This window comes from Sinohyriopsis cumingii, chromosome 14, assembly GCF_028554795.1.
Source record: "Sinohyriopsis cumingii isolate HCF-2022 chromosome 14, ASM2855479v2, whole genome shotgun sequence".
Lineage (NCBI taxonomy): Eukaryota > Metazoa > Mollusca > Bivalvia > Unionida > Unionidae > Sinohyriopsis > Sinohyriopsis cumingii.
Genome location: NC_142974.1, coordinates 107,463,822 through 107,535,910, shown reverse-complemented (window position 1 = coordinate 107,535,910; position 72,089 = coordinate 107,463,822). Strand labels below are relative to the sequence as shown.

Here is a 72,089-nt window from a genome sequence, read left to right as displayed (position 1 = left end):
GAATGTATTTAAGAATTACACTGTGGTAATGCCAGAATTAAACAATCAGTCACGAAAAAGAAGACGTGAAAGAATTTTAAAAAAAATCAAAGACTTGCATAATTGGTCAAATGCAAGCTTCAGGCGATACATAAAAATGAGCACAGAAATACATCCCAACGTGCTTGGTGTAAGATATCAAAAACTGTACATCATTATGCTGCTGGTGATGATGTTTAAAGCTACATTATTATTATTATTATTATTATTATTAGAGAAAATGTAACAATATATTCACCATATTAATTTTATATAATATAATACACTATAGTGAAACTCATGAAACACGAAAGCTCAGGATACCCTAATCCCCTTAAGAACAATATCTTTTTAGTCCCGAAATGTTTCTTCTATGATATGATTCTTTTGACCCCAGTAAACCGAAATCCCTCAACTCTGAACACCGAAATCATTTCGATTCAAATTTAAATTTTATACTTAAAGACACCCGTATAAAACTGAAATTCAGTTGAGACAGAAATATCTTTAGCTCCTAAATTCTGACACACGCTGGAACAGATTAATTACCGTTAACATGTGCTGTAATGGTCTCAATTGTGTAATAAGGATCCGGAAAATGACCCCAGGTGCACGCGTTTAAAAAACACACATCACGTGTGCCGACACAGATTAAGGCTGACATTAGGCTAATTTGAAGTCTTTGCACTATACAAAACAGTAGACCTATAAGGCTAATTACATGTATTAATAACTAAATGCTTGCAGGTAAGTCATTTAAGAGATAATATATTTATCGGCTGATTATCTAATTATGATTGATGCAGTCATTTGTATATCTGATTATTGCATAGTTCACTTGTTTTTAAATTAAATATCAGGGCTTTATTATCCAGGCATATGATCTCGCTTTTGATGCTTTGCCGACGGATACCGACAAATTAGTATTCTAGAAGTCTGATTCACGCAAACGATTTTTAATGGAGAACATTATTACATACGTGGATTTAAGTAACTATGACTGTCGTTTGACTTCCGTCAGAAAGTAATGTTTTGCGTGCAGGGCAACGTGCGAAAAACTGAAACCACCTGTAATCCGCTCCGGTGGCCTAGTGGTTAGAGCGTCCGCCTCGGATGCGGGAGGTCGTGGGTTCGATCCCCGGCCGAGTCATACCAAAGACTTACAAAAATGGTACTAACAGCTGCCTCGCTTGGCGTTCAGCATTAAGAGGTTAGTGTTACGACTGGTCGGCCTGGTGTCAGGATAATGTGACTGGGTGGGACATCATGTTACATGTCTGCGGCATGATGCCCCAGTGCTGGACATCACTATAAACTGCCACATTGCAGACATCGTAGCGATATGACTGAAAAATTGTTAAAGCTACGTTAAAAAAAAATCAAAATCGCAAAGCACAGAAACCTCACTGTTTTACTGACATTAAAGGTCATTCTTCATAAATGCATGTATTTAAAATACAGAATAAAAACAACAGCTTTCTAAATTTTGTGCACTTTTACACACATGTACACTGATGGTTTCGTAATTACATTGTATTTCTGTCTCTCTCTCTGTCTCGTCACGTAAACTCGCTGAAAAAGACATTTTCACCTTTGCTAAAGCCTCATTAAACGGTAAACTTCTCAAAAGTATTGGGTCCCAAGGGTTTTCGGTTTTGGTGAGATTCGTTTTATACCCATCCGTAACGACGATTTCCAATGAAACGGGATTTAATATCTAGTTTGCTAATCGATCAAATCATTGTGCTAAAATTTATTGATCACATTTTTAAACAATAAAGTTACACGGAGATGCAGGCAGTCCTCTATTTTAATGTTAACGCTCTAACTATCGGGATTAGCATAGCTTACTTCAGCGCTATAACTCTTTCTATCAGGGTTCACTCTCGTTATATCAATTATAACAATCTTGCTATCAGGGTTGACGCAGCTTATTTCAAAGATAGCAAAGTTACTCTCAGGGATTACGCTGCTCATTTCAATGTCAAAGAATCTTGCCATGGGGATTTACGCTATATATTTCAATGTTAACAATCTTGCTATCAGAATTTACGCTGTATATTTCAATGTTAGCAATCTTGCTATCGCGATTGAGCAGCTTGTTTCAGTGATATCATCACTGAATGTAATGTGTCATGGCTGATCAAATCCCATAGCCCGACGACCCGGACAACTCATTGTCGAAGCCGAGCAAGTATCTTTTCAATGTAGGTGATCCTGGTTTTAAGAACACCTCCTAAAGTCCCCTTCAAAGCATATAAGACTTGGTTAGCGCTTTAGAAATGTCCCCACAAAGCTGTTTTGAATACCCAATGGTTTAAATATTTAATATCAGTTTAGGTGATCTTTTTCCTCTGATTTTGCTCTGATGGTCCTGAACCTATAAATTTCCGGTTCCGTACTCATCTCCCTCCAAGTATGTTACCGGCTGGGCGACTTTCCTTCCCCTTCCACCCTTTCCTTGTCCTAATTAGTTGTGTATCTTGCGAGGAGAAATTTTTCTAGATAAACTAAGTGGCGTGTCTTTATATCTTATTGTTTATATGGTTACTTTTGGCACACATGTTTCAAATCGGTCAAGACTATCTTTATTTAATTTGAACCTGTCTATTTTACAATTGGCATATGCTTGTGTATACTTCTCGGTTCTCTTTCAGTGGAACCCTTAAATATATATATATATATATATATATATATATATATATATATATATATATATATATATAGTTTTATTAATATTTTTTCTTTCTATAATGCATGCATAAAGCTATAAAAAATAATTAAAACAAATGCATAAATCTGAAAATTTAAATAAATAATCAAAAATCAACATAAAATAATATATTATATCTTGTTATATTATTGACAAATGTTCAATATTTCATCAGAACTCAATTTATATAGTAAAGAAGTATGGTGTGCATAATACTCATAATCAAGTATTTTATAAATAATTCATCTTCATGTATTGAGAATTAATTTAAAAATACACTTTTATTTGTTAACTTTTTATTATATTAGTTTATACTTTCACTAGTTAAATTATTCTATAAATTAGAATAACATAAAAATATTTTTAACTACTTTTAAACAGGGAACATAATTAAAAAATGATTCATGGATGTCGTATAGTGTTTTGGAATTTATGTCTTTTGGATATACCGTATTAAGACGATGAATCCAATAGGTTTCCTTTAGCAGACTTCGATCTCAGAATCAGCTTTAACAATAGGTTGAAAGGAGAAATCTGGCAAAGTAAAGGAACTCTTGTTAAAATGAGATGAAAATGTTGATCTATATAATAAAATAATTCTGTCTGATCTATGTTGGTTCATACGTTTAGGTATGTGTTGAGTGGTTTGTCCAATATATTGGACGCCACATTGTTTTGCATGTGATCAAATAAATAACATTTGATGTTGCACATTTTGTATCACAACGCATATTAAAAGTTTATTTGGTATTATTACTATTGAAAGATGTATTTTCATTAATAAAATAACAGTGTGAACATCTATTACATTTAGTTCATAATCTTTTTACATATGACGTTTTTTCTAATTTAGAATTGATTAGGTATTCTTTAAGATTTTTAGTCCTTTTATAATCAAGTGTGGGTTTGCTTTCTTGTAGCGATTTAACACATGCTTTACATGATAATGTTAATACATCCCAATATTTATTGATAATCTTATCTATATTAGGCAAGTTGGATTACATTCAATAACAAAATGAATGATATTTTCATTTCTATTTTTGATTTTATATTGTAACGATTCAAAATGTGTAAGAGAAGACACTTTTTGGAAAGCAGTATTAATGCTGTCAATAGGGTAATTTCGATTTAAAAAAAACTGATCTAACTCTGTCAAGGATGGCTTAAAAACAGCGTCTTCCGAAACAATTATTCTATATATTTTTGCTTAACTATATGGTATTCCGTTTTTACATGATCTGGGATGGTATGAAGAATATTCAACATATTGATGAATAGTCGTGTTGTTAACGTGAACCGTAAAGTAACGTCACTATTTTCATTTTTCACTACTTCTACGTCCAAAAAAAATACTTTAGTTTTAGACAGATTGAATGTAAATTTTATTGTTGGATGTAATTTGTTTAAACTGTCTACAAAATCATAAAGGTCTTCGAATGAATACCTCCAAATCATAAAGATATCATCTAAAAATCTTAACCAAACATCTGGTTTTAATTTCCCCATAAGTAAAGATGCATAAGAAGTTGTCATAAGACTACGCATTGCTTTTACCATTTTCTGAAGATAGTTTGTATTACAAATTGAATACAAATTATTTTCGAGTGCAAATTTTTTCAAATCACACGATCTTTTGATTATTTACGTGTATCTTCATTTTCTTGAAGATAATATGTACACGCTTCGATACCACCGTGGTGTGGTATATTTGTGTAGAGTGAAACCACATCAAGTGTAACAAGGAATGAATTTTCAGTTAGTTTCGGTAAAGATTTCAATCTGGTAATGAAATCAAGAGTATCTTTGACATATGAAGGTAGCAATTTCTTCAGTGGTTGTAAAATATGTTCAATATATTGCGATATATTATTTGTAATTGAGTTACATGTAGAAATAATGAGTCTACCTGGATATCCTAAAGGTAGTGACTTATCAACCGTTTTATGTATTGTAGCTAAAAGATAAAACTGGGTGCGTATTTTATTTGGGAAGATATCAAGTTCCATCACATATGTGTATATAGATTTGCTTATTTTTTTTTTTCTTTAATTTCTTCAGAAAGATTATAGGAACGTTTTGTATAATATTCGTCATCATTTAATTTTCTTTCTACTTCTTTAATATATTCCTCTTTATTCATTATTACCATGGTTTAGACGTATCAGCTTTTTAATAATAATACGTCTGTCTTGCGATAAGGTACGTAACGAATTTATTTCTTCTTTAGATATTTTTGTAAAATGTTTTCTTTTAGGACTGCTATCTAAAATTTCTTGTTTAGTTGCTTCAATATAAAAATGGAGATAAATATCTCTTCCACAACAAGTGTAAATGATGATTCTTTTTTACAGTAAAAGGGCGTATTTTGTAGACGAAAATTGATTTCGTATTGAGAATTTGTACATGATTGTGAGAAAAAATACTATAATTTTAACGCTCTTGTGTCTTTGAAAAATGATTCTGCTAACTTCATATTATCGTTCACTTTGGTTCTCGGACAATATGATAACCCCTTACCTAGAAGATTGTAATCACTGTTAGTTAGAATTTGCTTAGAAAGGTTTAACACGGTTTCTTTTCCGCTTTCGATTTCCTCTTTTCTTTTCATTTCTTTCCTCCATCTGTTTTTGTTTTGTATTCTAATAAATCTCCTATTCTTTCTTCTGTTTGTGCTGTCTGCAACAGATCCTTGAGGGTTTCCATTACTGTTTATATTGTTGCTCTTACGGATATGTAGGGTTCCTGTGTAATTTTCGTCGCCCAATTTTTTTACTGCACCTGAATAGGTTGCCTTTGGTGTGCCTACGGCTATTAAGTTTTTTGCTTGATCATTTTTGGAATTGTTTTTGAATGGGTCTATTTATTTTTGTTCTGTGTGATTTTTTTGACAGGTAATTTGTGCTGTTGGACATGTTTATTACATTTCGTTTTCATTTCTTGGTTGTTTTTTTTTTTTTATTCCGTTTGTGATTCTTAGTTACTGCTCGTTTATTTTTAACATGATGAAGTTAATTTCCTCTGCCGATTTATTCGATTTGAACTCAGACTGATGAAACAATAAAGCGAAACCGGTCACACATCCTAGGTGTTGGTGTTGTTTACTATGTGTGTGTGTGTGTGTGTGTGTGTGTGTGTGTGTGAGTGTGTGTGTGTATCTATATTTCCCGTCACTTCGGTATCTGGTTGGTTGTTGATTCCGATGTGCAATAGTACTTTGTTGTGCTTTTCTTTGTTTTTGTTTGTTTACTTTTCGTCCACTTAGAGGGGCCCCTAGTGGCCGAGTGATCTAAAGCGCTCTCCGTTACGGATCACTGCCATCTCACCTCTGTATGCGTAGGTTCAAGTCTCAGATTCGGCAAATGAGGGTATATGAGAAAGCTTGCCAGTAGTTTCTCGAGGGTAGGTGGTTCTTTCTGGGGATAACTCGGGTTCTTCCTCCACCATTAATAATGGCCGCCATGTAGAGCCTATAGTGTGCTGAAAAATAGCGTTAAACATTACGACAAGAGCAATTCTTCTACTTGGAGGGTTGTTTTATGTTATGTCCAGTTTGTGGCGGCTGTTTGATTTTCTTCTCTAGTCGTCTTTCTGAATACATGTGTGGGTGCCTCTCCAGCGTCTACGTTGTGTTCCTCGTCTTTCATCACCTTTTCCCGATTGGTTAAGTCGATCCACCTTTTCTGTCGGTTATTGTAGTTGTTCGCCATGTTCCATGGCTTTATGGAATATTTCTTCATGTATGACTTGTCCTCTTTCCTTGTGTTGGACTAGATTTCTTCTTGTGATAACGGAATGTTCGCTTCCCTTATTTCCTTCTCATTTTATTTTATGTTTTATTTTTCCACCTCAACCTGCTCTAATAAATATACTCTGTTTTCAACATGTTCCTCCACTGGATTTCAGGTCAGTTATCTCTCTCCTATTTTGCTCAACTGCTCTTCTAATGCTTTGTCTTTTCTATCACATTCCTTTTTCTTCTTTAGATTTTCCTTTCCCATTCTTGTTTGCTCAATGGGGTGACATTTTTTCTTTTTCTCCGGGTGGCAATTTTGGTATAATCTTCTAACCTAGGTTCCATGGTGTTTCTCCTCCAGCTGCCACTTCCGCTTCTCTTTGTTTCTGTGTTTCTTTCTATGTTGCTACTACTTTTGGAAAAATTATTAATGTAACCGTATACATCTCCTGTCTGCATGTGCGGCACCGGCTGCGAATTATATGAGCTTCCAGTCCTCGTCATTCTTCCTTCCATTCATCCCTCCTTTTCCGGTCCTACAGTGTTTTTTATCATGCCCTATATAACCACAATTTCTGCAGTTTTTGTCGTATATCCGTTATACTATGATCTAATCAGGAAACCGTCCTGATAAAAAGCCGCTTTCAGTTTCTTAGCCAATTCCCGCTCTAAGTCTAGAATCCTACGTCCTGATGTTATTGTTGGTACTGTCTAAAAATTGCCATCTTGGCACTTTTGATCTTTGCCTTGACTTTTATTTCAAATTTCGCAATTGTTGCCGCCAGAGGAATATCCAGGGGCATTTCTGATATCTGGACTTTAACCGTTTTTGATAAACTTTCTTGTCTAAACGGTGGTGGATCAGTAACTACTCCCATTTTCCCCTTGAAAAATAGTGGTCTTTATACTAGCACCGTATCTTTTCCTTTATGATAGATAATATATACTCTGTATTTTGCAATACTCATACCTGTTATCATTTCACATAGTACTCCTTTCTCTCTAACTAAATTTAATACTTGTCCCATCGTTGGTCTTTCCTTTTCGTCTTGTATGTTTGTAAAATCTATAGCCTGGACTCCCTTTTTTCTTTACATATTGTTCTTCTTCCATGTTGCCTCAAAATATTTCTCAGGCTCTTTCCGTGGCAAGATCATTTCATAATGTATACCTAGTGAACACAAAATGCCGTCCTCGTGTATTTGACCCAAGCTCAATGTATGGAACCACTGTCCTTTTTAAATGAATACTATTTAAAGTTCCAGAGTTATGGACTATATTTCATATTCAAATAATGAATTTTTCTTGGTTCTTAAATGATTGCTTTGTTCGTGCCATATTGAAGACTTTTTTGTAGCTTGTACGAGACAACTTCTTTCCCTGTTTTGAAAAGTCCGTCAAGTCCATATTTTCATGCTTGAATCACTGTATGTACCACTAACTGGCTATTCGTGCCCTCGAGGAGTACCGTACGCTGGATTCTATCATTTTAATTTATTTAGTAACATCCTTTATCACACCGATAAGTCAGGTCGTAATTGTTAACAAGTTCATGTAACAGTTTCATGTTCCCCGCGTTCTATTACCGCTTGAATGCATTGTGGGCTAAGCCAAAAGGTAAAATCAAATCAAAGCCGGTATGATTAATTAGCAGTGTTTTAAGTGATTTTGTTGTACTGTGTCAATTCAGACATGATCAGGACACTGATTTTAATCAAGCGAGTCTGTTTAATTAACATAATGAAAAGGAACTTTGCCAACATTATAGTTGGTTTCCTTAGTGATCTAATCAAATGCCACCAATGATTATACAGGGGAGCAGTGTCCACGTGCGATGCTGCGTTTAAAGCGAATCAGTTACGCTTATCAATGAGCGGTCTGTTTCTGTGTAAACGACAAATTGTTTGTTATGATCACTTCAGACGTAGCTGTGGCACAAACTGGTGTTTACTAAGTTAATAAAATGAGTTTACTTAAATTATTTCCCCATCAAATCTTGTAACACATCTAACATTGTCCAAATTATTATCCCATCCAAACTTGTGACACAGCTAACCTTGACCAAACACCCATCCCATCAGATCTTGTAACACAACTAGCCTTGACCAAACCCTTATCTCATCTATTCTTGTAACACAACTAGCCTTGACCAAATTCTTATCCTATCCAAACTTGTAAGCAAATACACTGTAACTCTAAATACTACGATTGATGTTTTTGATGTGCAACTCGTGAAATATTAACATCATCTGTCCTAAACAAAAATGTGAAAATAATAAAATATAGTTTGTAGTCATTGTTATAAAGTACAAGATTTCTCAAGCTATTTTTTCTTAACGTAAAAAGAAAATTATTGTTTGTTTCTAGGAACTAGAGTGTCTTTTTGTTAACATAAAAGTGGCCAATATCTGAATTATAGCTATGGTCAAGGGATATGGTATACATTTATGGGTTTGTTTTTTGCTTGTTTGTAAAGAAAAAAAAAACAGTAAAAAGCTGTGATTCAGAAATGCTCTAATGCTGAAATGAATTCCACAAGTTTAAAATTTTGTAAAGTTCTATAGGAACTCGAATCTTTCCTTTTAAAGAAGGAGTGGTCCAGGATTCGAGTGTTTTGAGTGGAGAATTTCTAGACACTGCATCAATGCGTTTCAAATTTACCAATGGATTAAACCTCGGGCAGCCCCACCCCTACCCCCTAAAATAAACGTAATATTTATTTTTAAAAATTTTTAAAAGGACTATCAATTTTCTATCCATTCCTTTCACTCCATGCTTAATATCATGCAAATTCTCTGGGTGACGAGAAAGATTTAGATGAATATATTTTGGGAACTGCAATGTTCACGGAGGTACTAGGCACTTTCTGTTCAGTATCAAAATGAAAATGAAGGCATTTAGCACCTTTAAATCAAAGGAACATATGATTGTGCTTTTTATATATAAAACAACTATGGTTACACATGTTAGTAATTTAATGGGCGTACCTATAGTTTCTAAGTTAGGTGCAAATATCAAATTTCGTATGTCGTTATAAGTAAATATTTTATATCAAATAATGCTGAATATAAGAAAAATAAAATTTCCAATTTGTGGAACCATACATATGTTTTATTTTTTGATAATATAAATTAAAAATTACAAACATATCTGATGACTGGTAAATGAAAGTAAATGGCAGAGAAACTGTAACTAGCACAAGGAAATGAGAAAAAAATTCAAATTATTTGCAACGTTACTTAATATTATAATAATTAGGGAGAATATTCTAATATCTTGTTTTTAAGTGAAGATAGAAGGAAAAAAAAGAAAAATTACATTGTGTTGCAAAAAAAAAAAAAAATGAGAAAAAATGTACTCGACAGAAATATCGTCAATTATTGAATGTCGGGAACGTGTATGGAGTATCCAAATGTTGTACGATATGATGTAATGAGTTATGTAGCCACATACATTAGGCCATTTCCCTCCATTTCACATATTAGCGCAAGTTTGCGCACAAAATGTTGTCAAGTTTCAAGCGTAAGAAAACCTTTGGCGTTCCAAAAACACATCTCTGCTGCATGATGCCCCAGTTCTAGACATCACTATAGACTGCCACACTGTAGACATCGTAGCGATAAGACTGAACAATTGTTAAAGCTACGTTAAAAATCCAAATCAAACAATACACACTTTTGTAACACAGATTACCCCACCCCATTCAATCACAATGTATCTTATAGTTCTTGGGGAAGACACGCTAATCAAGCTGTCTGAGGATTAACTAAATAAGTGTATATGGAATTTATATTACATACCCGCACTCCCACTCTAATTCTCTCTTAAATATTTTATAAATATAGGTTACAATTACAAGACACTCACGTAGTGACAAAGAGCAATCAAAATACATCCAAAGGTTTGTTTTACTTGTATCTGATGGGCCTTATATCTATATAACAACAAATCAGCCCAAACAAAATATTTAGCAAAATGTACAGATGGTTTTGTAAACAAAAAGTGTACTGACCTTTATTTCGCTACATGATATAATTTTCCCGAGACAAACAAATATGCTTAATGTAATAAAGAAGAACGAGAGAAAAGTTGGTTTTTACGCACATGTTGATCTCTGCTCAAAAGGCATTCCTGGAAACAATTTCCAAATGCATAATAAATACAGTCTCAGCTATAGTCTCAGTTAAAAGCTCTCTCCGATCCCGAAAAGAACAACAAAAAAAAAAAAAAGGACAGGAAGGATATGACTAACCGTAACAACAACAACAACAAAAACATCAGCAAGAAAAACAACTAGAACTATTGTCCAAATAATCATCACAACAGCAACATTACGAAAATAACAGAACTAACGATCTTCCTATATGACTGAAATAACAACTACGACGACGACGACGACGATGATGATAGTAATCTTTTGGTGGCAATGAACATATGTCATGCCGCTTGTTACGATTAAGTTGATGATAAACTTGATGATGATGATGAAAATGACGATGATGCTGCCATTTATTTAAAAGGATCCCCAACCATTATTTCGATACCCACACGTAAATCTAAAATTCCAATTATTTGTTCTTGTTAAAATGTACAATCCAACCTATGAACAAACATTCACTGTAAGTTACACCTGACAACCCCATGGCCTTGGCCTTCGATTGTAGTGGGATTAATCGTCAGAAAAATGCAGTAATATGCCACTAGACAAAATCACACCTTTAATAAATGCAGCACACTCAATTTTAGAACATTAGATTGCATTTGGTGCACATCGTGTCATCTGTTGCATAAATTGAAAATTTTGTTTAAATACGTTATTTAAATAACTCACGAATTCTTGTCTTGTGGCGTTGGAACGCAGGCCTTTAGATGTTATAAGGTTGAATGCTCACGCGTCACTATATACCAGTGACGTCACAATGAAGCCGAAATTTAGAATGGTACCCTGTCGTACATTTACATTATGTTAGGAAAGAAACGAAACCATGACCTTTCCTAATTCAAAAAGTTCACGGATACTGCCACTAATTAATTTTACTACATATTCTTTACATTTGTTTCTCAGTACTGAACTTTACAACGTGTGACAATGAATACAAATCATATGTAAAATACTCTCAAAGATGACTTCACGGTGAAATTCTTGTCAAAGGTTCACCTGCATTTTTTTTGAGAACCTGGACTGTAAACAGAGCAACATGTAAATATAATACAGATTTCACTTCCGGATCATCACCAAGGCCTTATTACTCACTGTGCACTGTCACCGAAATACACACGGACAACCACACTCTGTGCTCATATTCTCAAGAATAAACAATTACCTTTAAATCCATACCAAAAATACATAAATCTAACTCTTCTATCACCACCAAAATAAGAGAAGCAAAATGATCTAAAAACAGAATAGAACTACATCCGTGGGTACTGAACCGAAACTGTTAATTGTGACCTGATTCCTAACGTAAAGAAAATGGCCAATTTGCGGAATGATTTCGGATTTTCTATGAACTGATTTAAATCAATTGTTTTTAATGTATTTGGAAATAATAAGTGAGACTTAAATCTAATATTGCAACGTTTAATGTTTTAATTGTTTTATTATGCTAATGTGTTTAAACGTCATGCAGCGCTGGAACACTTAATACAAGAAATGGCGTTCGGGATGGAAATCATATATGTTCTGTGGTAATTTATTGTAATAACAATAGCTTGTTAACACATTGCAAGTGCTGCATTTAACCTGTAATGTATTGCAGCACACAAGCTGTTTTACCTAAGAACTTCCTTTTGTTTTATGCAACCACCCACACCCAAACTTTAAAACAATGAACATTTCTTGTGAGACATCTGCGTTGAAAGACCACCTGCCTTGAGAGACTAGGTCTCGTGGTACATATTTGTTATATAGTAGTATTACCTGTCTCGATAGACCACCTGTCTTGAAAGATCATTAGATTTCTGGCAGAAGGGGTGGTCTTTCAAGACAGGTTCTACTGTACAAAGAGACATATATAATGTTCAAAAATCCCTTGAAGTCACAAGATCAATGGATTAAAATAAAGGGTACTTTACATATTTTGTTGCTGTTGTGTACAACTAATAATATTCCAAAGTTGTCCTGACACAATTCATTTACAAAATGATATTTCAGTGTAAAAGTCCACATTGCCTTGCTAGGGTTAGCTGTGCAAACATATTGATAATAATTTGCATGAATTATTCTGATATGGATTTCAAGATGAGGGCTTATTCATTTTATTTCTTAAATCCTTTTCAAACTTTGACTGACAAAATATGGAGAATTTACATAATCACAAATTACAAAAAGTAGTTTAAGTCTTTTTTATTGACTGTAAGCAGACACTGGACCACCTTCATGAGATACAGCTAGCGCCAAACGATATACAAATATGGCACATATAATGTAGACCCTAGTGACGGTGCAGTTATATTACCTGTGAAGGGGGAGCATACTAAAGTGTAACTGTGCTCTATTTAAACACAGTTGTATTCCCTGCGAATGGGTTGTGGTGGAGTTTGGGTTGCATACTACAGTGTAACAGGTCTCTATTCAAACACATAATGATATTCCCTGGGAAGGGGGGAGGGCAAACTGCAGTGTAACATTGCTCTATTCAAACTGTCCCATTTATGTTACCTGTGAAGGTGGGTGGGGTGCATACTACAGTGTAACAGTACTCTATTCAAACATAGTCACAGAGTTATATTCCCTGTGAAGGAGAAAGTATACTACAGTGGAACAGCATTCTGTTCAAACAGTCACAGATTCATCAGACGTCAATCCATGGTTCATTTAGAGAAACAAAGACCAATGTGATGGTACATTCATATTCCCTGGGAAGGTGGAGGATATTACAATAAATCACCAATCTACACAAACCTTGGTCAAAGGGAAATGGGAAAAGCATGTTATTGTCCAGTCTAAGAAACAAAATAAGACAAATTCATTCATGAAAATAGCATGACCGTATATTTAGATTAAAGCTGGCAATGTAGGTGTATTTAGCACATGTTATCTGGAACTGTTAGATACTTTTACAACATTATGGACTTGGGGTGGGGGCCTTTAGAATGTGCCCTTCTTTGCTAAAATATGTTGAAATTTAGTCCAATAAAGTAGACAAAACAGCGGAAACATCCGCAAATTACTTCAATAAGATGTTGTTGTGGATTAAATGTCAGAAATATGATAATACTTTAAGTGCATTCAATCTAACAAGACTGTATAGCTCCTCTGGAACAAAAATCTAACAAATTCACAGTACAATATTGGCAAGAGTTCTAAAAGTCACCATTTAACATAGGGGCTCGTACAATTATCAGAACATAGCACATGGCCTGAAGATAATGCCACAGTTGTACTGAACCTAGTCACTAAATTGCTAAAGGCATTTAATATATGCAAATACGTCCAATGGTTATACAAATCTAAACGCATCTATGCGGTAAACAAATGTACAATTACTGACTAATGAAATAATGTTATCATATAAGCTGCTACCCACTTTACAATCATCAACCGATATAAGCATTCTAAATGTATGCATATTAGTGTGTCATTTGTTTACTATTTCCAGTTGAAGAATCACGAAGACAACAATAATTGTTTTTCTAGATGGTAGAGTTTCAAGTTTCAAGAGTCATACTTTTGTTCAAATAAATTCCACAAAATAAATAAAACAATGCCTGAAAATCATTTATAAATTTACTCTTTATTATTACAGCTATGTTCATAATATCCCCTTTTATTTTTCTTCTGCCATGGAGGAGTGGTGTCTTTTCTTGCATCTAAGATAAGGGATATTCCCTTTTCTCCCGATTCTTGCTTTCAGCCTTTGTTCATTGGATGGGTTTCTTAACATATGACTCCACTGTCAAACACTTGCTAGATTTTTATAACCAGAGGTAAATCTGTAACTACTCAAGGCCTTTCACCAAATTGTTGGCCATGCACAACACTATTTCCCTGTCCTCATGAATATGCAAATTTCACTATTATTGGTTTTGATCCTTCTTTATACTCTAAATAGATTGATTCAACAAAGAAAGACCGGTGAGGTTATAAAAAAAAATATTCACTGTTTTTGTAGTGCTAATTTAATTTAAGTATCCTTTCTTTAAGCTTTTATATTTTGTCTGTGGCTTGTGTGTCTTCCACTTGATTTATTATGTTCTCTCCATGTGCCTCTAAAAGAAATGTCTACTTTCTAGTTCGTGTATGGTTTCACAATGAAACTGCATGATGTACCTCATTAATTCACTTTTTTCATGTCATCAATATTGGAAGTTACTTTGACATCCTCTAGTTCATCTTTCATGCCATCAAACAGATTCGGGAATTTTTGGTCTATCCTATTAACTTCTCATTCAGTGATACTTTCAAATTTTGACCGTTTATTTTTTTTCGGGGGGGGGGGTAATCTCAACAAGCAATTCTCTTTTTTCTTATGTCAATATTGATTTCTTATTCCCCATTGAGGACCTCCGAAGTCTCGGTTGACCCACTTACCATGGAAGGATCTGTATTATTATGACCACTTTCACTCTATTGCCTCTGTTTGACAGTACTAATCACCCATCGATCAGCTGATCAACACAGAGCGAAATGGCCAGAACATTTTCACTAGCCAACAGTAAAATGGTATCACACTATATCCGTATGAATAGTTATCTTGTAATCTGCTAGATTTGGCATGTCTACCCTTTTCAACTGCATTTATTATCACTTTCAAACCGAAGACACTGGATGTATAATAACGTTTTGCTATCCCAATACAGCACCTTCGGACAAAACGGAAGTAAATAGTCTGGTTCTTGGTTATTGATCTTATAGAATAGAAGGTCTCAAGGTTACAATTGAATGTGGGTTTGTGTATTAATGCGCCAAGGCTCTCTAGTGTATTCCGAATGAGTCTCAATAACCTGTAACCGGCGTTTCATTCAGTAGCAGACGAGAAAAACTGGAGAGTGCAGAAGTTTACATGGAGACAGGACTTTCATTGAAATCATCAGGGTAGTGCATACGTGTAATTTTGAATATCAGATGCAAACTACTGAATGACGATATATCTCTTTATCGTTTATTTTTTTTTTTTATATATTTATTTTTAAATGTCAAAGGTACAGAAAGCATGCTTGTTTCCGTTAGTGAAATGAAAAACTTGGCAACATCCACTCCACTTCTAATTTTTACATAGTGCGAATTCTGTATAAATTTTAGAAGGAGAGGGGATGTTTTCAATAATCGTCTTTTTGCTGAGAGAAATGAGTGCTCGTATCGAATACTGATTGTGTAGACTTTATTTTCTATCGTTTTCTCCATCCATGTTTGTGTCACCAATGTAATGTAACTTGATCATTTATATTTTCAAAAGTAAACGTTCACGATTTTTTTTTATTCAAAGAATTAGAAAACGAATTTACATTTAATGTCTTACCATGTGTATCATCTGATTTGATTATTTTTACTTGAATTATGTGTCTGATTATTTTTGCTTCATTTATGTGTATGTAAAACATCTATCTCCGTGTCTTCTTGTTTTGACTGAACACTGGAATTTGAGCCTAATTTGGGTAGGTACCGGTCCTGTCTATAAGGACTGCCTACGAGGCAAAAATCAGCTGTCATATGTTAATTTATCTTTTTTATTGTCACCTAGCCATTATGTCAGAAGTATGTAGCTAAAGGGAACGGAAATCGATCGTTTTCAATGAATGACTCACGAGCTTGATCCATTTGGGTTAAAATTGAACCCCACAGACTACTTGGTTGCATATATTAATTTGTCTTTTCATGCACAGTAGGCATTTATGTGGTTATATGGCTGGGATCTCAATGATTTCCGAGTTAGTAAGCAGGGTCCAAAAAGTTCATTGGAGTTGGGGTGGTTTCTTTGGTGATAATAAGTTGCATACATTAATTAATTTGTCTTTTCGGGCCAACAATTGTTTTATGGTTATAGAGTGTTAATCTCAAAAGTTTCAAAATTGTGATACAGGGGTAGGGATTGAATACCTTGTAAGTGTCACTTGTATATGTAAATTCGTCTTTGCATGTCGAGAAGGTATGTTGTATGGTTGTTAGTTGGTGATCTCAATAATTTCTATAATATGACCCAGGGGATAAGTATTTTGAGGGTAGGGATATACATCGGGGTATTACCTCACGTGGTTTGTATTACTATTTGGTCCACATATGACATTTCTCGTGAGTTACTTGAAATTTATGTAAAATCACCACTGCCCCATTAGCCCTACTTTATTCTGAGCAATTTAGTTTTATTAAATTGTGTATACGTATTAGTTGGCAGTAACAGTAATAGTTGCAAAACAGTAAAAAGTAGCATTTACACTATACAAGAAAATATTATTATTTTAATACTATTGTATATTATTTTTCTTAGTAGTGGTTACAAATTATTATGAAATAGCAACTGTACTAGGAGTAATAATAATAAAAATAATTACGACCATGCTGTCGGTGGCTACATTTTGACAGTGGACTATTGTTTTTGGTCAGAAAGTGATGCATAGAAGTTTTGAATTGTTTAGTAGAAGTATATATGTCTGTATTTTGTTTATTCCGTATCCTGATGTGTATCAATTTTTTTATCCACAGCCGGCCGTAAACCCGTCTACAATGGCGTTGTGGTGATCGAAGACACGTTGCTGGTCACAGACTGGAATGCGAGTAATCTCCAGCTTTACAATCGCCCTGACGGCAAAATTCTGTCTAAACACGAACTGGAGTCCCGTCCCACGGATGTCTGTCTTATTAGCAAGACGGAAGTAGCTGTGTGTCGGTACAAAAAGATTGTAATCCTGTCATTGAAATCTGTAGATGACGTAAAACAGGTCAAAACATTAAATGTAAGGACAGGATTTAAACGGTGTCATTCAGTGGCAAAATGGAATTCAGACAAACTCGTTGTCAGCGGTAGGAATGACTACGGCATTTTGTGTTGGGGCGTTGTATCGATTACAGATGGACGTGTAGACTCAACTCACAACATCTGTAAAGGGTATGGTCGTACTCACTTGGCCATTAAAGACAACACAGTCTACATCTCGTGTCGGACTTCTGACTCCACTACTCAAGGTGTGTATGCATATGATATTTTTAATCCACGCACACACAAGTTTCTGTATCAACACCAGGAATTAAGACCGTGGTCGATAATGGCTGACAGGGATTGTGTGTACGTGTGTGATAGGAACTTGAACAGAATTCATCAGCTGACAGACAGCGGTCAACTAGTGACCATACACACAGTGTCATCGAGTCTCTATGGAATATTCTATGATGACCAGCATGGAGTTCTTTACACCACAAGCAGGAACAGTAATGTGATTACTGTCTACAGACTGGAGTATTCACATCAGTCAGGTAATTCCATTTTATTTTACACTTTGACATCACACGACAAGAATAACTACTTACTTCATTTATTTACATTTCCTAATTCACGTTTATGCTCCAAAATATGATTTATGAATATAACAGTCATAACTTTATTGTAACATATACATGTATAATAGATGTAAAATAAAATAAAAGTGGAATAAATATATTTTTTATTATCCTGAGTGTACGTAAATGTCGTCATTGTCATCGTGCATGGACATATTTATTAATTTTAACTTTAAATAAAATAGTTTTGGTGTTTCAAAATTCAATACAAATATTCCTGTAACCATTTCTATTCATTACTGATTGATAAATCATCTGTACGTTGATTGTCACTACACAATTTTCATATAAAAATGTTAAATCTCTATGGACTATCTCAATGGCGGCAGGCTACAAAATTCGCATCATTACCAGTTCAGGGAAATACACATATTCTCTAGAAGGTGGCGCTTTCATTGATAAATCTTTGCACACGACAAGGCACTCACGCGACTTGCACGCGACCGGATCTCATTGGGTTAGCAGCGTCTGAAATTCCCACGGTGTTTGTATACATCACATTCACGTTTATGGAGCGGGTCTTTGTTGTTATTGCAGTGTGGATTTATCAACGAACAAAAAAAAAACTAATCAGATAACAAGATATTAACGGTAATTAGCTTGACAACTAAGATTGGTATTTTTTAAATACCATATTGGATATTCTACGATATGTTGTTATTCAATGCGCGCCATACTTACTGCGGTCAGTTTACGTTTCCATTGAAGCAAAGGAGTTTGACGTTTTATCGATGAAGTAGGATAAGTCTCTGACAACACGAAATCATCATATCGGTATTATAATGGTGATTTTGTGTTGTCAGATATTTCTTTGTACTTTATTGATAAAACACTAGACTCCTGTGATTGAAGGATGAAATGTCCTTATATGGCCAATTGAAAAGACGAGATTGTAAATGGAGATAGTTTTTGTATGAACGAATTCGGCGGAAGATTATAGAAATAATATTGTGAAGTAATATTGTAAAATAAGGCAAATATTGTTAATATAATTTTAAAATTAAGAAGTTAGATGTTGAAATAATAGCAGTTACTGATATTCTTTGTCACACATTTCCATGTATACATGGCAATTATTTACATTGATTTAAAATACATTAATAATGACTACATTACATATTCATTGTTAAATTGCTGGCATGAAATAGGTCACGGAAATATGAGTTAATTAGTTTTGTTATTTTTATGGTGAAGACACGTCTGTACTTGATATAAAGAAACATTTCAGAACCCTGCTCACAAAGCAGGGGCACTGTCATAGGGGTTCATCTAGTTGCTTAAAATTTGTCCATCAATTATAGATGTACTGTATAATATTATTACAGCATAATAGTAATATATATTTTGTGATTTATAGGTAAATTGTGATCAACAATATGAACCCCTGTGGTATCTGGATAGAACTAATTTCATAAATTTTTCATCGAGATTTAATTGTATATCAGTTTGGGACACAGAGTTAGAATAATTGGAGAGTATCCATACTTTTAAGCTTTATGTAACAATTGATTTCTCCAAACTATAATTTTTTCTAGGACATGATATATTCAGACCTAATTTGACAGTCTTGATATCTCTGTACTTTAGCTGGGATATTGCTGTTGCAGTCAATAGTCTGCATGTCTGTCCATCCTTCTGTGACAAATCTAGTCATTATTTATCATACACAAAACTTGAAGAATTTAAATGAATCATTTTATATGTGAAGGGTAGATATGTGCTTCTTGTTGATCTGAGGCTACGTTTAACATGGGGACTGACTCCAGGATAATTTAATTTTATGAGGAGGGCCTACAAATGAATCCCCCCCCCAATAAATGATCAACTTTTATTTCCTTTTGACCTTTTGGGAGGAAATGTATGGAAAATAAAATAAAGATAAGATGTATCACATTTTTTTAATTGAACTGCAGAGGACATTATTAGATTTCATGTTTCAGATGTGAAACAGTGATTTTGTAGGTTTGCATGCCAAATTTTGTTTAGCCTATTATGAACAGCATGTTACAGGTATAGGGATATGCATGCATGTGACTGTATTTGCAAGAAATATTTTATATATTATACATTTTTATATATCGTTGATTTGTTTCACATACTTAAAAAAGAAATTTAAAGGTTTTGTAATCTCTGCAAACTGAGTAAAATTGTACTTGGTTACTTTAGCTCATTGTTGCATCTATAGTTTTATGCATCTGACAGACATTGATATGAGGCCTTGTTCTGTTTCGTTTTTAATTAACAAATCAGCACTTTCAGAACTATGGGACAGAAAAAGTTAATTTGGAATTGTAACATAAATTTCTGTTATAGAATGCATTGCTTATTCTGATAGTTTACTATGAACTGTTGGGAGAGACCTGTATATCCTAAATGTTGGCAGGCCAGGAACATTTATTGGTGCCTGTCTGGTCTATAGGTTACTAAAACCACAATGGACCAAGAATTCCAAAACTTGGGCAGAAACAGGAATATTCAGGTTTGACTCTTCAGTTTTGTAATGTGTATAGAGTTTGATTGTTAAAGAAAATGTAATCCTAGCTATTACAAAAGACATTGTATAATGTAGGAATTATTTAATTCAACTTTAAATTATTTAAATAAATTTTAATTTCCTTTATTTTGATCTGTGAGTCATGGGTATAATTTGTGATGGACAAGATACAGATTGGCTGTGCTTGCTCTGCTTTATCATGTTCACTTCCTAGACAGCAAAGATAATTTGGAAATTAATTTAAAGAAAACATGAATTTCTTTTTAATATATATATATATATATATATATATATATATATATATATATATATATATATATATATATCCCTATTTTAAAACTAGTCAAGTTAAGTGCACTTTGGTCTGCTGTTGCCTGAATTTCAATATTACCATGTGTAAATAAAATATAGCCACAGGAAAGTAGCATAAAGGTATGCCAACATTTCTCACCATTATGCATGTTGCAGATGCAAATAATTTCACTTTAATACCTGCCCCTTTTTCAGAAGCACATAGTAACTGTAGAGTAGAAATTTTATTAGTGCCTGTTGAGTCTACTACAGTGTACATATCAGTAGGTCTCTATTTTATTGAGATTGTAGATTTAACATTTGTGTTTTATTTTCTGGGTTTTTTTTGTGCACAATTGAACACTAATAAATTGCATATGGTGAGTTTTATTGGCAAAGGTTTTATAAATGTATTGAGTCCATATTTTTAAATCTGCTTTATTGTTGACTTATATATATATAGGTGTTCCAATAGAAATTCTGAAAATGGATGACAGATCCATCCAACTTTTTGAAGAGGCTCTAAAGGATGGAAAGGAAACTGTACACAGCATACGTATCATGGTTGTCGGACATATGGGTGTAGGCAAAACAACCCTGGTCAAGCGTCTTCTAGGAAAGGAGGTAAACATTTCCCAGAGACGTAGTACGGAAGGCATAGATGTCTATGTCAATTGCTGTGATGTTTCTTTGTCAACCCATGAATGGACAAGGCGAACAAAAGGTATGTGGGCATAAATAACAATAATCATACAAGATTTACCTCTCGTTATTTATACAAATGCCATAAAATGAAAAGTATCATGTTATACTGTTATCTGTTTGTCCATCTCTATTTCACTTCTTCACAACGACAAAGGATACCACACTTTCTACACTTTCTAAATATTTTGCATTTGGGGTAAGGAACAGACCTATATGTATCAGTTTCTGGCTTAAAAGGTCTAGCATCAGGTTCAAGGTCACTGTGGCTAATGGAGGAAAACTTCACACACAATTAGCAATAACAGATTTTCAAAATATTGTGTACTTGAAGTAACTGTTCTTTTTCATCTACTGCTTTTAGATATACACAGACAAGGGGGAGTGTTTAAGTCATGATATTTACCTTTTTACTACAGGTATTTAGTACTGAATGTTAGTACATTGCCTCTATTGTGTGTATAATTATTATACTGTTAAAATTTGCATTTTCCTTCTACATTATTTGTGTGAATGTATATGCTGCTGTATATGCACCTTTTGGCTTTTAGTCACCCTCTATTGCATGATAACCTGCTTTGTAACATAGCTACACGGTGAGTGATATCTGTACTAACACCATATAAGCCATTAACCAGGCAGTCTTGGTAGAAGTGCTTGGGGGTTCAGGTTAGAAGAATGACTATTCCACAGCATAGAAATGCAACAATTTGACCATAAAAATGGGTGTGGGTGTGGGTGGGTGTGTGTGCCAGTGATGGGTTGATGATTAGCACACATTCTTTGGGGCACAGTATGATTTTTATAAATATTTTGAATAGCATCAAGGAACGTGTGAATTTTTAAGCAGCACTCACACCCATATAGAAAATTGGTAATCAAGCTTACTGCATTTTAATTTTTTCAGTGAGACTGATGATAGGAAAGGATTCATGACCCTCACCTTTATTGTAGTGGTAGCATTAATATCAACAAGGCTGGAAGCCATAACAAGGGGATAACTTTCTTTAAACTGCAGCGTTGCTTGACATGCACATTGCTGAACATCAGTATTATGGCAGTCAACAAAAACATTTACAATCTGTTCACTCAAACCAGATATGTAATTATCATCTAAAGGAACTCTTCTGATTTGATTGTTAACAATCTGTTGACTCTAATCTCTTTGCCATCATGGATGATTTTATTCTTAATGAAAATAATGTCTGCTAGCATTCCATCAAATCCTTTCAATGCAGTGGTTCCAAGCAAAACTTCATCTTCAATTTCAGCAACAATGAATTTTTCATCCATCTTGACAATGTATAGTTCTAAAATGACTTTACATTTCCCATAATCCAGAAGTGTTTCTCCTCCTGCGTGCACAGAACATCCTCTGCTCCTTAATTCTGGTCCTTCAGACTCCTCTATTTTCTTGTATACATGTTCAGCTAGAACAGTTTTATCAGCACCATTATCTACTACAAAGGTAACCGGGACTCCCTATACAAAACCCTAAACATATATGCCCTTTGACTTTGGTATAACTCTACAAACAGGTAGTATGATAGTATGTTCATTGGTCAATTGTTGAATTTGATCACTAATGAGACCATCTTCCTTTAAAACCTGGATTGTCTCCAATGGCCAATGGAGTCAGTCCCCATTAGTTTAAACATTTTCTTGTGCTGGATGCCCTTAATTCGGAGCAGTTTTCTGAGGTTTTCTCTGTTGTGGGCTTTCTCTCATATCTGCTCTGGTTTCTTGAACATTCACATTTGAAATGAGAAGGATCACCACAAATAGAACAGGCCTTATTGAATGACTGGTAACTCTGCCTTTCACCATGTGACCCAACGTGGTAACTTAATTTGCTGTAAGTTGGTTTCCATGAGTTTGGTTGAAAACACTGTGTTAAATTTGTGGTCTGTTTCTTTATCTCTTCATGTATAACCTCTCTCAGCTGATCCATATCAACTGAATTTGTCTTTGAATCTTTCTTCTACTGTTGCCTTTGTCAACTCTTGCAGATTCTTGCACTTGTTTATTAAAGACTTTACTCTTATTCTTTCCTGCCCTTGCTATATTTTCTCAGTAGACTGATTTTCATCTTCAGTCACTAGGTCACCATCTTCATCAGTATCTGAACAACTATATTCTTTGACTGCTTGTGTTTCACTCTTCTTCTTCATTCTTACATGTTTCTTGGAAGTTCACTACTTGAAAGACAGCATCATCTGTTTCTTTCGGTTCTTTAACACTCAACCTGAAAGTGAGCTTTAATATGTTCTTATCTTGTCTCTTCATCACACTAGAATACACCTTGTAATATAACCTCTTTAATTCAGATGCATACTCTTCAAGTCTCACCATATTTCTGGTCTTTGTGACTAAACTGAGTGCCTTATGTTTTTGCAGTTTCAATAATCCTAAATCAACTGGCCAATTCATAATTTGCATGTACTCTTTAAGACAATTGTCCATACACAAATTTACCTGCAGCACCTTGTAACCTCTGAAGAAATTCATCTAATTTCTCATCCAATGTCCACCTCTGATGATTGATAACTTCTTCAAGTCTCTTGAATCACATCTTCCAGCTCTCTTTTTCTTCGATTCCCGGCCGAGTCATACCACAGACTTTAAAAATGGTACTAACAGCTGCTTCACTTGGGGTTCAGCATTAAGAGGTTAGTATTAGGACTGGTCGGCCTGGTGTCAGGATAATGTGACTGGGTGGGACATCATGCTACATGTCTGTGGCATGATGCCCCAGTGCTAGACATCACTATAAACTGCCACATTGCAGACATTGTAGCGATATGACTGAAAAATTGTTAAAGCTACATTAAAAATCAAAATCACATCACATCACTCTCTTTTCCAATAAAGGGTGGTAACTTGGGGCTTGCTGCTTTGATAAATTGCACTAGCTGTGTAGTCTGATTCATTATTGCTCTCTGATGACAGACTTCCCATTTGCATATTTCTTTGGACAGATCCTGACATTTTAGTCCTTTTCTTTGAGGATTGAATTGCATCCCTTGTTTCAGAGAGATAACTGTCATCACCTTTTCCAATATTCTCAACAGTTCTGTGATATGTAGTGTTCTGATTTCTTTGAACTTTCCTTCCATCAGCATTAATTTTCTGCAAGCTGCCTGCAGCTTATCTGCAATGCCCATAAGTGTTTTCTAATTTCTGTATCTTTTCCATTGCTTTCATAGTTTTGGCTAGGTCCACATCCTGTGTAGGTTGGTTCCATATACTATCAGGAATGGCCTTAGCAAATGCGTGACCAGATTTGGATCATTTAACGCGGCCCTCTGAATTTATGCATGGTGCCCTCTGTAAGCACGGCATTTGGAAATAAACTTTTAAACAAGCTTTATATGATATTGAACTTAACATTTTCTTCCATTGCTTTAAAATTACTTTCTCTCTATAGATATATATTTTTTAAATTACTTATTCTCATGGCCCCTTATTTCCTTATTTAAAACCTATTGTTACCTGTCTATGCTCTTAAATTAAGTAACAGAAAAGAGTGAAAGACAACTAGCTTTGTAAAATTTAATAAATATATTTATTTTCCTAGAATACAGAGTGAAAATGAGAAGAAAAAAAAACAACTTATGGTAATGCGAATTAAATCCCAAAATAATCCAAGAATTACTGACACAAGTCCTAGTAACTTAAAGTCCTGAATAAAATTAAGTAAAAGTCCAGAAAAAGAATCCCAAAACTGAAATTGATGATGTGTCTGTGGTAGCTATTGAAGTGTTGATGTGTCAACAGTGTTTTGTTGAATCACAGAAATATAATTCTATGTTTGAATATACTTTAAATTCCAGTGAATGTCGCTATCCAAGAATTTTATAAAATCACTTTTGTATTTCCAGAGAAAATAATCACTTGAATTCAATAATTTAAAAAAAAAAGATTCCATCCCAAAATAAATAAAAATACTGCTCACAACATATAATACAACTTGAAGGTGTTAGATGATAAAGCATGAATGACCAAGTCCTCACAATCGCAAGTTATATAGTTCTCTACTTAATCTCAGGGCACAATTAGCATTTGCAAACAAAAAAACCATTATCTAATGGAAAATAATTTCTTGAATGATCCTGATGTTTACAAAATCTAAACCGTAACTTGTAAAATTCACTTAGGAAATTCGAAAACCCTGACCCAAATAAACATATTTACTTTTTCTAATAATAAAGATCCTGATATTAAGCCCATAAACATAGAGAATAATTAGCTATGTATTCGTTGTTTACATAAAATTAAATTTAAAAAAAGTTAATCAGGTCAAGCAGAAATGAACTCAATTTAGGACAAGGTCAGGTCTAGCATAAATTGCAATAGCAAGTGATGAAAAAAAAAATAACGGACAATTAAGTTAAATATACAGTGTACATAACACTTTACATGTTCAATCCTATCCTACCATAGGTACACTTTTATTCTAATGCTAAATTTTGGAGACATAAATCATATCAATGGATTTGAATCAAAGTGTTAAATCCTGCAGGTGCCACCAAAACAATGTCACGTCGTGCAGTAATGTGTGTATAAGTGACTGTCAACATTGTGGATGCATGTAATTAACTGTAATTGTATTACAAACAAATTACTTGCATGTGTGCATATGTGTCATAAATTTAATGAATAACCAAACTCTGAGTTTAAGTTCCTCAGTTTATTGCAAAAATAATTTCATGAAACTCAGCAACAACAGATGTAAATATTTAACTAAAGAATAAACTTAAAAAATAAAATAACTTCAGCTATCATCGTATTTAATGATACTGACACAGTGGTGAATATCACAGTAAAATACACAAAATAATATTGGAATGGAATTATAATGAAAATTTCAAATCACTAAACCTACTTATAAAAATTAAAGCTTTATGCTTATAATGTCAAAGAATTAATTTATGTGCAATGATTTTACTTATTACTCCTCCCCTCCCTTATTTGAAATAGACCATAATCAAATCAGCTTTATTTAGTACAAGTTGACATGCTAGTAAATTTAATATATGTATCTATGATTGTTATTTCTGACCTAAAACGGGATGGATCCCTAAGATAAACATTTTTTCCGATTCCGCCAGGCTTCTGGATTTTATACCCCACAAAACCCCGTAAGGCATACGGAATTCTGTGGAAAAGCACCGCAGAAAATCTTACCCCCCACTGCAAAATATATTCAAGAAAATAAGACTAGTTACTGAAAAACAACGTAATTTTATAGAAACTTAATAAATATTCATTAAATAATCATTACACCATATGGAACACAATTTCTTTGTGGACATATATGAAAAGAAAGTTTTCTACAAAACTTCTGAACTGTTCCAAGCGCGTTATCAAAACTAGAGATGACCCGGAAGTGAACCCTGGCGAGGTCACCGCTATAAGGTCAAACACTGGATTTGACTGAGAAGTAACAGCGACGAAAACAATTGACAGCCGCAGGCTCAAAAAAATAAACAGTAAGAAAATTATATAAGAGATACAGTTATTTATAGCATTAGAGCTGGTTGCATTGACTGACAATCAATTTCATTGCCGATTGTTCTTAAAAACATGCTTATCACACATCGACGTCACCCCCCCCCCAATGTAACACTGCTGTAATCACGCTAAATCCATACAAAACTTCCAGAGCAGGAATGGCACCCGTGTCCTGCATTTATATCAAAACCCATTTGGAATCAACATGTACCTTCTTGAGAGTGTTTTCGTGACGTTTTATCACTTTGTTTTCTTTTTATCTTTTGACTTTTTATACAGGATCACCTATATAATATCTGCTTACCAGACTTCACCTTGGTTAAATCCAAGAAAAGTCTTACCTGATTAGTATAATTTTGCTAAAGTCTATGTAACACTTTAGAAAGAGGTGCTGGTGAGTCAGTATATCTTTGAGACAGTATAGCTTGTTGCAATATCCAATAAGACATACATGTGGTTTCAGTAACCCATTCTACCCAATTTGGATTGTACTGACCCTGTAAACACTTTCCATATATGCACAAAATAATCAGCACTGGTCATGACCTGTGTTTCACATACAGACGGGTAACTTTATATTTGAAACTGTCGTGTGAAGTATGATCTGGATAAATGAGTTATAAAGACCTTACTGTACTCTTGTTTTCATGCCATTACAATAACCATGTAGTTTTGTAATTTAGCATAATTTAAATATTCATTGAAAGTTTGATTGGTGAATGCAAATCAGAATTCAGTTGTATGTCCTGCTTCATGTGTTTTCAGATTCAGGACAGGATCATCGACTGCAGCGCATTGCCAAAGTCCTGAATGAGCAACAATCAGTGAAGGGCAAGGTTGCTGATAAACAGTACACAGTCCCTCCTGAAGGAGACAGAACTGCGAGTCTTGAAGAGAGTCATGTTGCTGTTGAAGACCAGGATGTAGAAGTAATATACCATCGTTCTTCTGAACAAGATATTGGCCAAAATCTTTTATCTACCACTAGTCAGCAAGAAGAATCCCCTGCTCATCAAAAAGAAGAATCCCCTTCACCTTTAGTTCAGAGGAACCAAACTCAGTCTGAAACAAACACAATAGCCATGTTAAAATTGTTGACAGAAAATGTGAATAAATTAGAAGGTACGGGCGAAAACTCACTTCTGACAATATGGGACTTTGCAGGCCAGTATGCATACTACACGACACACCAGACATTCCTGACAAGACGAGCCATATATCTCTTGGTTTCTGATGTTAGTGGACAGGTTACTGATCTTGTGGCTGATGAGTGTTATTTTGATAGTGAAGGGATAATGAAGTGCAAAGTTCATGGTAAGTTTTGATCTACTACTTCACAGCCAAAATGAAATAAATGAACTCATTGTTCATGGTTACTTTATACAATAATACACAATCAAAGCTCAGATTTATTCCACACTGGAAGGAAGAGATAATAGAAATAAAAAGAACACTTGATCATGTCCATATTGACTGAACCGTGACAGAAAAATTACATTGACCTTGACATCCAGGTGGATGATTGAATGCCCTTCCAGATATGAGATTAACCTCTAGTCAGTTTTAATTTTTTTTTTTTTTTTACTTTTCATTTAGTATCATTTTATTTTGGCTTCTTTGAATTTGGAATGTGGCTTCATTTCACATCTATCTTTATGTGCATAACTAAATGACCTCATTATCAAAATTCAGACGTGCAGGTCATGGCCAAGAAAGAAATATGTCATTATTGTATCTTTCATGTAGACCATGACCTTCTTACTGGAAGAAAGAAATATTTCATTATTGTCTCCTTGTTGCAAGATTAAAGTATGTCATTATTGTATCTTGGAGGCCGGTTTGATGCGCAGGCCATGGCCAAGAGAGAAATGTATCATTACTGTATCTCAGAAGCTGGCTTGACATGCTTGAATTCATTATAAGTAATGGTTTTCAAAGATTTTCTAAATGCACTATAGCCAAGAAAATATCTGTCATTATTGTGTATCTGAGATAGGCTTGACATGCAGGTCAAGGGTAAGAAAATCTGTCATTATTGTGTATCTGAGATAGGCTTGGCATGCAGGTCAAGGGTAAGAAAAATCTGTCATTATTGCATTACTGAAGCAGCTTGCCATATAGGCCATAGTCAGGAGAGAAATCTGATCATTATTACATGTCAGATGCAGGCTTGTCATACAAGCCATGGCCAGCTTCTTGTTATAAGAAAGAAGTATATGTTGTATAATTATGAACATAAATAATATACCTGCAGTCTTTTCTAAATAATAAGATGTATATGAGTTATACTGTCTTTTTGTATCACCAACATTTACATTACTGTGTTTAAAATTACTGAAATACCATATTGAGACATTTCAAAGGTACATGTTGTGTTGAAATAGCAGTCACCTATTTGACATTATGGAAAGTTTAAAACATCAAAAACCCAAACATTTACATCCCAACCTTGGACCATAAGGTGGAGTCTATTTCATTATAATGTTACCCATCTGTTTGACCATCTTTCTGCTAACAGTTTGGTTTCCACAAATTAACTCTTGCTTTTCATCATCTGTGGTTACGTAATTTTGAATATGGCTTGCATTTGGCATAATGAAGAACTATATTGAGTTATGGCATGCCAGTCAGAGTCACTGTGACTGAAAGAAGAAATACGATTTCCAAACATCTTGAGTTTCCAAAATCTACAGTTACCAAACTTTGGGGATACCTTGCACACTAGATAAGAAAGTACAAATATTGATTTTGAGGTCAGAGGTCAAGGCCAATGTGATGAAGAATAAAGAAAATTTAGTCACAATAACATGGATTCTCCATCATATACAGTAACCCTAACGTCTTGACGGCTTGCAAGGGAATAAATGTCCTGATTTTAAACTCAAGTGGTTAAAGGTCAAGGTAACTGGCTGAAAGAAGAAATGGTTTCCTCAATAAGTTATTCTTTGCCATCTACAGTTGCCAAGCTTTGTTGATGACTTGCAGTTTTAGTGGGAAGGACACTGTTGGTTTAAAGTCAAAAGGTCAAAGGTCACATCTACTGGGATTGTAGGAATAAAAATGGTTTCTGGACAGTGATAACAATTCTATGTTACATACTTGAATCAGATTGTGTAAAACTTACATTCAGGACAAGAAAGACCCCTGTTGATTTTAGAATCAAAAGGTCAAAAGTTGCAGTCATAGTGACAAAAAAGAAAAATAGTTTCAGAACAACAATATTCATTCTACAACACAGACTTGAACCAAAATCTGGATGGCTTGCATTGAGGAAGGAGAAAGCCAAGCAATATTAGAGTAAAAAATTCACATGTAATCGTGGCTGTTACTGACAGAAAAAAAAAATAATTTATGCACAAATATGTCTTTTTCTAACATACACAGCTGTCATAGGGGAAGCATATAATTTGCCATTCACACTATTGCGTATGATTTATTTTCAGAGCTAACTGAGGTTTGGCTAAACTCAATTCATTCATGTGCATCATCTCCTGAAGCCAGCAGCCCCCCTGTGATTTTGGTGGGAACACATGTGGATAAAATTTCACAGGTACAGATTAAAGCCAGTAATGTCACTCTTACAAGTTTTTATTTTAGGCCTCTTTAGCTATACTGGTTGTAGACCTGAAGAGTTTATGGGATGGCCCGTTGTCCATCTGTCAATCAGCATTAGTTTCTTATTGTTACCACTCTAGGACTACTTGGATGATTGCCACAAAACATCTCACACACATTCATCCCATGGACTAGTTCTTCCTAAATGAAAATGTCACTGCTTAGACATCAAGTATGGCTGCCATATTAGCCATTTTGAAAATCTTGTTATTGTTATTTCTCTTGATAGGATGTTCAAAACATGTTATAGCCATCTTTTAATTATGTTATCACTAAGCTTATGAATTGAAAGCCATATCAACAAGGACTTTTCACCAAATTCTTCTTATTATGTCTAGTTGGTCCTACACAAGATGGTGCTGCTCTGACATCCAGTATAGCTGTTATGGCAGCCAGCTTTAAAATCTTATCTCTACTCCTCTTTTCAATCAAAGGCACTCACCCTATTTCCTAATAGACAAAACTAGAGATAAAGTTAAGCAGTTCACATTTCACAAATCTGCTAGCATAAAGAACACGTTTCCTGACAGCCTTAGCTGCAGCATGCAGGGGAAGAGAGTTACCTGCTCTTCCCATCGGCCCAGATTAAGCAGACCTGCCAACCCTGTTTTGCCATCTTACCAGAATGATCCATAAAATATGGACTTTAGGAATAAAATAAAAAACTGTAGAAATGTGTTTGTTGCCGTAAAATCTGGACAATTTTCATGTTCATGTTTGATTTGGATCCAGGTTTCATATTAGATTTAGTGGAGTTAATCAGGGACCATACTAACTTTATACTAGTATCTCAGATGTTCCAAACTGCACACATTTGTTTCATGTGAAGCATCTTCATGATCAAACTTTTGATTATAGAAACTTTTTAAAAATGGGATCCAGCAGTTGATATATATTGAAGACCAAAGGTAAAATGAGCCTGTTAAAAATGTTAATAATCATTACAGAGGAATAAAAATGAATTTTCAGATATTTGTGAATAAAAGCTGGAAGGGAAATGATTGTGTTTTTTGGACATGTTGATTTGTGTATGTCGCGTGGCATGAGATATGATTGCCGTCGTCATGTGAAATAAAAATATCCAAGAATTCTGTCTAGTTGAGCAATGAGAACAAGCCATTGAGCTGCACAGAGTTTGGAACTGAAGTTTGTGCAAATATACTAAAAGTAAATAATGTATACATTTCTTAATAGACTTATCAGTTGAACATAAATGTTGATAATTGCTCCATCAGTTCCTAATTCTGAACATTTCAAATTACATGTTTTACAATAGCAGTACATGATATTTTGTTAAACCTGACCATACTGAAAACTGGTTAAATTTACCAAAAAAGAAACTGCCTTGCTGAAATATACCTATAAGGGGAAGCTCATATCATTGCTTTAACCACTCCAGTGACCTATTGGTTAGCGGATCCGTCTTGGATGCGGGAGGTTGTGGGTTGGAACCCCAGCCAAGTCATATCAAAAACTTATAAAAATGGTACTGACAGCTGCGTCGATATGCACTCAGCATTAAGAGGTTAGTGTTAGGACTGGTTGGCCTGGTGTCAGGATAATATGACTGGTTGGGACATTATGCTACATGTCTGCATATCTGCAGCATGATGACCCTGTGCTAGACATCACTATAAACTGCCACACTGCAGACATGATAGTGATATGATTGCACAATTGTCAACACTACTTTAAAAATCCAAATCATAAACCATGTGGTCCTATCAAAGGTTAAAAAACCAGTGTTAGGACTGGTAAGACTGGTGTCAGGGTCATGTGACAGGATTGGACATGATGCTGCATGTCTGTCTGTGGCATGATGCACCAGTGCATCACTGTAAACTGCCACACTGCAGACATCTTAGTGACATGACTGGATAATTGTTAAAGCTATGTGAAAAATCCAAATGACACACACACACACACACACATGTATTTATATCTGCATGTATCAGTTGAGATAATGGAGATATTTATGTCTATATGTCTGTATTCTCTTGTATTGATGCTACATACTAAAAATGATTATTTATTATTACTAGTATTATTAGTATAATTACATATTTAGCATATTTTGTTATCTCATTAAAGTTTTCATTTTTTACAAAATGTATTTATCATCCTTTTTCTCTCTCTATCTCTATCTCTGTCTCTCTCTCTCAAATTTGTAGAATGTGGTTTCTTTCAATTATGATGCAGGGCCAATCAGTTTCACAAAATATTTGCTAGGATAAGGATTAACTTTTAATTAGTCGCGCTGGCTTTCTTGCTTGTTTATTTAAGACTAATCTTCAGCTATTGTGCAGTTTGACCACAGCTGACCAGAATATGAAAATAGGGCATGTCACAGGGAGAAACGGGGAGTCTTTATGTGAATTTCATGCATATTGGACCAGGAAGATCGGTTAATATTTAGTAAAAACAAGGTTTTAAAAACGCCATGAGAAACCTCCCGATTTTAGGTCCAAATCTCTATTTGTTATATTTAGTCTCCCTACTTGGATTTTGAAAAGTTCATATATAAGCCTTACACCCCGTTTTACAAGACTATGGAACCGCTCCGGTGGCCTAGTGGTTTGAGCGTCCACCTCCGAAGCGGGAGGGCAAGGGTTTGATCCCTGACTGAGTCATACCAAAGACCTATAAAAATGGTACTAACAGCTGCCTCGCTTGTTGCTCAGCTTTAAGAGGTTAGTGTTAGCATTGGTCTGCCTGGTGTCAGGATAATGTGACTGGGTGGGACATCATGCTACATGTCTGCATGTCTGCAGCATGATGACCCAGTGCTAGACATCACTATAAACTGCCACACTGCAGACATGATAGTGATATGATTGCACAATTGTCAACGCTACTTTAAAAATCCAAATCATAAACCATGTGGTCCTATCAAAGGTTAAAAAACCAGTGTTAGGACTGGTAAGACTGGTGTCAGGGTCATGTGACAGGATTGGACATGATGCTGCATGTCTGTCTGTGGCATGATGCACCAGTGCATCACTGTAAACTGCCACACTGCAGACATCTTAGTGACATGACTGGATAATTGTTAAAGCTATGTGAAAAATCCAAATGACACACACACACACACATGTATTTATATCTGCATGTATCAGTTGAGATAATGGAGATATTTATGTCTATATGTCTGTATTCTCTTGTATTGATGCTACATACTAAAAATGATTATTTATTATTACTAGTATTATTAGTATAATTACATATTTAGCATATTTTGTTATCTCATTAAAGTTTTCATTTTTTACAAAATGTATTTATCATCCTTTTTCTCTATCTCTCTCTCTCTCTCTCTCAAATTTGTAGAACATGGTTTCTTTCAATTATGATGCAGGGCCAATCGGTTTCACAAAATATTTGCTAGGATAAGGATTAACTTTTAATTAGTCGCGCTGGCTTTCTTGCTTGTTTATTTAAGACTAATCTTCAGCTATTGTGCAGTTTGACCACAGCTGACCAGAATATGAAAATAGGGCACGTCACAGGGAGAAACGGGGAGTCTTTATGTGAATTTCATGCATATTGGACCAGGAAGATCGGTTAATATTTAGTAAAAACAAGGTTTTAAAAACGCCACGAGAAACCTCCCGATTTTAGGTCCAAATCTCTATTTTTTATATTTAGTCTCCCTACTTGGATTTTGAAAAGTTCATATATATGCCTTACACCCCGTTTTACAAGACTATGGAACCGCTCCGGTGGCCTAGTGGTTCGAGCATCCACCTCCGAAGCGGGAGGGCATGGGTTTGATCCCTGACTGAGTCATACCAAAGACCTATAAAAATGGTACTAACAGCTGCCTCGCTTGTTGCTCAGCTTTAAGAGGTTAGTGTTAGCATTGGTCTGCCTGGTGTCAGGATAATGTGACTGGGTGGGACATCATGCTACATGTCTGCATGTCTGCAGCATGATGACCCAGTGCTAGACATCACTATAAACTGCCACACTGCAGACATGATAGTGATATGATTGCACAATTGTCAACGCTACTTTAAAAATCCAAATCATAAACCATGTGGTCCTATCAAAGGTTAAAAAACCAGTGTTAGGACTGGTAAGACTGGTGTCAGGGTCATGTGACAGGATTGGACATGATGCTGCATGTCTGTCTGTGGCATGATGCACCAGTGCATCACTGTAAACTGCCACACTGCAGACATCTTAGTGACATGACTGGATAATTGTTAAAGCTATGTGAAAAATCCAAATGACACACACACACACACGTGTATTTATATCTGCATGTATCATTTGAGATAATGGAGATATTTATGTCTATATGTCTGTATTCTCTTGTATTGATGCTACATACTAAAAATGATTATTTATTATTACTAGTATTATTAGTATAATTACATATTTAGCATATTTTGTTATCTCATTAAAGTTTTCATTTTTTACAAAATGTATTTATCATCCTTTTTCTCTCTCTATCTCTATCTCTGTCTCTCTCTCTCAAATTTGTAGAACATGGTTTCTTTCAATTATGATGCAGGGCCAATCGGTTTCACAAAATATTTGCTAGGATAAGGATTAACTTTTAATTAGTCGCGCTGGCTTTCTTGCTTGTTTATTTAAGACTAATCTTCAGCTATTGTGCAGTTTGACCACAGCTGACCAGAATATGAAAATAGGGCACGTCACAGGGAGAAACGGGGAGTCTTTATGTGAATTTCATGCATATTGGACCAGGAAGATCGGTTAATATTTAGTAAAAACAAGGTTTTAAAAACGCCACGAGAAACCTCCCGATTTTAGGTCCAAATCTCTATTTTTTATATTTAGTCTCCCTACTTGGATTTTGAAAAGTTCATATATATGCCTTACACCCCGTTTTACAAGACTATGGAACCGCTCCGGTGGCCTAGTGGTTCGAGCATCCACCTCCGAAGTGGGAGGGCATGGGTTTGATCCCTGACTGAGTCATACCAAAGACCTATAAAAATGGTACTAACAGCTGCCTCGCTTGTTGCTCAGCTTTAAGAGGTTAGTGTTAGCATTGGTCTGCCTGGTGTCAGGATAATGTGACTGGGTGGGACATCATGCTGCATGTCTGCGGCATATGCCTCAGTGCTATACATCACAATAAACTGCCGCACTGCAGACATCGTAGCGATATGACTGAATTTTTTGTAAAGCTACATTAAAAATCCAAATCACACACACACACACAAAACTACGGTAATCATGATAAATATACTGGTATAGTTACCAGTCAAAATTACCTTTTATCACAAGCCAGATTAAGGGTTTTAATGATTAACAGGCCTGTACTGCTGTCACAAAAGGAAAGACAAATTTGCCGACTGTCAACATAGGAGATGCCGAAACATCAAGCTTTCCATTGTGTGGAAAGTTATGATTGTTCAGCTAAAACACAAAACTAAAATTGATTGATGTTGATCTTAGTGGATCTATATGGGAATTCCAGCCTTTATTATTGCAACTCTTCATGAACATGTAAATTATAATGGTTAATGTACCTTGTACAATTAAATGTCCGTAACTTTTTAACAATATTACCTCAAATTGTAGGATCGCTTATATCATTAAAAATGAATAACTCGTGAGCGCATGATTCAACTTAAATGAAATAGCTATTAAAGACTGGCTGAAATGTTATCCAGAAGAATGCAATTTGGTTGAAACAATGAATAAAGCAAAATCTGCATCAATTATGTTTGGGAGTATTGAAGGATTTAAGTGATGCTATGCACACTTTGCACTGTATAAGTACTGTACATTATAGCATGGTATTCCTGGTAAACTCAACCAGCCCATGAATAATTATGAAGTCTGTATTTACCTTTATTTAACTTTGTGTTGGAGAAATCAGAAAATATGCACATGCAAAATAAAAACAAGATAAATCATTATAGTACTTGTGACGTTCTGTCGTATTGGGGTGGGGTTCTCCCAATATAATTTAATTAAATTAAATTGAAAATTCCACCCTGGCTCGTTAGGTTAGAAAGTTAAATTAGTGATGATGTAGATTTACAGCTCTGAGCCCCCAGTCAGCAATGCCGACGGTTGAATTATAGTGAACACGAAGATGAAATTCAATCAATAACAATTTAATAAATGTGATAATTTAAAAAAAAACGATAACTTCCAATCACTCGTCTTTCCCTCGACCAAGTGACAGCCTAATTCATCCCGTGATTTACAGTGTGAGTTCGATTTTCCCCCTGTCCTTGCATCTACTCATCTATTTCTTCCCACTGATTCTTCCTTCTTTCCGTTCCTCTAACTCCTTCTTTGTCTCTGTTTCCTCTCTACTATCTCCTCCAGCTTCGCTCCAGACCTCAACTTCTCCTTTCTTCTCCTTTCCCTCTCTATTATCTCCTCCTCCAATTTCGCTCCCAGTCTTCAACTTCACCTTCTTCTCCTTTCCTCCGTCTCTCTATCCGAGACTAAGGGACCAAACTTTAACTGGTCTGTCCCTCAAAGCTTCCTTTTGAAGCTTTCTGTACTTAGACCTTCCCGCTCTAAGATTTTCCCGCCAATAACGAATGGCTATTCGGAGTTACGCTAACCTCTTCTCTGGGTAATTTCTCTCAGCGAACTAACTTTTGCCGGAAAACACAGGGATATCATTCTACCCAAATCAAGGTCTCCCCCCATCTCGATTCTGATTGGGTGGTGCTGTGCCCCTGTCCAATCGTCTTAGCAGCCAGTTCAACCTGTCTGTCTGTTTGCAGGGGAAAGAAGTTAGGACACTCCCACTTCTTCATGTAATTTCTTTTGATCTTGGAAACATTTCGACACCTAGGTGATAACTGGCTATCGGGCGCCTCGCAACTCCGATGTCCGGTTTTTCGATTCTAGCCACAACAGTCTTACGTAACGGATTAGTGATAGCCTTCGGCAATGTTCGACATCAAACAATGACCCGTTAGAATTACCTTGATTATACATGTTTCAAACTGGGCTACTGTGGGTCGGGGTAAACATAAGAGTTTAATAATTGTCGCGTTACTGAAACTTACTTTATTGTACCTGCCTAAGTCTTAGGACATGGAAAACAATTATTGTCTTGTGTCCCAAGATTTACAACCCATACAGTAGTCAACAAAAAGACCTAAAAACTGTAATGTTTAGACATTGGCCCACGGAGAAGCTGACACCCCCCTTCCAGGCATTTATGTTTTCCTAAGGTGGCGCTCACCAGATAATATGTACTTTTGAGAGAGTGACGTATGTAAGGTGAAGTAGTTGGCATTTAAAACATGCACAGTGGAGAGAATGTTTGCATACCTCTATGCTACATTAATGTAATGTGGATGATATTTCTTTTTGATATTGTACTTTTGGAAATTTTACATGATTTAAGCACACTGCTAACTAAAATGACTGCTCCCTTGTGTTAAAAAATCAGTCTGAATTAGTCTAAAGTACACTATACATAGCAGCTATTAAAATAGGGAAAATGAATTTTGCCAGACTAGACAATACCAGCTTCTGAAAGTGCAATGAATGAATTACCAAATATATAAAATGTAAAAAAAGTTATCGGCTCTTTTTTATACAATTGACCTCTGAAGTTCAGGAAGTGAAAATGACCAAGTAGAGCTAGCACTTTTTTGAAAGGTGCACATTTGAAGTAAGGCCAAGCTGTATACTCTATAACCCATAGTACACCCATCAATCATACACCAAAATAAAGGGAATTAAAGGTTCTTTGCAATATACCTGAGATATACAAGGTCTTTTTTAAATAGCCAGTATAACCAGTGAGGAAAGCCGGGGACATTCTTTTTCTTTAAATTCCTAACCCTATGCAAAAAGCGAAACTGTATAGCGCCACCTTAAAGAAAATAAAAAAATGTTTGCAATTATTTTTTTTTATTTTCATATAATTATGTATGATGTTCTGAATAAAATGGTACATTCATATTGCATTTAAGCATGAAAATAAGCTAATTATGATCATTTTTCTCTTGCTTACATAATTTGCCATGAGGTATGTTTGTGTGAGTAGTGACCTTAATTATGGGGAAATTAGAAGACTTAGAATATAGGAATAGAGTCAACTTAAATTTAAAACTGTTGCAATAAGTGACAGAAATATATGGTGAAAATGTTTCTTTTCATTTATTTGCAATGAAATAAAAAAATAAATGAAGAGAAAGTGAATTCGCCTCTTCCATATTAAACAATAGGCAAATATTTTACACTTTGACCTTTGACCTTTATGAAGCTGATGAGTTACCTCCCTTTTCTAATTGTAAAATTCATTGTTGATATCTCAGAAATAATTCTGGCTAGTTTCATGTTCATGTCATTCAGCATAACATTGGTTGCTATGTTTACAAAATGTAATGTGCATTCTTAACATAGCTCACTTTTATCATGGGGGGGGTAGGCTGGACTTGTTAGAGACTCTGACACTCATAAATACTGTTCTGTGGGGAAAAAGGCAGGAGAATTATTCATAAGGATTGTTTTGATGCTTGCGACTTAAATGTTTCAGCCATATAAACATAATTAAATCATAAAAAAATAATACCTACATCTTCTTTATGGTGGCGCTCACCAGATAATATGTACTTTTGAGAGAGTGACGTATGTAAGGTGAAGTAGTTGGCATTTAAAACATGCACAGTGGAGAGAATGTTTGCATACCTCTATGCTACATTAATGTAATGTGGATGATATTTCTTTTTGATATTGTACTTTTGGAAATTTTACATGATTTAAGCACACTGCTAACTAAAATGACTGCTCCCTTGTGTTAAAAAATCAGTCTGAATTAGTCTAAAGTACACTATACATAGCAGCTATTAAAATAGGGAAAATGAATTTTGCCAGACTAGACAATACCAGCCTCTGAAAGTGCAATGAATGAATTACCAAATATATAAAATGTAAAAAAAGTTATCGGCTCTTTTTTATACAATTGACCTCTGAAGTTCAGGAAGTGAAAATGACCAAGTAGAGCTAGCACTTTTTTGAAAGGTGCACATTTGAAGTAAGGCCAAGCTGTATACTCTATAACCCATAGTACACCCATCAATCATACACCAAAATAAAGGGAATTAAAGGTTCTTTGCAATATACCTGAGATATACAAGGTCTTTTTTAAATAGCCAGTATAACCAGTGAGGAAAGCCGGGGACATTCTTTTTCTTTAAATTCCTAACCCTATGCAAAATGCGAAACTGTATAGCGCCACCTAAACTATTTGGCTTATACACAAGAATATACAGTAGGTGTTCTGAAGGATTTAATGCAATGAGTCAAAAGGAGAGGGATTTTATTTATCATCTGCATACCAAGGTCAGTATAAATAAGTTTATTGATTACTAGGGAGGGTCTGATAGTCGGAACTGATGAGAGACCTGTCTGCCATATCTTGTTGCAGATTGTTGTTAAGAATGTGACTATTCTCTTCTCCTCCAGCTTGAATGAGCTCTGGTGGCATGTTGCCAATGCCAGCTGACTCTCCTTTCTTTAGGGACCTAACTGCAGTTTCTACTTCCTCACAAAGAATGTGGTTGTCATCAATTCCTTCTGCCTAAGGGCCATTTAGTACTGTTGGATCTTTTTGAATCTGTTGATTGTACAATCCTGAGCAGTATTCTGTCCTTCACTTGAGGATCTCTTGCTATTATGTGAGCCATTTTCCTGACCTGTCTTGGATGGTGGTAGTTTTCCCTTACTGAAGAGTTGTGAGATCTTTCACCAGTTATTATGCCATCTTGGTATCGTTTCTTCTCAGAATGTCTTTGATTTCACAGCACGGTTGAATCCATCTAGGACTCATTTGCCTTTTTCATGCTTTTCATGATCATATTGTTTGTTTCTCTGTATTTTCTAGCTCCGTCATGATCTATTTTCCCTTCTTAGTTCTCTTCTTTTGTTACATGGTTCAGCGACATCTGTTGTGATGTAAGGTTTAAATTTTCATCAGTATTTGCCAATGATCTCCCTGGCTGCGCTAGTCAGAACTGTGTTGAATATGGTTGTTAAAGAATTCTATATAGGTGTCTTGGTTGTCCAGGGTTGTCAGAGGTGCAAATCTACCACCAATCATTGCTTGGAAGGCTTCTGCTACTTTTGGATCTTTCAATTTTCGAAGGTCAGATAAAATTCTTGGTTGGTTAGGTTTTTATCATTTGCAGGTGGAGGCAAAAGGTTTGAATTAATAAATCATGATCACTTCCAATATCTGCTCTTGGGAACTTTGTGTTCTGGTAATATTCAGTGTTGAATTGTCTTTTCACCAAGATGTAGTCAATCTGGTTGTGATGTTGTCCATATGGACTGTGCCAGGTCCATCTTCTAGGTACTTTGTGAGGGCCAAATATGTTGGATAGCACAAGATTGTTGTAGGCGGCAAACTCCAAGGGCCTGAGTTCTCAAGAAAATTCCAAATGAAAATTATTGATCATCACATACTTTTTACGATGGTTGTCAGTACTACATTGGGTCAAGCAAAAGGATGTCAAGCCCAAACTTAATAAATAAGAGAATAGTATCAATCATTTCTAACAGATTTCACTTTTTCAAACCTTGAAACTGTCCTTGTCCATATATATACATATCCTACAACATTGATTTTGCTGTATGTATTTCACTGGACAATGACATTCCAAGAAATAAGGATGTTTGAGGTTTGAAACAATTGATTAACTCGTTAACTCTTGGGAGGCCCTGAGTGGCAGAGTGGTCTAAAGCACTCACCGTTATGGATCACTGCCATCTCACCTCTGTCTGAGTGGGTTCAAGTCTCATGTTCGGCCTATGTGGGTATGTGAGAAATATTGCCAGTAGCTTCTCGTTGGCTGGTGTTTCTTTACGGAGTTTTCTCAGGTTCTTCCTCCACCATTAATACTGGCCACCATGTATAGGTTATCTTGTGCTGAAAAATGGCATTATACCCAACAATAACAACAACATCATTAACTCTTGAAGAATTTTGTCATTTGCACCTGAAATATGAGTAGGAAACACATTTTGGTGCCTGCTTCTAAATACGTCCCCAAACAAATATGCATCCAAATGATTTTCGCTTGGCCTGGTCCCTAGTTGTGTTATAAACATTGTTTTCCATTGGCTAATTTGCTCACACATGTGCAGACGGGTACACATTGTTTTTTTTTTTTTTTGCTTATTGGACTCATCATGTTTGTGTCCTGGCCATGTTTTACTTTAAATCCCTAACTTAGCCTACCTTTTGCAAAGGTTAGCATGTTTGCAGGCTGTTCAGACCAGTCTGCCTTAGAACTGAGGCTAAAAAAGTTTAAAATCCGAACACAAATTCCAATTCCAATGATGCACACATTTTTGGTGAAAAATTATTGGGTAACAGAAAATATTTTTCCGTCTGTATCTTGTAATGCGAGTGGAAAGACCAAATTATCTTTGTTGAGCTATGTCTGTCTACTTTTCTGTAATATCACCCATTGTGGTGTATCTTAAATGACCATGACGCTTCAGAGCTCAGAAATAGGGTACTATCTCCTGAAGCACAAAAGTGGCAGCAGCGGTTAATGAGTTAATCACTAGTCAGAGATATTTGCCATCTAATTCTATATAACGAGACTGATTACTAAAATAGTTGGTGATAAACCACTATATTACCTGTGTGACTTGTACTTTAATTTTGTCTTAAATGAACATGATGCCATTTTTCTGTTCAATGTGGCCAAAAATGGTAGAAATCAAGGCATCTTTGCAGTCTTGTTATGTTGGCTCATTTAAAATATTCCCACTTAATAATAATAATAATAATAATAAATTGTAAGATGGTTACTTAATACATTACTAAACACCTCATCTACTTTAAATCTACAAAAAAATCTTCAAGATGCGTATAATAGCAAATATCAGATATAACATAGAACATCATGTTATTGCCACTTGGGTGACAAATACATTTTTTTAGATTTATGAAAAGGTTATTTCAGGAATTGAGTAAGACACAAAGCAGATGACACCAGGAAAATGGCTGTTTTGGTTATTGGAATGATGCAACCAAATAACTCAAGCCAAATGTCTAAACATGATATGAGTAAGACCCAAACATATCACACTAGCAAAATGTCTATACAGGATATGAATAAGACCCAACCAAATCACATGCATTTAGAACTTACCTTGTGCATCTTGAGATGTCACAAAGTTGTAGGTTGGCTTATATGCGGGTCATGAACTTTTTAGTGTTTATACTTGTTCAGTTTCTGGGTCGGCTTATACACGAACGGGCTTATACGTGAGAGTAAACGGTAGTCATGCTTACCTTTACAATTTGTATGAATCTGGTGCTTCAGGTTTTAACTTACAGAGTGAGCAGGACACAACCAAATGACAAATGACACAAATCCAATGGCCTTACAGGGAAGAATAATCCTAAACCAACAAGACAAATGGCTATACAGGGTATGAACAAAACCCAACCAAATGACATAAGTCAAATGGCCATACAGTGTATGAGTAATCCCAAACCAACAAGACAAATGGCTATAGGGTTTATGAGTAAAAACCAAGCAAATGAAACAAGCTGAATGCTGTACAGTACCATCTTCTCATAAGATCCTGTTAATAGGAGATTCTTTTGACGCCTGATTTTAATCTGAAATTCCTTTCCTGAATTAAAGGATATTTTCTAAATAATATTTACCTTTTGCAGGCTGAAGAGTTTGAGTCTTGTACTAAATTATTAATATAATTTAGATGTAATAATAAATTCCTATATTGTATATGTAATTATAAATTCCAATATTTTATATGTAGTAATAAATTCATAGATTTTATATGTAATAATGAATTCTTATTTTTATGTAATACTAAATTCATATAGGTTATTTGTAATAATAAATTTCTGTAGCTTATAGCTGATAATAAAATTCCTATAGTTTGTCGATTAAAAGCATTCATTCATTCTCATTCTCATACATTTTATTATGTCACCGTCTCTGATACCAGTATTTATAATAACGTTCATGCCTCCCACAATAACTCAACCGTGTTACAGTAGATTTGATCATTATAATACGAATCATGTGTCCCCAGTAACTCAACTTTGATTCACTCATTTTAAGTCAAATCATGTATCCCCTGTAATTCAGATTTGTGATGAGTTAGCCATTATAATAACACTCATTCCTCTCCAGTAACTTAAGTGTGTGATAGGACAAAATTCAATCATTATAATACCAGTCATACATCTCTAGTCACTCACCTATATGACAAAGGGCTTGATTCAGTCGTTATAATACCAATCATGTGACCCAATAAATAATCTGTATGACAAGACTAGATTCATTCATGGTAAATGAAATCATGTGCTCCCTGTAACTCAACTGACTGAAAGGACTTGATTTAGTCATAATACCAATCACGCATCCCCAGTAACTTAACTAGGACATGATTCAGTCATTACAATCCCAATCATCTGTCCCCAGTAACTCTGTCAACTCCAGTGCGTAGTGGTTAGAGCAGCTTCCTGGGTGTGTGAGGTCGCAGATTCGAGCCCCACCTGAGTCATACCATGGATATATATAAAAGGGTCATAACAGCTCCCTCGCTAGGTACTCAGCATTAAGATGTAAGCGTTAGGACTGGTCGGCCTGGTGTCATGATAATGTGACTGGGTGGGACATTGCGTTACATGTCTGCGGCTTGATGTCCCAATGCTAGACATCACTATAAACTGCCACACTGCAGAGTCATAGCAATATGCATGAAATATTTTTAAAGCTACATTAAAAATCCAAATAACACACACACCTACACCCCCATTAAATCAGCAGTGTGACATGACTAGGTTTAGTCATTATTATACCAGTTCTGCATCCCCAGTAACTCAACTGTGTGACAGGACTAAATTCAAACATTGTCATACAATCACATGTCCCCAGTACATCATTTGTGTGACATGACTTGATTTACTCATTATAATTCAATATTAATAATGTGCCCCAAAAACTCAACTGTGTGTCAAGACTAGATTCACAAAGTAACTCCACTGTGTGACAGGACTAGATTTATTAATAATACCAATCACACATCCTCAGTGACATAACTATTTAACTACTAGATTTAATCATTATAATTTTAATCATGTGTCCCCAGTAACTCACTTGCCTGACAGGCCTAGATTTAGATGCTGTGATTCCAATCATGCATTCCCAGTATCTTAACTGTGTGTTAGAACTATATTTAGTCATTTTAATAAGTATGCATCACCAGTATCTCATCTGTGTGACAGGACTGAATTTCACTCATTGTAATTCAGTCACGTGTCCCCAGTAAATAAACTTTGTGACATTACTAGATTAGTCAAATTAACAGTTTTGAATTTTCAATTGTATACACTTTAAAATGTGAAGCTATTATTTTGCATGTACAAATAGATTATGTGGGAGTTTGAGAGAGAATATTGATTTGAGATGCTTGCATCTAGGAGGGCATTTCAGATAGATGTTTAGAAAACAAATCCACATGAATTAATATGAAGTTATTTGAATATTTATGCAAGAAAACATAGAAACTTCACTTGTCAGTGTTGTTTTTAATGTTTGTTTATTTTTCCCTAAGGTCAAGGTATGTCTGTGTGTTTGTCATACATCAATAAGGTCAAGTTATCTTATGGTTTTATCTCTACATTTGTCATCCATCAATAAGGTCAAGTTATCTTATGGTTTTGTCTCTACATTTGTCATACATCAACATGGTCAAGTTATCTTATGGTTTTGTCTCTACATTTGTTGTCCATCAATATAGTAAAGTTAACTCAGGTATGGCTCTCCATTTGTAATCCATCAGTCTGTCAGCAGTGCTTTTGGCTGTTGTAGGGACCATAGTTCTAGTCTAATTTTTATAAAACTTAGAAGATAGATTTGTGCCAGAAATATCTCAGACATGTTACGATGAAATTCATGCATATTAATATAGTTGTGATGAAATTCATGCATATTAATATAGTTATGATGCAATTCATGCATATTAATATAGTTAGGATGAAATTCATGCATATTATTATTGTTATGATGAAATTCATGCATATTAATATAGTTATGATGGAATTCATGCATATTAATATAGTTATGATGCAATTCATGCATATTAATATAGTCATGATGAAATTCATGCATATTAATAAAGTTATGATGCAGTTCATACATATTAATGTAGTTATGATGAAATTCATGCATATTAATATAGGTATGATGCAATTCATGCATATTTATATAGTTATGATGCAATTCATGCATATTAATATAGTTATGTTGAAATTCATGCATATTAATATAGTTATGATGAAATTCATGCATATTAATATTGTTATGATGAAATTCATGCATATTGATATAGTTATGATGCAATTCATGCATATTAATATAGTTATGATGAAATTAATGCATATTATTGTTATGATGAATTTCATTCATATTAATATTGTTATGATGAAATGCATGCATATTAATATTGCTATGATGAAATTCATGCATATTAATATTGTTATGATGAAATTCATGCATATTAACTTAGTTATGATGAAATTCATGCATATTAATATAGTTATGATGAAATTCATGCATATTAATATAGTTATGATTAAATTCATGCATATTATTGTAGTTATGATGCAATTCATGCATATTAATATAGTTATGATGAAATTCATGTATATTAATATAGTTATGATGAAATTCATGCGTATTGATATAGTTATGATGAATTTCATGCATATTAATATAGTTATGATGAAATTCATGCGTATTACTTTAGTTATGATTAAATTCATGCATATTAATATAGTTATGATTAAATTCATGCATATTAATATAGTTATGATGAAATTCATGCATATTAATATAGTTATGATTAAATTCATGCGTATTACTATAGTTTTGATTAAATTCATGCATATTAATATAGTTATGATTGAATTCATGGATATTAATATAGTTATGATGAAATTCATGCATATTAATATAGTAATGATGAAATTCATGCATATTAATATAGTTATGATGAAATTCATGCATATTAATATAGTTATTATGAATTTCATGCATATTAATATAGTTATGATGAAATTCATGCATAATACTATAGCTATGATTAAATTCATGCATATTAATAAAGTTATCATGAAATTCATGCGTTTTACTATAGTTATGATGAAATTCATACATATTAATATAGTTATGATGAAATTCATGCATATTAATATAGTTATGATGAAAGTCATGCATATTAATATAGTTTTGATGAAATTCATGCATATTGTTATTAATATTAATATGGTTATTATGAAATTCGTGCATATTAATATAGTTTTGATGAAATTCATGCCTATTACTATAGTTATGATGAAATTCATGCATATTAATATAGTTTGATGAAATTCACGCGTATTGATATAGTTATCTCGCATCAGATTACTTGAGTTTGTTAAACTCTCACCATCTGTTCATTCCTTTTCAAGCAAATGGACTTATAAATATCTCAACAAAGTTTGATAATGAATAAGACCAGTGATTGTTAATATGGTGATATTACATCTGATTGGTTCATATTGTTCATGCTGATAGTTGTGGTATATCTGATTGGTTCAGATTGTCTATACCAGAGGTTCCCAAACCACGGCCCGTGGGCAACTTGTGGCCCATCAGCTCTCAGACAGTGGCCCGCGAGGCCTCTATATTTACTATAATGTATTTTAATATTTCCAAAAAAAATTGACATTCAAATAAATAAATAATAACTAGACAAAAGTTGCAATAATGAGTGATCTACAATATTCTAGAGTCTAGAATGTTATTTCTAAGTCTAAGAAGTCTGTCATTTTGGTCAAGCACTCAGAGCTCTGTCGACATTCGATAATTCACTCTGCACGTGGTTGTTGTGCTTTGATATAATTATTGAATGTGCCCGTTGAGTTAGTGAACGAAACGTTTAGAAATTCCCTTTTCCCAACCTTGTCGACCAATCAGAATGCGCAAGATGCCATGATGTCATCTGTTACAACTGTTTAGTAGTCTGCAGTTTGATGTTGAAATTAGATTTTTCAAATAAAAATTTACCGTTAAAGCCGATAAGCATGAACGTTGCTAACGTAGAAACAAACAATGCTAATAATGGCTACGATGTCGTAGCCTCAGATTGATTTGTTGTGGTACGAGTAAGGGTACTAATATTAGTACTATGCTAATAAGCGAAAATGTGAGGACGTTGCTTGTCGTGAATTCAACGCAGATTGGATGGAGACATTTATGTTTGTGCCTAGTCGTAGTGGTAAACCGGTTTGATTAATCTGTGGATTTTGTGTTTCCATTACGAAAAAATACAATCTGGAACAACACTACACGACCACACATTCAGAAATAAATGCTCAATATCTGGTCGGTTTGGAGATAAGAAAAGATTTCATAGCTAAGAAAGAAGGTTTTCTGACCAGTCAGCAGTCATTTTTCACCAAGGCTAAAGAAAAGAGTGCTGTTGTTGCGTCGTACGAAGTCACTCTTCTGTTGGCTTGCAAAAAGAAGCCGTTCACCAATGCGGAAGAAATAATAAAGCCTTCGCTTAAAATTGCTGCTAGAATGCTTGGTGATAATAAGTGTGAGACAAAATTTGATCAGATTCCTTAGTCTAATAATACATGTACTATGGCTATGCCAGCGATGCTCATCGTCAAGTAGCAACACATGTCAAAAATTGTATAAAAAAAATTAATGGGCAATGGACGAATCCACTGACATTTCTGACACAGCTCAGGTCGCAGTTTTTGTGCGAGCAATAAACGATAATTTTGAAGTCATTGAAGAACTTCTAGGACTTGAATCGATGCGTGCAACAACCAAAGGAATTGATCTGTTTGAGAAAAACAACATAGAATGGACAAAATTGCGTAGTTTATCCACCGATGGTGCTCCGGCTTTGACGGGTAAAAAATTTGGATGTCTGGCGTTATTGGAACAGTTTCTTGACTGCACTATTTTAAAATATCATTGTATCATTCACCAGGAAGCACATGTGGAAAGACATTAAATCTGAAACATATCATGGATGTTGTTCTGAGATGTGTAAACAAAATTTGAAGCAAGGCGCTGAACAGGCGTGAGTTCAGACAGTTTCTATCAGCCCTGAATGAAGAATACGGTGAGTTACTGATACACTGCAAAGTCAGATGGCTGTTTAAAGGGAAAGTACTGTCACGTTTCTGGGCAATGAAAAATAGTGTCTATCTGTTTTTGTCTGAAAGGATGAATTGCCTACACAATGGGAATGTCTGCAGAATGATGATTAGCTTAATGACCTGGCATTTTTGGTGGACATCATGTCTCATTTAAACTCTTTAAATGCGAGGCTTCAGGGAAAAGACAAACTGTTCACATATTTGTGCGATGACATTTATGCATTTAAAATGAAACTGCATCTGTTATCAGACAGCTAAAAGAAGGGACTTTAGAGGCGGTTCCAACTCTAAAGACACCTGTGGTGGAAAAGAAATTTGACCTGTTACAGTACAAGGTTAAAGTGGAATGTTTTCTGGATATCTTTCAGTCGAGATTTCAGGAGTTCGCAACAGAGGAGGATAATGTTGCCCTCTTCATAAATCCGTTCGTATTTCCGGATGCCAAGATCTACCAATTACAGCAAAACCTTCAGCATGAAGTAATTGATTTGAAATGCAATTCTGCACTGAGATGCAAATTCCTGCAGCTGCCTGCTTCACCCTCAGCTGATCATATGATCTCATTCTGGCGAACATTGCCTGTCGAACAATTTGAACACTTGCATTCATTCGCACAGATATATATTTGTCGTTTTGGTTCGACTTATAGATGCGAGCAGTCATTTTCCGCAATGACAATTATGAAAAACAAGCAAAGTTCCAGACTCACTGACAGTAACCTTTCTTTGGGCACAACAGCTTTGTGTCCAGACATTGATAAACTGGCATATGAACTTCAGTAACTGGTTGTGAAGAACAGTTACAATTGTAAATTAATTATATTAATATTGGTTTAGAAACTGATTTAAAATTGTTAAATGAACATTTGATTTAAAACCGAAAATGACTAGTGTAGAACAGACACTGACTGCTTTTAAAGTTTTAGAATTTGGTTGCTGAAAGTTAATAAATTTAAGAATGATATTACACTACTTTTATTTTTTTTATAAACATTGATAAACATTTATAATTTTATAACGTTGTGGCTTGCTTTATTACCAGAATAGTAGATATGGCCCTCTACTTGAAAAGCTTGGGAACCACTGTCTGTACTAATAGTGGTGGTATATCTGATTGGTTCAGATTGTCTATACTAATAGTTGTGGTAAATCTGATTGGTTCAGATTGTCTATACTAATAGTGGTGGTACATCTGATTAGTTCATATTGTCTATACTAATAGTGGTGGTACATCTGATTGGTTTGGAATGTTTATACTAAGAGTGGTGGTACATCTGATTGGTTCAGATTGTCTATACTAATAGTGGTGGTACATCTGATTGGTTCAGATTGTCTATACTGATAGTGGTGGTACATCTGATTGGTTCAGATTGTCTATACTGATAGTGGTGGTACATCTGATTGGTTCAGATTGTCTCTACTAATAGTGGTGGTACATCTGATTGGTTCAGATTGTCTATACTAATAGTGGTGCTACATCTGATTGGTTCAGAGTGTCTATACTAATAGTGGTGGTACATCTGATTGGTTCAGATTGTCTCTACTAATAGTTGTGGTAAATCTGATTGGTTTAGATTGTCTATACTAATAGTGGTGGTATATCTGATTGGTTCAGATTGTCTATACTAATAGTTGTGGTATATCTGATTGTTTCAGATTGTCTATAATAATAGAGGTGGTATATCTGATCCAACATTGATCAAATTAGGTAAATATGGTTAAATTATCAAAATCAATGAAGAGGACAACTACAAGTGAAATCCAAGCATGAATAGATGGTGTTCATGCATCTATTCTGCTGACCTTGTCATCCATTTAGTGACTTTGAGTAAGATTTTACACCAATTTTATAATGAGTGACACTGATGAATATTAATGAGGTCATCCTGCACCTGATTAGCAAATTTTTTTTGCCACTATGAAGATATTATGTTAAACATGATTTTGATCAAACGTGGTAAATAGGTATATAATACAAACTTAAAAAGACTTTCATAATGAGTGAAATTATCACTGTTACTCTATGCAACCCTAGTGAGCATATAATGCCCTCTTTGGTCTCTTGCTTCGCTGCAGATAAAAGTAATCTAATGAGTTGTTTGCTCTTGTACTTCAGTATGAATGATTCTTTGGGATCTTTATTTATTTTGTTTATATAATAATACGTACACAAAGTGATTTTTTCAAATCAAATAATCAGACAAGGAGAAACGAGCTTCATATTATTTATTACATTTTAAATAAAACTAGAGCAAGCTCCTAAAAGAAAAAATATTTTTGAACAAAAAAAGCTACAACAGCATTGTTGCTATTTGGTTTTGTTGTATAGATGTGATGGTTCGATTATTATTAAAATGGTTTTAATATAACCAAAACAACTAGCTAGTCAGGATGCAGATTTATTTACAGAGACATAGCAGTCTTTGGAGTTGTTCTTTACATAAATAGTAAAATGGGAATATTCTGAAATTTAATCAGCACATATTTCAGTTAAGATGCACAATATGAGTGAAGACAGAAAAAATCAAGTTTAATAAAAGTTACTTGTGAATAAATGTAGAAGAGATAGTTTGCATGATCCTATTCCAAACCTTGTAGATAAATCAAAGACAGATATTGTCTGACTAAAATGCAAAACTTCTGATGGATAAACATGTAAATTCTATAAATACTGCTTTAGTGAAAAATAACCACATTTGCCATTATTGACCTTTTGGCAATCTGCTTTTTCTTTTTAGAGCAACCAAATTGAGATCTGTGAGAGATATTTTAGAGAGATTCGCTCCTGTCTAAAAGACAAACCAACCAGGTTTCACTTGATAGATGAGGACTTTGCCATTGACAATACTGTTGTAGACAGAAAATTGGTAGATTTGAAGAGGAAAATTGTAGAGGTGGCATCACAGCAGCCATACTGGGGCGAGGTGATACCAGCACGGTGGCTCCCCCTCGAACAGGAGCTGATGAGGCAAAAGGCTGCTGGAGTGAAGGTAACATCTTTTGACAAATCTTTAATTTTAACTCTTAGATACAGCAGAAGAATTTGCAAGGTAGACAGGGCGATCATGTTTGCCACCATTTCTCTCCATGAATGCCTCCCTATATCAGAATGGTATCCATATGCTACCCATATCACAGATCGTGGTAGGGGAAAGGTTCCAGTCCTTCGCTTTTGAATGGGAAAAAAATTGCCATGAACATGTATGGACCCAACAAGTGGTTTCCATGGGACTATCAGTACCAGTTCTCCTTCATCCAGGGTTTCTTCAGCTACAGATGTGGCACTCCTCATCCAGGCATTGACCTATGCAAACTCAGTCAACTCATTTATGTCTCTTGGTTCAAGATGAAATGCCACAATGGCTTCTAAAGGACATTATAGGAAGACTACACATTCACAATCAGTGTGGACTTAGAACATGCATGGCATCTCATCCCACTCATATCATCCAGGAAGTTCAGGCACTTATCTACAAAGACTACAGCAGGTGAGTTATTATCTTGGACCAAGACATTATATTCCATTTTACTCTTCTTTGCAACCTCAGTTTCATTGTCAACAAGGACATCTCTGACATCGAACCATCTAAATATTTCAGTCGTCTGTTTATAGAGTTGAACATGCAAGTAATAAGAGTATACCTCCCTCAAAAACAAATATCGAATTAGTACAATCGGGGGATTCCTTGCCTAAATGAGACAATCTACCTGCCAGAGAATTACTTCACTGAGTTTTCTCAATGTAGCAGCAGATGTCCAAATAGAGGCTGAGTCTTTGCCCAATGGACCAACTTTATACAATCTGCATAATATAAAGCTCCTGCTCCACACCTTAAATAATTGGGATATATCTGCAAGTCTTACTGCCAGAAATAACCGTCTGTATGGATGCAAGCATAGACTGTGTCTGCACGGTGTTTGAAAGTCACTGAGAAATCTTTGTGTGTGTGTGATTTGGATTTTTAACATAGCTTTAATAATTTTTTAGTCATATTCCTACAATTTTTGTAGTGTGGCAGTTTATAGTGATGTCGAGCACTGGGGCATCATGTCCCACCCAGTCACATTATCCTAGCACCAGGCCGAGCATTCCTAAAACTAACCTCCTATTGCTGAGCACCAAGCAAGTCATCTGTTAGTACCATTTTAATAAGTCTTTAGCATGACTTGGTCATGGTTCAAACCCATGACCTCCCACATCTGAGGCAGACGCTCTAACTACTTAGACCACCTGAGCAGTCCAGTATAGGTACTTTTTCTATACATGGTTTACTCAGTAGGCTCATACATTTTACTACATGTGTGACGCTTGAATGATTTTACCTTTATAGGCAATCACAAATTGGCCTTGCTGCATGTACTTTTATGGTTTTGTTTTCAAGTTTATACATATAATTACTGTAAGGTTTCTCACAAGTTCACATAGCAGGACACTAATTACACTAAATGTGTATAGGTTATGCTCTATTTTGCCTTGCAGATTTAGACCATGGGTGAGATAAGCCTGTCAAGCACCCAACATTTGTAGTGTTTTTCTAGTTATCATTTCTGGAATATAGGTCAGACTTAAATATTATGGATACTAGTCAATCATAACTTGAGGGACGAAAATATTTGGTTGCTGCAGACCAGCAACACACATGGCTTCCCACCATATCATTTCTGGGCAGTGAGATGGAGAGCAGCAACAAGCACAAGTTACAGTCTTGCTTGTCATAATTATGGACCAGATATATAGATCAGTATCCTGTATCCACCCAAACCTCAAGAACTGGACAACATCATGCCAGCCAAGATAGCCAAGTTCCTTCATGAACGAACTCAGCCATATATCTCTGATCACAGTGGGCCACAACCATAATCGATCTAACAGTGTGAGCCACTAGAGAATGAAATTGTCCAGTTCCTCGACTCATAAGTGCCATAATATCCATGACCCAACTTTATGAACCAGTTATACATGGATCAGTCTAGCTCGCATAGTGCTGCTAGGCACATCCTGTGGACTACGCCCAGTCTATTCAGGCACAGGAGGAAAAATGATTCTGTGCTCACTATCTCCATCTTAGAGACCAATCATGGCTCAAGATACATTTGCAACAATCACCATCTGTTCTACAATTTAATGGTTAGATTGATGGATTTCGCACCACCTTCTCAGTCTCAGCTACAGTTGTGGGATTTACAAGGCAACCAGCAAGGTCACAGGGATGTCCATAGAACACATGCCACTGGAAGATAGTCCTACCACTCCCAATCTAAGTGAAAGAGGCAGAGGGAGGTCCATCATTTTCACGATCATTGCATGAGACAATTCTTATCTCGGTGACATAACTACAGGTCCCCCTTCCCACCCTAATCACAGATCCCAGTAGGGAAAAGTCGCCATTATTTCATGGCTGAATGTTGCAAGTTTACCATGACAACAATTAGACACAACAATAGTTTTTGCTTGCTCAGTATTACATTTGACGATATCATTACATCTTCAACCAAATTATGTTTTATGCTCGCATATATATATATATATATATATATATATATATATATATATATATATATATGTTACACATTTTGGGTTTGTTACAAAATTGTTAAAAATTAAATTAAAAAAGTTGTTTTTTCTTACTTTTATTATCGTTTATATGATTCCACTCATAACAAATTTGAGAATATTTTTAAAAGGATGACAACTGCATAAAAATAGCATAAGAGTACTTTCCTTATTTATTGCCTATTTATAGCAACTGTATATGACCCATTTCCAAGGAAACAAACAGGTTTCTTCAAATATGAAATTTGCCTTACAGATTAATTATATTGATAAGCTTGTTAGTTAGCAAACCAGTCTTTACTTCTAATGAAGATGGTTTCAGATGTGTGACTTGCGGATGTTATATATGATGGAAAATTTTAAAGCTGATGGATCTTTTCAAACTTGAAAACTGTCAGATCAGAAAAAAAGGACAAATCAACACCACTTTTCAAACCTTGAAAGAAGTATATGAGTAATGTAATACAGCACTTTGAGCACATGACTGTGCTCATTGCAACATTCCAGTTCACAATGATTCAGCAAAACTTACTTGGACTAGTTAAGGTACGTGGTAAACAAATTATTTTTCAGTATATTTTGTTTTTGTATTCTAGTTCTATTCAATATGGATTTTGCCCATTGTGACAAGAATGTTGATCAGCAGTAGATCCATATTATTAGCAAACATAAATATATTTTTTTCATAGGTGCTTTAATTCTGGCATGTAATATATAGCTTACACTTTTTGCACCTAAATTATGCTTTCTTTCTATTTGTAATAGCAATAGTTACACTTATACCTCTTGTGGGGTTGGCATGCATTAATAAGCCTTCGGACAGAGATCTTCCAGCTACTATGCAGCACTTGCTAGTTTGTCCTCAACATAAGAACTTTCATTGCCAAAAACAGGTTTTCTTTTGAGTAATCATACTGGTAATAAGTCTCATCTCTAAGTCAGAGACAGAGCCCAGTGCGAGCATTGAAGTGGTATTTTAGGAATATCTAATTGTTTATGAAGGAAGATCATGCCTCATTATGCCATCACAAAGGGAAGGATGATATAATAGACATTTTCAGACTGTATAATGGTGGGCTATCTGTCCCTTTTATTGGACTATGCCCACACCAATGAATTGGCTTCACATATTGACTCATCAGGTTAGAACAATCACCACAATTAGTGCATAAGAGTGAAACTCCTAACTATCAATATGCATGCCATGAGATGAAGATCTTAGTACACTTCTCTGGTTTTATCAGAGATCTGTCATCCAAAAAGACTTAGGTTGATCTGAAGGAACCTTTACATGTGGTAGACAAGGTTCCCCTTCCAAATTGTTTAATGGCTTCATGCAGATGTTGCTTCATGACTTCCACTGGATTTGCAGGAGGGAAATGTTTCTCTCCTAAGCGGCTCCCCAACAGATAAAATCTTTTCCAGTTTAGTTATCTAGAAGCTGTCTCACATACCTTAGGAAACCGAAGATGGTCTTTCTGAGGTGAGGGGAAATATCCTCACCCACCTTCTCCTAAGATATTTTAATTACGTATTGTATTGAATGGAAAAAGCAATTTTTATAGTAAAATGTTTCTTTGAGATTACTTATCAAATCATAATTCAAGTACACCATCCCAGCCACCCTCTAGTTACATCCATATAGAGAGCATTCCTTCCACTCCACTAGTAGCTGACGATTTCATGGTCTTTGGTACCAATCCCTGTGCCAAGGGGAGTTCTCTGCCTGACTGCCACCTAGGTTGGCAGATAACTTCTAGCTTTGTAGCTAAAAGTTTTCATCCTGGGAAGGTAGAATTTGTAAGGTAGTAGTGTCACTCGTAAGGTTTATTTTCCTTTAAAAAAATTGGTTACTTAATATAAGGAAATGTGTTATATATATATATATATATATATATATATATATATAAAATGGTGAGAGAGAAAAATACAGTTTGAAGGATATAATGTTCTTTTTGCATGTTCATCAAATCAATCCAACCAAAGGCTTTGTCAACTTTCAATTGCAGGTTATTTCTCGGGACGATGTGGAAAGAATAAACAAAGTAGGAACTGTCAAAATAGAAAGCAGTGAAGAACTGGATCTGTTTCTTAGATATTTGCATGAAACAGGCACAGTCATCTATTTCAGGTAAGAGTTGCTTAGCTGAAGCGATAAAATGGTCCTGTATTTTATGAGGTGTCAGTGTTTCCAAGAGTGAAAAATTATACCTAGTGAAAATTATACTGGTACATGAATGTAAACTGTATCCATTGAGATGGTAAACAGTTTCGTGCAATATCAGCGCCATCCTGACTGTATAGTACTGAGAATGTTAAGGTATGAGAAGATTTACAAAGCAAAGTTGAGGGTAGCAAGGGTCAGATCCAGATAATACATTGTCAGATATATTTTGTATGAACTACACGAAGTCCAAGCTCTAATCAGCTGCAGCAGTGTATCGTCACAGGATGCAATCCATGGCATAAAGGTTACCTATGTTAGTCAGCTCTTAATGTATGACATGCTGGCGGTTGCATCAGGCCTAGTTTTCATCATACAGCCTACAATACCTGAAATGTTAACAGATTTAGCTAATTGCTCTAGAATTAATATAGAGTTTTGTGCATCTGTATGTAAATAATGATCATTCTCTTATTTTGCATCTTGAATATGCAAGATAGAAACAAAAGGCCAAAACTTAGCTCCATTGAATTAAGTATGAACATTAGATTATATAACAGATACATTACTTAATTCCAAATCTTGTGAAATACTGCTATTTGTATACCACATAAGAGTCATTTCCTAATTCTAAATTATCTGAAATTCTGTTTGCTTTTTACAATATAAATGAGTCATTACTTAATTCCAAATCTTGTGAAATACTGCTATTTGTATACCACATAAGAGACATTTCCTAATTCTACATCATCTGAATTCTGTTTGCTTTTTACAATATAAATGAGTCATTACTTAATTCCAAATACCATAAAATACTGCTCCTTTTCAGTGTTGAAGTATTGAGAGAGAACCTTGTGTTAGACCCAGCATGGCTGATTGATGCACTGAAGTCCCTGATCAGTGCTCAGCTAGACCTGCCAACAAGATCTGCTGACAGTGGCACTCAACCAAGCAGCCCGGCTGATAGTGTTGTCACACAGAAATGGTCTGACTTCAAGGGGAAAGGAATCCTTAGTTCAGAACTTGTCGGTTTGTACATGTCTTAATTTTTGCGGCCAGTTTTTAAAAAAAGTCTTCCTTTTTTCTCCCGGTAGCAAAGTTGGGAGGGATATAATTTTTTGCCAATTCATTTATTTGTCAATATCTTAGACCTTATATTACCTACACTAAGGAAAATGTGTAGGTGGATACATCTTAACAAATTAAAGTAACTTAAGCAGGCAAAAACAATATCTTTGTGACCTAATTTTCACACCGCTCCGGTGGCCTAGTGATTAAAGTGTCCTTCTTTGATGCGGGAGGTCTTGGGTTAGATCCCCAGCTGAGTCATACCAAAGACTTGCAAAAATGTTACTGACAGCTGCCTCGCTTGGCTCTCAGCATTAAGAGGTTAGTGTTAGGACTGGTTGGCCTGGTGTCAGGATAATGTGACTGGGTGGGACATCATGCTACATGTCCTCAGCATGATGCCCCAGTACTTGATATCACTATAAACTGTCGCACTGCAGACATTGTAGCAATATGACTGACAAATTGTTAAAGCTACATTAAAAATCCAAATCAGACACACACAAAAACACACACCTAATTTACATTGTCATGTGAATTGTATTTTCAGAATCTTACTTCTTATACCCTAACTATCTTGACTGATATTTCATCAGTACATCTGACAAATTTGTGGCGCTAAGCCAGCTCTGGAGAAAGGCAATCCATACTTGTCAGTTTAAGTTTTGTTGCCAGCTTTCAATATCTGTGTTATCACTTCATCCCCTCACCAACAAAGATATTGCATTTTGTCCATTCTTTTGTTTATTACCATTTCCATATTTTGGATCTTATTTCACTTATTTTTAAATATTAGCATGTGGATGGCATCTCAGACATGTAATAAGACTAGGTCACTGTGACCCGAGTGCAGTCTTGGTTGGCATTTGCATGATCTGTTGTTAATTATACTCTAAATGTATTTGACCCTATTTCATCTACAAACAGAAAAAATAATTAATTGCAGCCTAATTTATATAACTGAGTTACATGTACTTGTATTTTCAACTGTTTGCTTGTTATACCCTCAATATAATGAACAATACTTCACTACCACAATGCAAATTGGTACACAGATACATGTTAACAAAAGATGTATTGTAAACTATATATCTAAATAAACTTAAGCAAACTTAGGAATGTAAAAATTAATTGATTCACTTTGTTGAATTTTGAGGGCTTTCTTCCTGTTGGTTTAATGGTTTGTTAAAGAGCTATTTTATTCATATTTAAATTAAATGTAACAAGTGCAGTTCCAAATTTGTGAGAATATATGTTTTTGATGCTTCAAATGAGTATAGTTTCAAAAGTGTATCACAACTAATTTATTATTAAATTATTTCCAATAAAAAATATAAATCAATCATCTTTCGTTGAATTCAAGGGGAGGTGCTTGTTTTAATGGTTTGTTGAACATAAATTATTTTCTTATTGAAATTAAATGGAACAACTGTAAATCCCAATGTTTGAGAATTAAACTATCACATTTTAAATAAATCTTTTCAAAAATATATCACAAATGATTTATTATTACGCTTTTTCCAATTTATTTAAAATCTGTTCATTTTTCTTAACAGATGCTGTCTGGACAAAAGAGAAATATCCAGAACTACATGCTTATAAAGATCACATGTTGTTGATAATGGAGCAGCTAAACATCATTGCCAAGCCAAGGGCATTCAGTGAGATTGGGGAGAAGGTCAGTTAATTTAAGTGTTAAAAATACAAAGCATTTGAATAAAAAACACAACTGTTTTATAATTAAATATCCTAAATAATATATTGTAATCATAATTAGCTGGAAATTGGAAAACATGTAAGCACAAAATTCCATAATTATTGTATAGATTGATAGATAGATAGATAGATTTGTGTCCATGTTTTTATCTTTTAAAATACCAATGGATGCATTGTTTGTAACTTCTGTACTAAATTTACCATATTTAGAGTCTTGCTACAAATGTAGAAGGGGCATATGACTAATTCCATGTCAGTCTATCCATGTTTTTGTCCGTACATTTGTCATTCCTTTCCTCTATACATCCTTACATACATAAAAGAGCAAATTTCATGTTACAGTCAGTCTCTTTTACTCATTTGTCCATGGCCAGGTCATGCATTGTTGTGTTAAAGTAAAACACAATTTATTGGACAATAGTTCATGTTTTATAATGTTATTCTTAGAAGACATTTGGGGCATTTTTTTTCTAAATGTATTACTTCAAACACCTTTTTAAGAATTTTAGCATTTGTACAGTCTTTTCTCTCACCACTCCAGTGGCCTAGTGGTTAGAGCATCCGCATTGGATGCAGGAGGTCGTGGGTTCGATCCCCGGCCGAGTCATGCCAAAGACTTACCAAAAACGGTACTTACAGCTACCTCGCTTGGCGCTTAGCATTAAGAGGTTAGTGTTAGGACTGGTCGGCCCGGTGTCAGGATAATGTGACTGGGTGGGACATCATGCTACATGTCTGCGGCATGATGCCCCAGTGCTAGACATCACTATAAACTGCCACATTGCAGACATCGTAGCGATATGTCTGAACAATTGTTAAAGCTATGTTAAAAATCCAAATCACAACAACAACAACAGTCTTTTCTCTGCTAGTACATCAGGTTTACTTTCATTTGCATGGATTTATTTCCCTTATGTTTTTTGACATTTTAACATTTACATTATAATAATGTAACTTTTAAGTGGCACCATTTAGCCAGGATTGTGCCGATGTGATGTTAAACCCTGTACACACCCACACACACCCACACACACACACACACACACACACACATACATACGTTGTGACAATTGAAAGAGAACAAATTTATTATTAGTTATAAAGTAAATACAGTGTAGTTAAAAATAAAATAACCCCCCACCTGACAACAATTGTTGGGAAAATTTTTAACAAGTTATTAAAATGGTTATAAAATAAAAATAAAAATGTTTATCTGTCATTCTTTTTTCTATCCATTATGATGCAGTGCTAGAACACAACATGAGTGCCCTAAAAGTTTCTAGGGTTATCCTTTTTTTTTTTTTTATTTCTATGTTTACTAATTTTTCTTGTGATAAAAGTTGCAATGATATAATGAAGTGTGATGAAGTGACATGCAAATGTAAAAGGGAAGAAAGAAATGAAATCATGTCAGAATGAAGGGGACAATGAAGAAAGGCAAAATTAACTAACCAGTAGGGAAGAAGCAGAAAGATAGGAGAAAAGAGGAAGGAAGGAAGGAAGAAAGAGGAACGAAACAATGAACATGAATAAGTGAAGCGAGAGGAAGAGAGATCATGATGAATCATCTTTTTGTGTCTTTTTCATTCTAACACCATCTGAACAGAAACGTATGAGATTTTTGTGGGTAATCTTGTGCCTATTGAACACCAGTATTTATCTGACACCATGGGTTTTAATTGTTTCTGATTGCAACTGCAGCATCTTCATAAGATATAGGCTACTCTAAGCTACCACCTTTCACCTGTTATCCTGTCTTAAGCATCCACATGGACCTGTTGCATAGGATCACCCCAACTAACCGCATGACAGTTGTTAATGACCCAAAACTCTGGTTTACCAACCGAATCTTCTCAGGGGGTCGCAGTCTGTATCTAATATTTTTGCTTTAGATACCTGAGGCTCAGGACTCCTTGCTAGAAATACTCAATGGATCAGACTATTAAATCTCATGCCAACTGCCTGTGATCTCAAATAGGCTCAGGACCCATAACCAGGCCTACTCATGAGATCACTTCTTCCCAGCTGGTATCAATTGTCCTTGATCCTATTAGTTCTGTACTCCTTGCTAGACCTATACTTGTATATCTACTCTGACCACAATACTATGATCTGTCAATCCCATGCAAATATAACATTGTCATTTATATATATATATATATATATATATATATATATATATATATATATATATATATGACATTTGGGTGCTACACGTCACCTTGATGCAGCCCACAAAACTGATCTCAGAACAAGAGTTGTTATTGTTCTTTTGATACATGTTTGGTCACTGATAACTTCATTTCCTTTATAAAGTTTAGTCACCAATATTCAGGTTTTTGGTGTTAAGGAAATTATGGCCAATAGTGGACAAGAATTATGAAATGTTTTAAAACCCAAGTTAAAGATTTCTCACATAATTCATAAACTGATCAAAATAATGAATGTAAGGTCTTCACATCTTCACAGAGCAACATTACTAAAGGCAAATATCCTCATTACGAAAACCTGTTTAAATGGACACATGTTACAATCAGGTTCAGTTAAGACGTGAAGAATGGCTATTCAACACCAAAGTTTATTAAACGTTAAAGATAATGCAAAGTCATTGCAAATCAATACCTGAACAATTCCTTGAGTAAATTAACTTCAAACATTTCAATTATCAGTACAACAGTTTTATGGTGAGTCTTAACAATGAATTACAGTACCATCAATTCCAGATTCTGGACAATTACTGTTGATTATCAGAGAATGCTAACCACTGGGAAAATCCATGCCATTTGACATGCAGTCGAAGAACACAAGAAGTTTAATGTTAATATTTATAAACATCAGCATTAATTCAAAACATGTACACATCAGGAAATGTAAATTCAAAATTATTTTCTTTGCATTTACATGACAAGGTTAGTTACACTAATTAAAGTATTATTCAGACAGGCTGTCAAGAATCAGTCAAAATGTTGCAGTTTCACAGTACATATTTATAACAGTTTAGATTCTCCAAAAGAAATTACAATGAATCATTTGACACTGGTTGATTCAATATTTATAAGCTACTGCATTTGTATGGGAAAATATGAACGAGTTTTTCGGATGGAATAATGCACGATCTTGGGAGTGAACTATATCCATCCAAAAAATCTAGTTCATAATTTCCCATACAAATGCAGTAACCTTTTCATTATATGCTCATTTTCTTATTCTATCTAAGGCTTAATTATATATAAAAAATACAATACAAGAAACAAAGTAACTGAATATGTACCGTATTACAAACTAAATACCCAGTTGCAATTATCATTACACAACAACATTATTAATGAGCACATAACTCCACCCAGATAAATTTGAACTTAGTCTCATGCTAGACATAACTTTCGAAAGAAAATGTTGTTTCTTTTTGTCTACTTATAATTGAAATTGGTAGTCATATTGTTTATATAGTAGCTGTTTATATATTTCCACTACAGAGTGGCAGTTATTGCAGTCAGGCTACTGAAAAGTAGATGTTTATATATTTCCTTACAGAATAGCAGTTATTATAGTCTGGCTGTTGAATTGTAGCCTTGTATTTATTTCCACTACAGAATGGCAGTTATTATAGTCTGGATGTTGAATAGTAGTCTTGTATTATAGTTCCACTACAGAATGGCAGTTATTACAGTCTGGCTGTTGAATAGTAGCTTGTATATATTTATATTTGGTCTTTTTAAAAAAACTGTTCAGCCAAAACAAATTTGACCAAAAGCATCCTATTGGAGAGATCTTTCAGCTTTATACAGAGGATGCCAGATTATTTGCCCACTATTTAAATCTAAGCTTTTTCCTTCTGGTATGCTGCTTCCGAGATAAATACAGCAGTGTTTTCACACAGGATCTCAACAAAAGTTGCAAAAGTATTCAGACAGTAAGCTATTTCAAATCTATACAATTAAAAAAATTCAGAAACTGTATAATTGAAAAACAAAAAATTCTGGCATTATCTAATTAATGGTTTTTGTATACATTTGATAGAATACTGGCATAAAGGACATTGACAATCAGATTTGGTAGAATTCAGACATAAACGACTTTTGGTATCAAATTTGATATAATTCTGGCATAAAGGATGTTTGTAACCAAAGTTGCTACAATTCTGACATACAGGGCTCTTTTAACCAAAATTTGATTGATTTAATTATTATGCAAATGTCATGTAACTGAACCATTTCATTTTTGCTTTAAAATCTTTATGATGTATATGAGTTATGCTGATTAGCATTCAGATATTCCTGTCATTACTCCAAATGTAAATTATTCACAACTTTATTTTTTTAAAATCTCTAAATAGAATTTAGCCAACATTGATAGAAAGCAGCATGGTATAGACATGATATAGATGTTCCATCAAATAGGGATGAATATGCATAAACTATACAAACTTTGAAAGAATTGTTTTGATACCAACAATCATGTATTGGATGAAATTTTTACAAGTATCCCCCTGACCCAGATTTCTTGCCACCTGCTCTTGCTTTGACTATGGACCAGATGTCAACCAAATGAGTGATGTTAGACACATATTAACCTCTTTGTCTATCTTGAAAGCCAGTATACTGAAAATGGTTGGAAAAATCTTTAGCTCTGCTGGTCATAGACCAGGATAGTTTATGGAAATGGCTGCTGTCTGTTGTCCATACATTGTCCATTGGCACAAGTTTGCTGTATATCATCCATACATTGTCCATTGGCACATGTTTGCTGTCTGTCATCCATACATTGTCCATTGGCACAAGTTTGCTGTCTGTCATCCATACATTGTCCATTTTCACAAGTTTACTGTCTGCCATCCATACATTGTCCATTGGCACAAGTTTGCTGTCTGTCAGCCATACATTGTCCATTGGCACAAGTTTGTTATCAATCCTTCTACTAAATTAGATCTGCTGGTCATAGATCAGGATAGCTAATGGAAATGGCTGCTGTCCATCATCCATACATTGTCCATTGGCATATGTTTGCTGTCTGTCATCCATACATTGTCCATTGGCACAAGTTTGCTGTCTGTCATCCATACATTGTCCATTGGCACAAGTTTACTGTCTGTCATCCATACATTGTCCATTGGCACAAGTTTGCTGTCTGTTATCCATACATTGTCCATTGGCACAAGTTTGTTATCAATCCTCCTACTAAACTACTTGGATAATTGCCATCACACTTTACACATATATATTCCATGGTCTAGTTGGTCTTAAATGAAAACGGCATTGATCTGACCAATAATATTGCCGTGATGGCAGTCATCTCTGTGTCAATACATACAGTATCATGATACAGTATACACAATCTATGATATCATGTACTTGTAACCTGTATCAATACATGTGCTGATAAACAATTTACCATGGCCTCTATCAATACATATCATGATACACAATGTGCCTATTCCCTGTATCAATACATGTGATGATACATGCACAATGTACTTGTTACCTGTATCAATACATGTGCTGATAAACAATTTACCATGGCCTCAGTCTATCAATACATATCTTGATACACAATGTGCCTATGCCCTGACTCAATACATGTGCTGATAAACAATTTGTGCATGGCCTCTATCAATACATATCTTGATACACAATGTGCCTATGCCCTGACTCAATACATGTGATGATACATGCACAATATACCCATGCCCTGTATCAATGCATATCATAATACACTATGTGCCTATGCTCTGTATCAATACATATTTTGATACACAATCTATTATATGACACACAACACCTACAGAATAAAGAGGCACACAACTTATAGATTTTTCCCATTCCTTAAAGATCAAAAGTGACTTACATTCGGTAATTGTAATTTTCAATCAATACCTAAGTATTTATGTGCATATCAATGTAGCAAAATTATTCATACATCAGTGAGTAGTTTCAACCATAATGTCTGTGTGTATTAAGATGGCATAATTATTCACACATTGGTGAATAGTTTCAACTATGTTTGTGCAAGCTTGAAATAATGGTACCTGAACACTGAAAATGCTAATGTTTGTGTTTACCTGAAATAATGGTACCTGAACTCTATAAAAATCACACTGTTTGTGTATACTTGAAATAATAGTACCTGGACACGACAAAAATGCTAATATTTGTTTATACTTGAAATATAAGTACCTGAACACTATAAAAATGCCCGCTGAAGCAGAACCATATAATCAAATGCACTTTTAATTAGTCTTCATCATTCAGCCATTTAATACATTCAGTAGGTAGCCATTTATGTCTCGAGACTCGGTCGAGGAAAGTAAGTTTGTGGTTTGCTAAAATCTCAGTTCTTTGCAAGCTAATGGATTTTGCTTTAACTCTTTTTTTTTTCTTCTGCTTGATATGCAGGGGGAAGCTGTTACAAGTTAACTCATTTTCTCTCATTCTATTTTTTGTGTTTGTGTGTATATATATATATATATATATATATATATATATATATATATATATATATTCTTATTTCAGATCGAGAACTATTTCCTTACACCATGTATGCTTCGTCAAGAATCTCCAAGAGAAATTATCTCCCCTGAACAAGATCCCCAGATGGTCAGCACACCTGTCCTGTGCTGTGTCTTTACAGGAAAGTTTTTGCCACCTCCCATCTTTCACAGGCTTATTGCTGCCTGTGTAACCCGCTGGCCTGTCGCCAAGAAGAAAGAGACATCGGAAAATCTCATTTTCTGTGGCTGTTGCATTTTTGACCTTGACCTTTTCCACAGACTGACCTTGCACTGTAAGAACCATATTATTTTTGCAAGAATAACAAGGCTGGTGGTTGATGAAGTCAAGACCCCTGATGCAAAGTTGTGTACCAGAGTTAGAAAGTTCATTACAATGAATCTCTCCAAGATTACCTCATACCTAGGCCAGAATTTAAAATATGAGTTGTGTACTTGGTGGTCACCATCCCAAGTTGTCTCTGAAGATGGCAGTGCACCACCATTTCAGATGTGGCTTGCAGATGAGGTGAGTTGCTGATCAATATTACTGTATATATATATATATATATATATATATATGTGTGTGTGTGTGTGTGTGTGTGTGCAAGGAAAGTTCTTCATTCAGTTTGCATTAGCACAAGATTGTTATTGCTGCTTGTTCTAAACTTCCAGGAGTATTGCCACAAAACTTTAAAAGCACATTCTTCCCAGGATCTAGTTGGTTCTAAATTAAATGGTTCCCTTAGCTAACCTGGCCACCATGGAAGACACTTTGATAATTTTGTTGTCACTACTACTCATAAATTGAGAGTCGTGGTTAGATCAGGTTTTCACCAAACTAACTAGCGATAATGTCTTTTTAGTCTGAATGAAAATAGAATCAGATGTCCAATATGTCCTTCATGGCCGATATTTTGAAAGCATTGATATCAATACTACTCCTAAGTATATTGTCATATTGCATGGACTTTTCACTAAAAGACTTCCTATGATATCTAGTCAGTCCTAAATAAAAATGGTGCCGATAAACTTCACATTTTGCTAATATGGTGCTTCAAGTTTGACTGTCATGGTGGACATCTTGACACTATTGTTATTGCAACTCCTTCTGAATGGATATTTGTATATCACAGGAAGAAATGATCTCTGCCATTGTTTTGCCTTTGATTCCCTGTCACACTGGTTGTATATTACATCAAGGAATGCTTTATGACAAGTTTTTCCTTTAATGCCCTGTCACATTGGTCGTATGTTACATAAATGATTGCTCTGTGCCATTGTTTGCCTTTTAAAGTTTAATGCCTCGTCACATTAGCCAGTATTTCATTTATAAGATCACTGTTTGAATTTATTTCTGCATGGTAATCAATGTTTGCAATGGCTGCAGGAGATTCAAAGGTCTTGTTAACATGTCGCTCTAAGGCAAATAGTGTAGTTTTAAAGATACTTTTGTAAGTATGACAAGTGAATCAAACTGATGAATGATACTGTTTAGTGTGCAGTATGACATATTCCCATCAGCTTTGGCTTTCTCCCAGTGATACCGCATTCCATGCAAAAATCATTCTTACTTTAAGAAAATGAAATGACAGAAAGATTTTAATAAGTAGCCATAAGTAGTAGAAATCTGGAAATATATTGGAATGGATTTTTATTGGAACAATAACAGCTGCATGTTCATTGATGTGTTTATCAGTTTTGAAAGTGTTTATGAGCTATAATCATAACTTGGACACTGAAATATAACAATGTTGCCACCTTAGATCTGAGTCTATATGTTATGTCATCCTATTTCAATTAATATTAATAATAAAAATATCTTGTACACCTATTATATTAGTGTGATGATGATATAAACTTTTTAGTCATTGATGAAAAGGATGTTGTAATAATATTAGTTTTCCTTCCTCTTTAGGGACATGATTCTGATGCTCCCATAATGCCAGAACACATGAATCATGCTCGTCTGTGTGTTGCTCTTGTGACTGTTTGTACAAATGCCCTAAGAGAAATCCTCCTCACACATGTTCCTGCACCACATACAAGCATCTACCAGGCAATCCGGGCCAACAAAGCCGACTTGGCCAACAAAACTCAGACTAGACGAGGACAATGGCAGAATGCTCGTCTTATTCCTGATCAATGTCATGTGGTCTTCCCAGATCCCTTTGATCGGTATGTGGCAAGCGTAGACCAATTTGACATATCTTTATTGTATATTCTGATCAGAAATGTCAGCACAGTTCCAGCTTCATTGTTAGGCTGGGGAAATGATCCAGTAGATCAGCCATTCAGGGACAGATCTCTAGGAGCTAGTGTGGAGCGAATTCGTTCATATAGAAACCAGATTGGTCATTCCATAGATGGAAAGATTAGCCAACATGACTTTGATGATTACTGGAACAAAATTGATGCTGTGCTTGATGACATTGAACAGGCACTTGGTAGACAGGGATACAGGGCACAGTTAGAGAAGCAAAAGAGACAGGTGATCTCGATCTATGAAGCCTGTTAGGTACAAATGAAGTTCATGCAGCATAACCAAACGATACAAGTGAGTATTACACTGACAAAATATGATGTCATTTTTTATAAAGAAAGAATGTGTAGTTACCATCTTTTTCAACTTGGTGAATGTGTCCGTAATTTGGATTTTTACTGTAGCTTTAACAATATTTCAGTCACATCGTTATGATGTCTGCAGTGTGGTAGTTTATAGAGATGTCTAGCACTGGGGCATCATGCCACAGGCATGTAGCATCATGCCCCACCCAGTCACATTATCCTGACACCAGGCTGACCTGTCCTGGCACTAACATCTTAATGCTGAGTGCCAATTGAGGCTATTGCTAGTACCATTTGTACAAGTCTTTGGCATGACGTGGCTGGGGTTCAAACCCATTACATCCCGCATCCAAGGTAGATGCTCTAACCACTTAATGGTATTACGATATTGTTTTAATTGCATATTAGATACATATACCTGACTCATGCACATTTCCTAAAGGGTGAACCGCAGCCAGAGTACATAACCTTCTACTTTACAGTTCAACACATTCTTCTCGTGTGTGTGTTAAGTTCCCCCTATGAGGACTAAGTATTTGATGTGCATGCAATTTTAATATGAACCACCAGAGAACATTTTAAAATTCGTGATGGAAAATTATTAATATTGGAAATATTGATTTGATGTTTTACATATGCTTAAGCTTAATATTTTACCATTTTTATAATTTTAACATCTTTACCTTATTAGTCATACTTAAACTTTTGGAAGGGTTTATATTAGTGAACTTTTGTGCAATTCAATTGTTTTTAACTTTTGGAACCAGACAGCAAATATTGTGGTGAGGTACCACACACACACACACACACACACACACAAATATATGCATGCTTAGTTTGAAGTGACTCATTTATAGATTGCATAAATATTTTATTGACATACACATGTAAACCTAGATAGAAAAGAACATATCTCTTCATCCATCATATAAAATAGTTTTAATTACACACTTGTAAATTACATTGTAGCCAGATTCTTGTGCTTTGGTGATATTAAAGATGCATGCTCCTTTTATTCTACTAAATTCTTTCAGTCCATGGAAATTGTTTAAACAATGGAAACTACAGCAAGAACTGTGCTTTTTTCAGATTTAACCCATCTGAGGTTACTGGCCTTGTGGAAGAAGAATGCTTGGCTGGTTCCAGTGCACCAGCAAAATTGTCCTAGGAATACATGATCTCATGCTAAATGTCACTACTGCATGTGGCTATAATGTGTACCCAGCATCAGGCATGCCAAGTGACACAACTGTATGTGGCCATAATTAGGACACAGCCTGATACACAATCCCATGCCAGGAGTTCCTGTGTTTGGATATAATTACTACTGGATGTGTGCACAATTCAGACCTGGCAACATCAAGATGTGTGAGCCCTGAAGGATGAATTGAGAAATACATTATGTAATTATATGAGTTATCATTTGGATGTGAAAGCAGAAATACAAAATATTTATACTGTTGCCAGTGGAGTTAGTTGTCATTTTGGATGTGTAAGCAGAAACACAAAACATATATAGTGTCAACTTATAGTCATTTGGATTCTTAAGCAGAAACAAAAACCAGTTATAATGTTGCCAGTGGAGTCAGTTGTCATTTTGGATGTGTAAGCAGGAACACAAAACATTTTTGGTCTTGATTGTTGTAATAGTTGTCATTTGCATGTGCAATGTGAAACACAGAATCGTTAGAATGTTTGCTATGGAGTTATGTGAATTGTAATTTGCATGTGTAAGCAGAAACACAAAACATTATTGACTATGGATATAGTTGTCATTTGTTTGTAGAAGCAGAAACACAAAACAGTTATAGCGCTGGCTCGTTAGAGATAGTTGTTGTTTGTATGTGTAAGCAAAATCATAAAACAGTTAGTGTTGACTATGCATATGGTTGTCATTTGGAAGTTTAAGAAAAAAGATAGCACAGTTATAGTGTTGATTATGGTGATAGGTACTGTTTTTATAATGTTTGTACTTTAACAGTATTTAAGCTTCATTTCTAAAATATTAAGTAATGTAGATTGAGTGATTTTATTAGTTGTAAATTTCTGAACATTTTATATTAATGAGGTTTAGAACCCGCTAAACATATAATGTGAAAACCATTGTAGTAGCACAGCATGGATTTTGTGATGTCTGAATACAATCACTCCTGTAGTAATCACATTTAGGTGTACACGATAAGTATGATGGCCATGTGATAGATGACTCATTGATTGCTTTCATGAGCTATACAGCCAGAAAATCCATGAAGAGGCTTCAAGTGAAACTTGAACAAAGTACAAGAAATGTATGCTGACCTGAACTTAACAGGGTGTAATCAAACTTTATAATAATGTACATATTTATATACCAGAACAGCTTTTGAGACAGTCTTCATGAATAGTCTAGTGTTGGGTAACTGTTTTCTATTGTCAGTTACCACAAGGTTTTTGTCGCTTTACTTTCTATGAAATAACTACAGTGAAGCATAACATAAACAGTTACTGCAAGGTCTGCCTGGTTCTATATCAAAATGGTGGACCTCAGACACAGACACGCGGTATGACCAGCATGGAAGCCATCTGAAGCAGTTTGTCATCACTACTAATCCTGAATGGATAGACACAGCAATCTGCTATTTTAACTGAAAGACATTTTGCATTATTCTGTTGGATCCAAATTAAATTGATGTTAATCTGATGTCAGTTGTAGCTGACATGAAAATCGTATTAGAACTCCCCCTGAACTTGTATGGTAATACTGATATGAGAGTTGTATTAAAAGACTTCTTATGATGTCTAGTCACTAAAAGAGATGGTCATACTGATATGGGATCTTTATTCAAAGACTTCTTTTGATGTCTACTTACTAACAGAGATGGACGTGCTGTTATGCCGTTTTTATTACAAGATTTCTTGTGATGTCTGCTTACTATCAAGAAAGGTGCTGATCTGACCTGCCACCAAATAGTGTAACAACTTCAAAATGGATGACAGTAGCAAAATGGGGCCTTCACTCAAAGACTGCTTATTATGTCTGGTTTGTTCTAAATGAAAATGATGTTACATACAATATAATCACCATGGTGACCATCTTAAAAATCAGCTACTTCTGATGAATATACATTGTCATAGTGGAATGGGGTTTAATCTGATGTACTTAGTCACAGCTGCATGGGAAGTTTAACAGACCTTCGTGAGCAGACAAAATAAAGCTTCCTACGCGAACATTCTCCGTAGAAACCTCAGATTTCACTTTTACGGCCTTCTACGGAGATTAATTTTCATGCATTTCAGACTAGGTGCATCAGGTGTGTATACTTGTGTGTCAATAAACATAGCATCCGAGACAGAAAAATAAAGTTTCATAATCAAGGGAAGTTTAACAGACCTTCGTGAACAGACAAAATAAAGCTTCCTACGAGAACATTCTCCGTAGAAGCCTCGGATTTCACTTTTACAGCCTTCTACGGAAGCTAATTTTCGTGTATTTCAGACTGAGTGCATTGGTTGGTCGCGCCGGTGTGTTAGTAAATATAGCGTTAAGGACAGGAAAAATAAAATCCAGGGATAGATTTTTTTGTGTTAATTTTTTTGTTGCAACTTGGGGCTGCTTTGGCCAATTTTACGTCGCATTAAAATAATATACTTGAAAATAATATGAGTCGGAAAACTAGCGCAGTTGGAGAGCCTCATTCTGCTAGATTAGCGCGAGAGCAATTAGCGGCAGTAAAGAAACTTATCCCGGCAAAACAATTATTTAAGAAAAATGTTCGTGATTACGAAGACGCGAAGTATCATTTTACCG

The 72,089-nt window shown here is 35.0% G+C and overlaps 1 protein-coding gene across 1 annotated transcript; it reads left to right on the top strand.

Moving 5' to 3' along the window:
• Window positions 1-17,116: 17,116 nt before the first annotated feature.
• On the top strand, window positions 17,117-71,858 carry LOC149784577 (uncharacterized). The gene is made up of 11 exons (XM_089932651.1): window positions 17,117-17,877; window positions 21,210-21,470; window positions 27,728-28,276; window positions 30,406-30,512; window positions 51,487-51,738; window positions 56,312-56,433; window positions 57,296-57,495; window positions 59,091-59,212; window positions 65,760-66,263; window positions 67,653-68,291; window positions 69,392-71,858. The coding sequence occupies exons 1-10, from the start codon at window positions 17,670-17,672 to the stop codon at window positions 68,250-68,252; spliced, it is 2,925 nt and encodes a 974-aa protein (XP_089788777.1). The 5' UTR covers window positions 17,117-17,669; the 3' UTR covers window positions 68,253-68,291; window positions 69,392-71,858.
• Window positions 71,859-72,089: the final 231 nt, after the last annotated feature.

Bases quoted from the DNA above. Each gene is read 5' to 3' on its own strand.
- LOC149784577 (XM_089932651.1), top strand. From the start codon at position 17,670: ATGGCTGACAGGGATTGTGTGTACGTGTGTGATAGGAACTTGAACAGA. The intron at 28,277-30,405 runs GTAAGTTTTGAT...ATTTATTTTCAG, and splicing joins AATGAAGTGCAAAGTTCATG to AGCTAACTGAGGTTTGGCTA. The intron at 56,434-57,295 runs GTAAGAGTTGCT...GCTCCTTTTCAG, and splicing joins GGCACAGTCATCTATTTCAG to TGTTGAAGTATTGAGAGAGA.